Raw genomic sequence first — 72,089 nt, 5'->3', positions numbered from 1 at the left:
ACAATCACCACTTGCATGCAACAGCTTGGCAATCACCTCTTATGCAATGCCTTTGCAATCACATCGACCCCATCTTTCGGTGAGAAGAAAGATGAAGAGTTTGTGTGTGTGTGTGTGTGTGTGTGTGTGTGTGTGTGTGTGTGTGTGTGTGTGTGTGTGTGTGTGTGTGTGTGTGTGTGTGTGTGTGTGTGTGTGAGTGTGAGAGAGAGAGAGAGAGAGAGAGAATGAGGTTCTTCTTCCACGATTGCGGGATCACAGTCGAGGAATCGTTTCTCAACAATTATCCTTTCTGGTCGCGCATAAAAACGACTTTGATGCATCGATGCCCTTGTTCAGCAATCCCTACCTCCACCTTCTTCTAGAGTTCCACAAAAGTGGGCATGACTGCCACTAGGCAGCGATCTCTGCATGGAAGGGGTGTGCATGCTCTCAACCAATCTAGCCAATTAGGCTCTCTCTCTCTCTCTCTCTCTCTCTCTCTCTCTCTCTCTCTCTCTCTCTCTCTCTCTCTCTCTCTCCCCCCCCCCCCCTTTGAGACTCAGCGCCACCTCTATAAGTCACTCACAGTGCTCGAAAAAAACCTAGGTGTATTTTAACAAAAACCTAGGTTTAGTGTAACCCCACCTACAAATTTTGATATTTACCTCTAAATTTTATAGTTGGTGAGAAAACCTCCAAAATTTGAAAAAAATAGTGTAAATTGGTATAAAAACCTTTAGATTTGGCCAGTTTACCTCAATTGTTTCTAACATGTAGGTTTGACAAGTTTTTGGATAAACGTTTTCTTCGAGCATTGGTCACTCACTCTCAGCGGCTGAGTTTAGTGAATTTTGATTGTCATGTCTTATTCACTCGCAAGGCTTCTCTCTGTCACGCACTTAGAGTCTCAGAAGCAAGTCGGACTCTCTCTCTCTCTCTCTCTCTCTCTCTCTCTCTCTCTCTCTCTCTCTCTCTTTCTTTTTAGAAAAAACTTGAGAAAGACATTTTCAAAACATCAGATACAAGCCCGTCCAAAAGACTCAAACGTCACTCAACGTCCATCCAATTGATAGCTTCAACCACAGTGGCAATGCTTAGCATGCATCTTCTAAGAGTTCTATGATAGAAGTCAGAATTTATGAGCCTTCTTCCTCTCGTGGCTTATGCACTAAGTAGATACCTCTCTACTTCATAACAGCAGGAACATTGGTACGCTGATTCTGGTTCTGCATATCCTCCTTGCATCTAAACCTCTATGGTGGCTCCCGAACTCTTCTTGTTGTGCGGGATCTCACACGAACAACGTGAGTGAATGGCGCATGAAACATAGGACTGCATTTTGGCGTAAATCTTGGGAAATGTGTACCCATCATAAACGAAAGCATCCTGCACATCTCGCATAGCACCTTGTCCAACAATGTTCCTTACAAGAAACCGCTTGACAACCTTGTCCTTGGGCACACATCATCCACAATTGGAGCACCTGATGGGTTGGTGTGGCCTCTTCCGTGCTTCTTAAATCCATCGTTGCGGTGCTTACCATCATGATTGCACTGCTTATGCCACAAAATCTTCTGCTTCTGCTTCCTCTTCATAGTCACCATCTCTCTCTCTCTCTCTCTCTCTCTCTCTCTCTCTCTCTCTCTCTCTCTCTCTCTCTCTCTCTCTCTCTCTCTCTCTCTCTCTCTCTCTCTCTCTCTCTCTCTCTCTCTCTCTCTCTCTCTCTCTCTCTCTCTCTCTCTCTCTCTCTCTCTCTCTCTCTCTCTCTCTCTCTCTCTCTCTCTCTCTTTTATATATAAAGGGAAAGTCGGTTACATTCAATCGTCGCTAGGCATACTGTCTATAAGCTTACACCCACGAGGTCGCTCGAACAGAGCGTCTCTCACCCCATTAGTGCTCTGCAATAGTATTTTTACCTTCATGACAGAAACGGCCCTGAGTATAGAGGCAGTCATAGTCACGGTGTTGATATACTGACGGTGCTTCTCATGTTCGACATTGCCATGTCCCCAGCAACATGGTCTTCTTCATCGTTGCAATCTTCTGCACAGGCATCAATGAGGGAAGGGGAGCTGCAGTATGAGCCTCGATATTGTAGGATGCCCTTTTCTCCATCAATGTAACAAACTGAGGATCGTACTGGAGCCCTATTGAGGAGGCATATTTTCTGGTGCAGCAAGAGCCCTTTGGAAGGCGACATGTCTGCAAGTCCTCCCACAAAAATCCTCATGAAATTCCATCAAACCGCCACTTGGCTGAGTTCTTTGCTCTGTTGTGGGCCAGTGTACTGAGGCTGAGCCTGCTGAACACCTGGATGTTGTGTCTGAGGTAGCTGGGTGCCATGATATTGAGGATGAGCATGCTGGCTAGCACTCGGATACTGTGACTGAACAACTGAAAATTGTGGTTGGAATTGCAGGGCCCCAAGATAATGTGGTTGTGCTTGCTGGGAAACTGTAAATTGTGGCTGTCCCTGCTGAACACCTGGATATTGCGGCTGAAATGGCATATAGTATGGGGCACTCTGCATGGATTTATTTCTCCATAGACAATGGGTAGGTATTGACCAACTTGCTCTTCAACAAAGTAAGTCTCTCTCTCTCTCTCTCTCTCTCTCTCTCTCTCTCTCTCTCTCTCTCTCTCTCTCTCTCTCTCTCTCTCTCTCTCTCTCTCTCTCTCTCTCTCTCTCTCTCTCTCTCTCTCTCTCTCTCTCTCTCTCTCTCTCTCTCTCTCTCTCTCTCTCTCTCTCTCTCTCTCTCTCTCTCTCTCTCTCTCTCTCTCTCAACTCAACTCAACTCTCTCGAAGAGCGCATGTTGGTGCGCGTTCTTTGAGAGAGTTGAGTTTTGAGAGAGAGAGAGAAGAGACGAGTGAGTGAAGGCTGCCGTTGTCAAAGTCACATGCTTCTTCAGCTATTGTGTACCTTCCACAACAATGAACGACTATTACCTAATTATCCTTGCCTTCGACTCGACAGGCAAGCCTCTATGGCAACTTGGGCCGAGAGAGATCCGTTACTGGGCAGCGTTAGCGACACTCTTTACTGCACTGCTACAAATTGAAGAGAATGACCTACACCCAAAACATGAGGCCACATTCACATTCGGGCAGCCCCGAGTCGGGGATTTGAAGTTTGCTAACTATGTGGACAATCCTCGGAAGTATTTCCGAGTCGTGTACAGGACAGATGTCATCCCGTGGGTTCCGTGGGATGATGTGGTGTTCCAGTTCAAGCATGTAGCATCATGTCATCTTCAACTCCTTGGTTATATAGTCATTCCAAAGGCATTTCATTTGTTTTTCTATGTATGTATATATATATATGCAAATGCTAAGCTGATGCAGGATTGCATGCAAATACAAATTATGCAAGGCACTTAATTTGTGTGCATGTGCATTCATGTGCGTAAGTTCATCATTCCGATGATCTTGTAATTACACTGAGATGCATATTGCAGGCCCTCATTGAAGAGCCTTACAAGAACCTGTCATCACTAATAGTGCAGTCGTGGCCACCCATGAGTGCAATGTGGGAGCTGTGTGTAAGTCTCTCAATAAAGTATTCAAGGGAAGCAAAGAGACAGATTTGGCAATAATCACATGATTTGTCGCGGCCATATTCCCGTGATTGTACGCACATAATCCTGGATGCTATGTGGATGCAGTGAGACTCGCCCTCCTCCTTCCTGCTTCCACCCGTCGACAATGAGAAGATGGGAGCCATAGCCTACCTTTTCTCGTCCTATTTCAGGCTCATCGTCTTCCAAAGGCCCATTTTCATCTAAATGCTCCCTTTTTCATCTAAATGCTTATGCTAGCTTATAAATGTTCTTTTAAAATAATTGAAAAAAGGGACCAAAGAGGACACGCCCCCACCCTCTTTGGTTCACACCATACCTCGCAGGCACTAGCATCGATCGGGCAAGCAGGATTGCCATTGCCATGCTTGGACTGTGTAGCTATATCTTTTACATGTTGTATCTTGAAATCTCTTTAGTAGAATTTTTTCATCTCCCTCATAAATGTGATCTCACTCTTATCGGCCTCTCTATGTAAAATCAACCTTGCCTTCTCCAACATTGCATCAACGCGTTCTCAGGTTCCATTAATGGAGCAGCTATTACCCAACAAAGTAGTCGCTCATCCAATGACATTTGCTGGCTACAGACCTGCCCTGTGCTTTGGCCTCACCTGCACTCTCACTTTGCTCACTCTATCGTGGCATCAATATCTCAACCTTCATAGTTGGCCAAGCTTTGCTACTTCACATTGTGCAGAGTCTTTGAGAGGTCTAAACGCCTCCAAAAATTTATTGGTAAGGTTAACTTGGAACACGTTCGACCTTCCATATGCTTCACAACCTTCACATTTCTTCACAGCTTTATAAATTGTTTACTTTTCATCTTACAAATGTCGATGATTTTGCAACATTTTTCTTTGTTCTAAGATTGGGGAGGCCTACTTGCTAGCTACTCTCATAATTGATTGTCAAAATTTCCCCTATTAATCTGACCATGCAAGCCGCTGTAGCACTCAATTGACTTTTTATTCTTCTTCTACTTGCCCCTCAGTCCTAGCATTGGAAACAGGGTTTTACTCCATGGTAGTGTGCCCATGAGCTCTTAGCTGGTTTGTGACCTGCAGACTCCTCTTCCTTCTCCTTATACATTTAAGAACATCAAGCACGATGGAAACATTTCTCTAGATGATGTGATCGAGATTATCAGTGTGATGTGTCCTCGTTCAATGGAAAAGGAGCATGCTGACATAGTAAAGGAAACTTGGTATTGCATTTCTGTGGGTTTATCTGTGGATGTCAAGGATCCCAAGGATTTGCAAATAGAGATTGACGATGGGGATGTTGAGATTCTAGAGAATTAGCTTAACTAATCTTAGGTAGGTGCCTCTCTGGAATGTAGCACTGCTAAAGTAAGTTTTACTTTGTGGTGCTGCTGCTGGGTTTTTCCTGCAAATCATTTTTGTACAAATGTCAGCTTGTTACATTTTTAATGAGTGTATGCTCAATGTGTCAAAGAGAGAGAGAGAGAGAGAGAGAGAGAGAGAGAGATTGAATTATCGTCCACGGAGGTCAGATATGACCCATGGGACCAAAAACAAACATTACAACCACTTCTTCTAAGTGAGGACAATGGATACATATCAGTTAAGGACTGAGGGTCTAGCATCCTGTGGGGCAGGAGCAGGGGCCAGTTTAGGAGTTTGAAACTCCTGGATGATGGCCTTCCCTCTACGGTATACTGCCCACTTGCCTTTGGCTCGTGCTTCACGCACTTTTTTCATCTCTTCGCCTTTGTGCTTGATTTGTGTCGGGGTGAGTTCTTCGGCGATCCAAAATTCGGTATCTCTAAGGAGACGCGATTGCTGGAGTAGTCGGAGCCATTCCTCTTTGTCTTTGAACTCAAGAATGGCATGTCCACTAGGTGTGCGCTTGGTGTTGAATTTGTTGACGATACATTCTACCGCATCGTAGTCGACATGGACCGGTTTAAGAGTTTCGTTGAGGAGGTCGATTAATTTGCAGAAATCTTGTTTGCACTCGTCCCATGCTTGGGGCAGTCCTCCAATGCGAAGCTTGAGGGCATCCTCTTCTTGAAGTTGATGTTCCCGCAGTTCTGTCTTCACACTAGTTTCCACTTTGGCAAGTGCAATCGTGTGCGCTTGAGTGATTTTTTCTTCAACTTCCTTCACTTTGTCTGTTGTGAGGCCGACCATGGAGTCAAAGCGTGCCTCGAGCGTGCTAAGGAGCGCTTTGAGGTCGCGGTTTTCTTCCATGACCATGTCGAGAGCAGCTTGCAATTGTCCGATGCGATCTGTTTTGCTCGGGGCTGCCAAGACAGCGGCAAAGCTAGCCCGGTCTCTCCCCGATGCTTTTGTGCTGTTGGTTGCCATCCTCTCACTTGCTTAAGATGGCTTTGGTGAGAACATTCTCTCCAAATGCTCAAATGCTCACACACAGGGATTAGAGCTTGAGTTTGAGGCACAGGTCGGCAAGCCGATCCAGAAAAAACCAGAATCAGGGCCGAACCAGGCCCCAAAAGCATGCTCATATGCTCATGCGCAGGAACTAGATCTTGAAGTCGAAAATCAATGCTTTAAAAATGCTCAAATGCTCTCTGTGAAACGAGCAGATCGAAAACCGGCAGTGCAAGGTTGAATCGGCCAGAGTTGAAAATTGTTGCAAGCTCAATGTTGCAAATGGTGCCCTTCTTGAGATGCAGGTCGGCAGTTCAGGTTTGGAGATGCGAGTTGAAACGGCTTGGGGGCAGGGCTGCAAATGCAGGTTGCCGTGGAGTTGAAGCTGCAGGTGTTGAATCGGCCTGTACTAGGTTGCCGTGGAGTTGAAGGCAGGTGTTGAATCGGCTTGGGGGCAGGGCTGCAAATGCAGATGTCGCAGGATTGAAGTGCAGGTCGGCAGGTTGAAAGTGTTCGCTACAGGTCGGCAAGTTGAATATGCTTGGATAAGGGCTGTGAATCGGCTTGGAGCAAAGCGAGGCAAAGCTCAGAGCTAACCCCCCCCCCCCCCCCACAGGGCTGCCCCTCGCCCAGGGGGCACTGTGGAAAGGCGAGAGAAGGGGACTATGAGAGAGAGAGAGAGAGAGAGAGAGAGAGAGAGAGAGAGAGAGAGAGAGAGAGAGAGAGAGAGAGAGAGAGAGAGAGAGAGAGAGAGAGAGAGAGAGAGAGAGAGAGCACCAATTCACATGCTTGAGAAATTTTGGGAAAAATCGATTTCACGAACATCCATAGAGGAAATTTCTCAAAATAACTGCATTTTTTACAATTAAACTCTATTTTCTTGAATTTTCCAACGGGATTTTCTCCTTCTTTCCCTCTCTTCAATTGGTTGTTTTGAGCTTCCAATTGGTTCTTAGCACTATATTTTAGAGGACTTGAAATCTAAAAATTGAAAGAGACGCAGACTTTTTCATAGAGTTGTGTGTGTGTGTGTGTATGAGAGAGAGAGAGAGAGAGAGAGAGAGAGAGAGAAGATCCTACAAGGTAGTTTGGTTGTGCTCACACGTTGGCTTGGTTTTCATGAGGACTAAAAATTAAGTGGGAGAATGCGCAAGGTGAAGTGAAAGAGAAGAAAAATAAGTCAAAGATTGAAGTAATTCTAGCTAGCTTTGGTCCCGTAAAGTGAAAAGACATTTTCTTGGAGATTCTCCAAGCTCAACATTTTGTTGTAAAGATGTTTTGTATATGATGAAAATAGTCGGTGATAGTGATATTGTTTCTCTTTTTTAGAGAGAGAGAGAGAGAGAGAGAGAGAGAGAGAGAGAGAGAGAGAGAGAGAGAGAGAATATCTAAGCATCTTTTCATACTTATTAGCGCTCTTCCATGGACATACATGGTAGCTCTTGGTTTGTCAAGTCTCTATTATCTACAAAAAAATGCGTTGTCAATACGATGCAACCCTTTCCCTCGTCCAACTAGCAAGATTTCCTTACCACCTTGTCTTGAGCAGATACAAGCTCAAAAGAGAGTGAAATTTGCCACAAACAGATTATGGCCTTCTAGTCATCTTCTAGATTTTTCCAAACAATGATCCAAAATGGAAAGGAGTCGCATCTTCCATCTTTGTGAACTAAGCTGTTCAATTGATCTATATTTAAGTTTCCAAAAAAAACATATTTTTGCTAGCAATGGTGACATGTATAAGGACTACTAGATTTGTATGATCATGATTGGGGAGCAATGGTACTAAAATTTATTGTTTGGGTTTAGAGAAATCTCTCTCTCTCTATGATATCTCTTTTTAGAAAAGAATTATATATAGACGTGAGAAACTAACTTGATAACTTTGCTCGGTTTTGAGCTTGCTCGGATAAGTTCGCTCTATGTTTGGTAGAATTCCTTTCGAGCAAGCCAAAGCAAAAGAGCCAGAACCGGAAAGGGCAGCAACTCCTAAACCACAAGAGACTGCCAATTTTGAGCAACGTAAGGCACAAGAAATAGAGGTCACCCCATCTACCACCACCTAGCACGAAACGGTCGAGGCATCCACAAAGCCTCAAGGAGACAAAGCAGCCAAAGCAATCAAAGCAATCGCAACCCCACCAAATGAGCCACAGAAAACTGCTAAAACAACTAGGCATCACACAGAACCTGAATACTAGCAGACAAATGATGAAGTAATTCTTCAAGTAAATGAATATGCCAAGAAGATGTAGGAATGACAGAGAAAATGCGAACAGCCGCACTTAGCCGCAGTGCTAAGGCTAGAGAGCCAGAGATGGTTATCGACGCCCTCCAAGGAGAGCTAGAGGACAAAATCACTGTCATCACTGGTCTGCAAAGACAAATCCAAGAGTTAAAAGCTAAAACTGAACAACTAGTTGGCTAGAGAAAAGCAACAAAACGAAATGGAAGAGCTAGGTAACTTCTCACGAAGTTAAGAGATGCTTGTAAAACCAAAGATGAACAACTGACAGAGATTACCGACAAACTCTTAACTACAACTATGTCACTTCAAAAGATCCAAGTGCAGCTTGACATGGAAAACGCTTCATTACAATATTCAAAGCAAAGGATCAATGATCAGGAAACCTTCTTGCAACAGATAAGAAAAAATCCTGTAGTTGCCTCGATCAAAGGTACAGATGAAGTGTATAAAGCACTAGAAAAGAAGAATAAAGATCTCGAGCTCAAGCTAAAGCTAGAGTAGTCACAATGCAGAGACCTTGCATTTATGTGGGTATAAAGAGAAGAAGAGCTGCTCAAAGAGATAGCAAAGCTCAAGAGAGTTAATCAGCTACTGCGAGATGGACAGCAAGAGACGCAAGAGGAAGCAGGTACTTTAGAACAACCCCACATTAAAATTCCCTCAGTCTCTTTCGTTGAGACAGAAACACAGTTGGCAGAAAGGCCAGGAGGAGAAGAAGACTTTCAGGTACCAATCACAGATGTTGATCAAGTGCCAATGGTCCAGTTGTCAAAAGATGAAGAAGATGCACTTAAGGAGTAGGTCGCTCAAGAAACGGATGAGCAGTGGAAAGCAGCGATGGATTGGGAGTTGAGAGTTCTCCATTCAGTCAATGTTACTCAACTCACTCCCAACCAAACAATGCACAATGGCATCAACAATCACTGCCATATCCCTTGATCAAGGTAGAGCTACTACAGGTTAAGAAATGACTATATAAAGACATGCAAGTAGAAGGCACAGATGAAGTCCACCCAAGTGAAGAAAGAGCTGGTTGAACAAGAATCCCAGATACTTGATTCTATTGACAAGAGCACATGTAGCACTTTAGAATGATCCGAGTTTTTGTTCTGTACCAAGAGTAAGGACGTGGCAAGCACATAAGGCAATGACAAAGAAGCGGCCTACATGGCTGAATTATCTGAGATTGCCAGCTCCAGAAAAGGGAACGCCAACAGAGGAATACATGGTGAAAACCCTAACGGGCACCATGGTATTCTTAAAAAGTCTCCCTGATCTCTCACGTGCTATACTTTACAAAATTTGTCGAATGCTGCTCACATGCATTGAAGCCTTTCACGAGTGAGAGTAAGAAGAGCACCGTGGATATCGTTCCTCGAGGGCAATAAGGATCTATGCTACGACCTAAGAGGCCAACCTTCCGAAGAAGTCCTTTATGGATTCTACACCCGATGTATGTTCTTGCCATCTCACAATATGTTGGCATTTGAGGAAGCATTCTATACAAGGGTTTTCACTTGGAAAACGAAGATTTTTGGGCCAGTGATCAGCAACCTAACTTCCAGATTCGTAGGCTACTCAACCATCGAGCTCAAGAACAAAGTCACCATGCAATTTTTGCAGGTTCCAGACAAAGAAAGAAAGATCAGATATGAGAAATCTTTACATGCACTTAAAGACCGCCTCACCAGCCGTCAACCCAAAGATTATTTCAGCCCACAAAGCTATGTCAAGGGATGGCACAGGTGAGGAGAGGGGGAATGTTAGCAGCAAGCTAACTCAAGTACCATTTTTTGGAGCTCTCATTGTAAAAACATTTATTATTTTGATGAATCGGGAATATTGTAACTCCTATTTTCCAGATAAATATTGTAATTGATGAGCCGCGGCTACAAGCTTCTAAATTGTATCAACCTGTGTTTAGTTAAAGCTCCCAAATTATCAGTTTTGACCACCAAAAACCTTGGCTAAGGTATAAAAGCCAATTTTTGTAAAGTTATTATTAAGTTTTTGATAATGAAATACACAGCGTGAGCTAACAACGCTCACTTCTCTCCTTCTTGCGCTTCCTACTCCCTCCCCGGTTGTCACATTGTAGTCTTGTATGTTGCGTTGCAACCGCAGGTAATATCTCTACGCATTGATGTAAGCATTTCATGATATTTCATAGATTTTGGCGTCGCCAACCCACGGCCTAATTTCATCTTAAGTAGGAATTTACACTTCAAAATAAAAAACTAAGCATAGGCGGGGTATTGGGGCATCATTGCTAAGCATTTAGATGCATTATGGGTCGAAAATGACTAGGTCAAAAATCCATTATTGTTAATAATCTCCACTTTTGTACTTGACCTAAGGTGGAATTTGAGACCATAAGCATGTGTGCTTAGGTCTTATAAACATGTCCTAGGCATTGCGTTATGTTTGGATGTCATTTGATGCTATAACGGATGTGATTTGTTTGTTGATGAGCGATTGTCTTTTGGTGATTTCAGTCACTTGAGTGTAGCTCAGGTTAGATGCAAGTTGTTTGTTGTTTTTCAAGAGATTTATAGCCTCTTGTAGCCTCTATGCACTAGTCGAGTCATCTTCGTCCCATGGATTGAAAATTTATTTGTGGTTCTCACTACATCTGCAATAAGATAGGAGTGAGGTTAGACACCCGTCCCACACCAACCAAAAGACATATGCTCGCTTGGAAATTTACAAGCCCGCGCCCACCCAAAGGACCATAGAGTACATAAGGAAAACCCTGTCAAAGCATGGTATTATAGCACACGCCGACCAATGCATATGAAGACAAGGGCTTTCGCTTTCACAATTAAACATCACAAACCCACAAATTCAACATCAATTCCAAAATTTATAGAAACATGCCCTCCCAATCTGCCCACATGAAATTTGCCACTAGGCTGCCATAACCATAACCCTGTAGAGAACTAGTTGTAACTTGAAGAGCATAACTCCAATTGGGGAACTTTAAAGCTTGGAAAAAATCTTGACGAATGGCAAGAAAGCTTAAGATGGTCAAAATTGATTCTACATGCCACTATGTGAAAAAATGATGCGAACAGAGAGTTGTCTCGGTATGACTACACATAGAGAAGGCTAGTTGAGGGCAAAAAGCTACATCAAAAAGCATCAAGGAGGCACAACGATCCAAAACATGTACATTTATGAACTTTGGTTGAACCTTTTTATGTTTTTACATGAGTTCTAGTTATATAAAAGTGGCACTCCAAAAAACTCACTTACGAGCTGCCAAGGCAACCCCACAGCTGGTGTTACACTAGCGACTTGCCATGCATGTACATGTGCTTGCTGAAGCAAGCTAAAATTCCCACACAAAGAAAGCCCATAAAAACTTTTGACACTCTGAATCATTTCCATATGTGCAAATTTACAAAAAAAGGGGTGTGCAAAATGTGCACAACATAGTTTGCCGAACCCCCAATCTGCTAGTTCATTCATGCTCAACAATAGACTATGCACAAGATTATGTACAAATATGCATCATGTATAAATACAGTAGCACCATATACCCTTACCACGATCAAATGGAAAAGTATTATCCCTTTCATCCATCATGCACACAATGGCATTGTTCAAAATCATGCAAGGACAATCATCAATTACTAGTGAGCTCCAACCATCAGTGTTCATGTCATGCAAACCAAAAGACCATGGATCAACATTCTCACCACCATGAGATGTATCACTAACATCAGGCCAAGACAAAACATCCTTTGTATCCATGTCATCATGGCTACCCCAACTTTCCAAGTTACAATCCTCTTCAACAACAAATGCATGGGAGGTTTTCCCAAGATTTTCCACCCTTAACAATGCATGGAACACATTGAATTGCATCTCCTCATCCATTTTAACTTGAAGATTATTAGAGTCTTAATCAATACTACTATCACCATCCCCATAGGTCTCATAAGCATCACTTTCATTACATGCCATCTCTTGATTGTAATCAAGAGTATAACTGGTAGGCAAACAAAAATCCCAAACAATGTCACCAACACCAATCTCAACATCCCATACGGTTCCACATGCCCACAAGTCATCCGAATACGACATCAACTCCTAAGATGGAGGAGGAAAAACATCACCCATAATGTCAGCAATGTGTCATTTGGGTATGTGACCTACCTCCTAATGTTTGGGTTGTACTACATTGAAATGAGATGGACATTGTCAAGAGAACATATACATATGCTACAAGTTTTTTAGGCACTACAACAACATCGATTGGTCATAAATGAAAAAAAGAGCGAGTTTTTTTTGCAAGAGATATGCTTTTTGGGACACATTGTCCAAAGGTGTGAAAATGGATTTGGCCAAACTTTAGACTATTCGTGATTGGCCCGACTTAAAGAATCCTCATGAAGTGCTTAGATTTAGGATTCAATAGATAATTTCTTTGAATGCTTGAGGCCTTTGAAGCTACACTCAAACCAGAACAAACCCAAGAAGTCAAATGGAGGAGGTATCTTGACCCAATCATCAAGAAACAGAATCTTGATATGTATGCTAAATTGATCAAGACGGTCCAGTCCTTGATCGAACATGCCTCTTCAAATCCTCCATCCCAACCACTACCGCAAGAAATGATAACATGGTTGAAGAGAGAAAATTTGGTAGACAAGAGATGACAAAGACTGAAGCTTCTTTAGAGGAACTACCTCTTGTAGTAGAGGATTCCACCCATAGAGACCTATCTATAGTATTTGAGGTTCAAGATGAATGGATTTATGAATTGTGAAATGAGTTGAGGGAAGCAAAGTACAAAAGTCAAATGCTCAATTCCGCACCTTTCCATGAATTAGATGCCAATCAACAAAATTTTGGATGGGCCTCATCTCAAGATATGGAAATATGGGGTTAGATAGATCCAAACAGTCTAAAGATGAAACATTCAAGACCCTACCTTCTTATCTGGGTGAATATGATAATTCATCGATCATAAAAAATCTCCCATATCAATGGAAGCCCATGTCACTAGCCATGAACACAAGCAACATAAGACAATTTATAGAAATGCAAGTCAAATGAATCTTGCCACCTCTTAAAAGTTAGCCCAAATTTATGGAGAGATGTGGGGAAAAGCCTAATGCAAATATGTGAAGCATGTTTCCATAAATATAATTGGAGACTATTGTGAAGGCAAAGATATAAACACACTATTTTGAGTTAAATATGGTGATGTGAAAATCATGGCCATATTGGATGATGAAGGGTGTTACCATAGCCACAAAGAAAAGATGGGAAAAATGGAAAACAACTACCATCAACAAAACACTCATATAAAGTTGCACGTGGAAAAGTTGTATTGAGGAGATTCTTGGATTGAGGAACTTCTTGGATTGCTTGAATGTGTGATCATAACTTCATGTGGCATTGAATACAAGCACACCTTTGCAATCATGGATTTTGGCAAGAAGAATGCACTCAGTATGCATATGATATAATCTTAAAGTAGATTCCTCATGTGTCAATTGAAATTGATCCAAGATTGGCGATATGATTACATCTACAAACGGCAAGAAGTTGCCATTACACATGTAAATGCAAAATATCATAGGTATAGGCACATCGCCAAAACACATGTAGAGGATTTTGAATCATCTACTCATATAGCTTCAAAAATATCTTCATGGAGGAATGCTAAAGTAGAACTTTGGATGTGCACATCATTTGACCAAGGAATTTTTCATGAGAAATATTGTGTGTTTAATCGGATAGTAGGAGGATGAAGCTTACATACTGGAACCATTCCTTGAACATGAATTCAAACCATTGGATTGGACCCATATTTTGACCACCGTAGATGTATGCACCTCTCAGAGGAAACCCAAACAAAAAATTTCAATGAGAAATGACTATGACATCATGCCAATCATGATGGTCATATGTCTCTCAAAGCCAACAACTCTACTTGTTGATGAAGAAATGGAAGAAATTCGAACTCTGGGATGTTCTATCCTTGATAAAATACAAAGCAATAAACTCCTTGCTCTATGGATGCATGCTAAGGATGAAATATCCATCTTAGATAATAATGAGAGTACAAAAATAGACAAGAGAATCATATTTGGGACACCGGAGCTGTAGAATTTAAGTCTAGGTGATGATGAAAAGAGTGAGCATTCACCAACTGAGGCTAAAGACTAGAAATGGTAAGAAAATGCTTGTTCAAAAGAGATGGCATTGATAATTTTTTTGATTTCCCAAATCCAAATGCCCCTTGGAAAAAAATGATAAAGGAGAGATTTGAGTGTATCACAACAAACAAACTTGAAATGAATGAAGAGGCTCTTGATTTCGATGGAAAACCTCATTTTCTGATATACGTTGTTGCGTGCATTTTTCACACCCCGTTTTTTCTAAATTTGCAAATATGGACATGATGAGTGATGTCAAAAATGTGTGTGGGATTTTTATCTTGCTTTAGCTAGCACATGTACATGCACTGCAAGTCACTAGTGTGGCACCAGCTGTTGGGTTGCTTCGGGTGCCCGTAAGTGATTTTCTTGACGTGTCACTTGTATATAACTAGAACTCATGTACAAACATAAAAAAATTCAGTCAAAGTTCAGAAATTTATGGGTTTGGGGTCGTTGTGCCTTCTTGATATTTTTGGATGCAGTTTTATGCCCTCTACTAGCCTTCTCTACGCGTAGTCGTACTGGGAAAACTCTTTGTTTGTGTCAATTTTGCACATGGTAGCATGTAGAATCAATATTGATCATCTTCAGATTTCTCACAAATCATTTTCAAGATTTTTTCCAAGCTTTAAAGTTCCCCAAGTGGAGTTATTCTCTTCAGGTTACGACTGGTTCTCTACAGGGTTACGACTATGATAGCCTAGTGGAAATTTGCATGTGGGTAGATTGGGAGGGTGTTTTTCTACGAGTTGTGAAATTGACGTTGAATTTGTGGTGTTCAATTCTGAAACGTAAATCCCTTGTCTTCATATGAATTGGTCGGCATGTGCTGTAAATTTTAACTTTGATAAGGTTTTGCTCATGTACTCTATGGCCCTTTGGGTGGGCGTGTGCTTGTAAATTCTAAAGGGAGCATATGTCTTTTGTTTGGGTTTTAATAAGAGTGTTTTTGGTATCCTTTTTGATGTTGAGGTTGAAGTTTGAACACTCTTGGGCTATAAAACTATAGAAGTGTCCCACTTTTATTTTTGCCTAACACTATTTTGGTGCTTGCCTACCTTCAGTCTTGATGGTGCATACATGAAAATGCAGCCATGTTAAGCTTAATTATGCATTGATTAGGATGAATGATGCAATGAAGAAGTTGAAGCTAAGCAGGTGGCATTCATTACATGAGGTTTTCCTCTCTCAAACAAGAGTTAGAGGTGCTTGAAGACATGGTTTTGGATGCAAAAAAAGAGATATTATTGTTCATTAGAACTCTTCTAGCATGCTTGGGCATTGAGGTGGCATGCACATACTTGTTTGGTTTGAGAAACATAGGGGATTTCTTGAAGCAAGATAGATGGATTTAGTATGTAAATTAGTCTATTGCTTCTTTGTGGGCTACATGTGAGAACTTCTTTGTCACTGAAAATAATGGTAGCATTGATGTTGAGATTAAGTCACATATTAATTTAGCTACATATGACAAGGTTTTGTCTCTTGATGGTAAAACCCTTAATGAGGAGCTATATGGAAGCAATATTGTGAAAGATAAATCCTCGGAGTGCATGTATGACAAAGAGGGAAATAATATGGCTAACTTGATTCCATGTATTAATGCTCATAAGGATGAGGCCTTATCTAGATCTATGTGTTTTCCGTATGTGGCTATGGATTCTCTTACTTGTGTTATACATTTATACCAGAGACTAACTTGATTTATACAAAGGAGATCCGGGATTGTCTATGCATAGCTGGTCCAGGCCTATCAGTGGCGGAGTGCACCGCTTTACTCACCGAGACACTACATGGTGCTGCATCAGAGGCATACCCGCACACTTAGCTGGATCGGAAGAGACATTTAGGGAGCATGCCCCTAAATAGTTGGTATGATGAGGATTGCAGAGAGATGGGAGCCCATCTTCAGAGGGATCTTCTTTTGGGAGTCATCACTTATGGAAAATCTTGGATCGCTTCCTCACGCCTTGTGCGACAACGAGATTACCTGACCTAGATGGAGAGAGGCTTGTATTAGTTGTTCTTGAGTAGAGACTCGGGAGAAGAATGGATACTCTTTCATGAGCACTCCCCTCCTCCATTGATTACTTCTCCTAATGTATGGGGCCAATATGCGACATTGTTATATATGGTTCCAAGACAGACCCCCTTCCAGATCCTACAGAGCCATGCCCAGCTATGAGCACCTTCTTTACCACTAAGAGAGGAAAGAGATCCATTAAAAGGATGAGGCCTATGAGGGCATGTGATCATGATGGTCTAGTAGCAGAGCATTTTATATTGAGTAGCGTTAAATGGTAACCTTGCATTTGAACTACATTTCTACTCAAATGTATATATTTTTTATCAAAGTTTTAACCTAGTGTTCATTCTCTCTTTCCGTAATAGCCTTTTTCCATACAAACACCTTACCCTTCTTAGATCTTTATGCATTTACATCATATTTCTCTCTTCATGCTAAATGTAAATAGTAAACTTAATTCTACTCTCCTAGTTTTTTTACTGCATATTCTTTTAACTAATTACCTTTACTAATTTAAATAGCTATCTACATCCCATAATTTGTAAATAAATAATTTATGGGCACTTATTTTACCCATCTTCTCTCAAGGGTAGGGTTAACCTTGTAGGCCTTCCCTTCCCCACCACTATGTGACCCAACTCTTGGATCATTTACTTGTGTTGGTCAACAAATCTTAAATATAATGTATATCCTCAATAAATCAAACTTTATTGGAGCCTACCTCATTTGTTTAAGGTGGATTCTCTTTTAAAAAAAGCATGCTACACCTTGGATGCATGCTAAAGGGCCCCCTACAAGGAGACTTGGTTCAAAAGGTGTTTTGGATGAATCTTGAACGCCTTAGCTCATGGGTATACTTGAGGAACACTCCAAAATCAGCTTAAACACTTTGATAAGGTCAACTTTGCCTTTTACAGCACCCAATTCTGAGTTACAGGCTGAACGTTATGGTGAAAACAAGGTGCTGCGGACACTGTTACTGCAGGTCAAAGTTACAATCAGGTAAACCACAAAGGTGAAAAGTTTTCTTGACTTCTCTAACATTCTAAAATACCAATGGGGAGTTAAAAACCACTTGCATGTGGAGGGGTCGGCTCAAGATGCTTCCAGAGACACAACAAACAGGATGGGGACACTCTGTAGGAGCCACTGGAGGGACATCATGGTGGGTCCCACATACATTATCAACCCTTATGGAGCCTCCACGACTTAAAAGGATATTTTTAATCAAAAAATAAGTCCCTTATTTGCATAATTGAAGGAATGGTCAAAAGGGAACCTAACTATGGTTAATTACCTACCCTAGTCAAGTTTAACCTAACCCAAGGTCTTGTACAGCTATAAAAAGACCCTTTGGCAAGCACAAAAATACACACACCTACTCCATTGCTTCAAATAAGCTCCTCTAAGGTTAGGGAAGCCCTAATCTCTCTCTCCTCTTGTCTCCCTATCCATTTCCTAAGCTCGCTATCATAAGCGGCACCATAGAGAGAGCATCAATATGCTATTGCTACCATTCTCTTGTAAACATTTCTCTTACCATACTCATCCCTAAATAAGGATTGTAGATTGTATATGAGAGCAATGATATCAAGTTCAATGATCTATCTCATGGTTTGATCAACAAATTGTTGCAATTGGGGTGTCGTCGTCACACTTTTGCTCTAAACGCATGTAAAATTGGTAAGAATATATTGGCAGCTTCTCATATTTTGTGCTCATTGGGTTGCTTGTTTGTTGAGAAAGTTTTTTGTGCACCATAGCATCTATTTGCTTGGCTTCTCTCCTTATGTTGTGTGTAAGTAAGTCTTGGGGCTGCATAGATGGAGAAGAGCTCTCTATGCATGCCGCCTTATGTGTGTAAGTAGTCTCTTCTTTTGGGAAAGGAAAGGAGTTGTCAAGTATTTGTGCATTATGGTGTTTTGAGTTTTGAGGTTTTGTGCTTGCTTTTCTTAGAAGTATATGAGCACTAATATGGTGAAGGTCAATCTTTGCATGTGAGTTTGTGCAGTGTTCAAAGGGATTGCTTAAGGAGTGTGTGTTGAATGGTTGAAGGGCATTTTGTGTTGAAGCACATAAGGAAGGTGTGAGTGTGTGTGTGTGTGTGTGTGTGTGTGTGTGTGTTGTATATGGTTTGTTTTGGTTTCCTTCTTTCTCCATAAAAGAGGGTGGTGCCCCTAAGAAATATGTGTGTGTAGGGTCTCACGGAGTGGTTGTCTGGTGGGAGCCTTGAGTTGAGCCCCATCTCAAAAAATCCGCTCTCATAAAAGTGGTGCCCCCACTGAGGAACTTTCCTAATTGCCTTCTATTCTCCTCATGAACAATAGAGTTGCACCATATTCTTTTCATTTTTCACAATGCATCAGAATTAACATTTGTGTAGATCGCAAATTTTTTTACCAACAACGCATTGTTTTTATGTTTGGAGCAGAAAGACTTGGTGAAATCTTGGCATCTCCAAATCCCATCATTCTTCCATTCATTAATTATGATGATTCATTTGATGTCCATGTTTTTATTTTGTTTTGAGGCAGGGACAAGAGGCGCTTAGATAGCGATCCACTCAAAGGAAACTTTCTTCAAGAGAAACAAAAAAGAGAACACATTGTCACATGAACCAACCTGGAGCTGCTTCTCCTTTTACACCCATAGCTCGTCAATCTGTTCACATCATAATTGCTACAAAATTTAGATTTCAAGCAACCATTAGGAGAATTTTTGGACCCACTCGCCTTAATGAAATTAATGCCTCAATCAACCCTTTTATTTTGCCTATGATAAATTATGAACTAACACTTGATGTATGTATTTTCATTTTGATGTGATCACTCATCGTAGTCAAAACTTTGTGGTACACAAGCCTCCTTGTATTGTAAAAATGTCAAGCACTTTTCCTACCTTTCATTCTAAAAATGGTGAGGATGCACAAGAATTTCTGGATAATTTGGAGATGGCACACCTCATCTCTGGGAGAGATCAAGAAGAGGTAAAGCTGCGTGCTTTTCCACTCGTTCTCAAAGGGAGGCTAAGGCATAGTACGAGGCCTTGCAACCTCAAAACAAAACCAATTGGGAGAGGATACGTGCAATTTTTCTTGCCAAATTTGGGCAAGGAGATACTCCAGAGGGTCTTTGGAAGTGTCTACTTCAACATAAACAGGTATTCCTTGAAGACTACCCATCTTATGAGGCCGTTTTCCTTAACCTATGGGATAGATGGGAAGCTACCTTACAAAACCAAGGTGGTGCACCAAACTTTCTAAAGAAAGATAGGTTCATGGCTGGCTTGTATCCAATTTTGAAGACCAAGGTAGAGTTAAAATTCCCATCAACATTTGAGGAAGCACGTGAGGTGGCCATGGTCAAATTCAAGAAGTTAAATTTTCAAGCACATAGAACAAGGGACCTAAATGAATTCATTGAGAGGGATTCTTCACCAAGCATGGGAGCACAAGTTAGGGGCTCTCTTGCCCAAACTTCACAAATAGGGAAAGGATCACAACAAGAGATCTTGCAAAGATTAACTCAACAACTAGAGAGTCTCACCTTGAATCTAGTGCAGGGCCTACCCCAACAACGACAACCAAGAGAAGGGAATCGCAATCAACGACGTCAAGCACAAGAGTTGAGATGCTGGAATTGCAACAAAGTTGGTCATGGCATGTATAATTTCCCTCACCCTCGAAGGCTTCCAGGGGACATATACCCTCCTAGACCCCCTCCGCTCATGGTGTAGCAAGAGCATGCTCAAGCCCCACAAATTCTTCGTCGACCACCACCACCTCCAGTGGCAAACATCCCTCCCGTCCCACTAGTGGAGGAAGAGAGGAGTAAACGTCATAAAGCTGCAAAGATTAACTCAACAACTAGAGAGTCTCACCTTGAATCTAGTGCACGGCCTACCCCAACAACGACAACCAAGAGAAGGGAATCGCAATCAACGACGTCAAGCACAAGAGTTGAGATGCTGGAATTGCAACGAAGTTGGTCATGGCATGTATAATTTCCCTCACCCTCGAAGGCTTCCAGGGGACATATACCCTCCTAGACCCCCTCCGCTCATGGTGCAGCAAGAGCATGCTCAAGCCCCACAAATTCTTCGTCGACCACCACCACCTACAGTGGCAAACATCCCTCCCGTCCCACCAGTGGAGGAAGAGAGGAGTAAACGTCATAAAGCTGGAAGAGGAGATAGAGGTGAGCCCTATACATTTTGATGTTATGCCAGCAGAAAAGCGCACAAGCGCACACAACAAGGATGAAGACACAAGGAATGAAGAGTCAGAACCTGCAAGGCAGGAGAGGAAGAAAAAGTCAAAGAAGGAGGAAGGAGGCAAGAAGCAGAGGTCAAGGCGAAGGGAGATCGGCATCAACGATTTTCCATTAGGAAAGAATATGGAACCCTACAACATCTTAGAAGATTTGCAAACTCAAAAGCCCAATATTTCTTGGCCTCAACTCCTACATCTATCACCCAAGGTGAGAAAGCACTAGTCCAAACTTGTAAGCACAAGACTCCCAAGAAAGAAAGAAAAGGTGACAGTAAAGGCATTGATTTCAAAGCCACAACAAGATGTGGAACCTATTGTAGATGCTTATGTAAGGGTTAGGAAGGTATCCAATGTGTATGTTGATGGTGGAGCACAAATGTGTGTGATCACGGAAAGAGCCATGAATAGACTAGGGCTTGAAATCACTAAATCCTCTAATTGTCAAGCTAGGCTGGCCAACAATGCAAGTGTGAAGTGCCTAGGGATCATCGAGAATGTAAAAGTTTCTGTATGTAATATATATGCACGTGTGGACATGTATGTTATGCCAGCCAAGGGGGAGGGCTATCCCATCATCCTAGGGAGGCCTTGGCTCATTGCTGTGAATGCAGATCAAAAATGGGGACGAGGACAATTGATTCTCAAAAAGGGGCAACATGTAGTATACGATTGGCATGAAGGAAAGCAGCTCGACATCAACTATGAGACCACGGCTGATGAAGAAAGTGAAGAGAGTTTTGGCTCAAGCGACGAGGAAAGTTCAACCACTACATCCAATAGCGAAGAAGAATCATCTTTGGAGGTAATGGGAATCATCTTCAACACATCAAAAACTCCATCAATAGAGGTTGACCCAACAAAGGAGCAAACAAAGGATGACAAAGGTGACCACAAGCACTTTGAAGACTTTGAGAGGATGCTTGCAAAAGATCTTACCCCTGAGGAGAAGCGGTCCTACATCGATATGCTCAAGAGGTATCCCAATTTGTTTATCACTGATTACTCACAAATTAGAGGTGTGGATGTTATAGAGCATGCCATAGAATTAAAACCAGGTACTAAACCTGTGGCTCAAAAGCTAAGGCGCCTAGGAAAAATACAACAAGAGGCACTTTTGACAGAGGTTAACCGACTCCTCAAAGCTGGTTTCATTTACCCTGTGTCTAACTCTGAGTGGGTGTCCCCAATTGTAGTAACCCCTAAAAAGAACGGAAAATGGAGGGTCTGTGTTGACTACAAACCGCTCAATGTTGCAACAAAGAGGGATCATTTTCCTCTTCCTTTCCAAGATGAAATCTTAAACGAAGTAGCCGGCTATGAATGTTACACAATGTGTGATGGGTATTCAGGGTATTTTCAAATCAGAATAGTAGAAGAAGATCAGTTAAAAACCACTTTCATCACACCTTGGGGTTGCTTTGCCTATAGAGTGATGCCATTTGGGCTCACAAATGCTCCTAGTACCTTTATAAGGTTTACAACTCTTGTCTTTCAGCCCTTCTTTGGAAAGTCAATTAGGGTTTTTATGGATGACTTCTGTATCTATAGTATCCAAAGACTTCATTGCCAAAAAGTTGAGGAGGGGCTTAGGAGGCTTCATCAATTTGGGGGACAAATTAATCCTGAGAAGTGTCCATTGCAGAGTCACAAGTGGTATTTCTAGGTCATGTGGTTTCTTTGCAAGGAATTCAAGTGGATCCATCAAAAGTAAATGCTCTCTTGTCACTACAACCACCAACGACAACCAAGGAGCTCATGAATTTCAACCACAAAGTAAGGTACATGTCTCGTTTCATTCACCTTCTAGCGGAAGCTATTGCACCTTTGCACAAGCTAGCAAACAAACCCACATTTGAATGGAGAGAGGAACACGAATTATGCTTTACTAGGGTAAAGGGTATTCTCAACTCTCTTCCAACAATAATGCCACCAAATCCAAAGGATACATATTACATCACGCCAAGTGTAGGAATGGAGGCCATCGGTGTAGTTCTCATGCAAAAAGACCCAAAAACATGCTACATGAGGCCAGTATACTTTGCAAGCAAAGTCATGACCGCTGCAAAGAAGGGCTACACCGATATGGAGAAGGTGGTATTCACAATTATGTTTGCGGTAAGAAAGTTCCGATCATATCTCTTACCTGCACCATTTGTCATTCTCACCATGGAAAACAATTTACCATATGTTGTGCAACACATGAGCCTCTCATCTAGGATAGCCAAATGGATTCTAGAACTTCAAGAGTTCGAATACACTTTTCTTGTGGAAGATAGCACAAGGGCAGGTCTTGCAGACATTCTCACATACAAAGTGAGAGAAAGGAAAGAGTCACCAAAGGCAGTAGACAAAGCTACACCACAAAATAATGAGGAGGAGATGGACAATGCACACATTTTGTGATTTGATGGAGCTTACCGACGACAACACGATCAGGCAGCAGGGGGGGTTCTTATTCTAAGTCCACAAAGGGAAGTTCTTGTTAAGAAAGGTATCACCTTGGAAAATGTTCATTCTAATCATGAGGTTGAGTATGTCACCTTAAAGTTGGGGCTTGAAGAATGCAGAAAACTTGGCATCGAAATACTTATAATAAGAGGTGATTCCTTACTAGTTATTAGGCAAATCCAAGGGATATGGAAGTGCAAGAACCCTACTCTAGTGGAGTGGCTTAGACAGGTGAAGGCTTTGATAAAGAACTTTGAAGCTACACAGGTACAGCATGTTGTGAGAACCCTCAACAAGGAAGAAGATTATCTCGCCAATGAGAAACTTCAGATCATGGTGGGAGGTGTGAAGCTCTACGAACCAAAGTACCAAGGCCAAGAGGAATTGAAGGACATCATATTTTTCCTCCAAACTGGTGAGTGCCCTAAACACTTGGATAAAGTGCAAAGGCATAGGTTGGTAAAAAAGGCAACTCCTTACCAACTCATAGGAGATGATCTGTATCATAAAGGGAAAGATTCGGTGCTAATAAGGGTGCCCTCTGTTCAAGAAATAGAGAGAATCCTCTTTTCATGCCATGATGATGTCTGTGGGGGTCATTTTTCTCATGATATTACAAACAGGAAGATTTTGCAAGCAGGTTTTGTTTGGCCAAGTCTACACCGTGATGTCCAGCATTGGTGTAAGTCATGCAAAGGTTGTCAGATTGCTAGAAATCGACGACTCACTTACGAACCTCGAGTTCCAATAATTTCGTATGGTCCTTTTGAGAAGTGGGGTGTGGATGCAATAGGCCCCTTACCTCGCACATCTACCGGGAAGGTCTTCATCATTGTGGGAGTAGATTACATGACATGATGGGCGGAGGCAGCAAGTACAACACGAATTACAGCCAAGGAGGTATCAAAATTTATCTTTGATCACATATGCAGTAGGTTCGGCACACCATTAGAAATTTTGTCAGATCGTGGTCCAGGGTTTAGAGCAGAGCTCCTAGATAATCTTTTGACAAAGTTAAAAGTCAAACATTTGCATTCTACACCTTACTACCCTCAGTGCAATGGGTTGGTTGAAAAGGTGAATGGAATGATATGTAAGATCATTTCTAAGCAGGTTGCAGATCGACCAAACGACTGGGATCGTCATTTGACCGCAGCTCTATGGGCATACAGAACATCTTTCAAGGTATCCACTCAATTCACTCCTTTTCCTTCCTATTGAGGTGGAGATTGCAAGCCTACGCATTCTCTCACGGGGAACAAAGAGGCCAAAAGAAGCTTTGCAGGTATCCACTCAATTCACTCCTTTTCATTTGGTATATGGACAGGAGGCACTCCTTCCTATTGAGGTGGAGATTGCAAGCCTACGCATTCTCTCACGGGGAGCAAAGAGGCCAAAAGAAGCTTTGCAGGAAAGAATTTTAGATCTTCAACGACTTGAGCTTGATAGAGAAGAGTCCATCGACTATTACATCGCCCAAGCCACAAGCCAAAGGGACAAAATCAACAAGAAGCTCAAGGGGAAAGGATTGAAGGAAGGTATGTTGGTTCTTCGCTATGATAACCGACTTGATACTCGACTTGACAAAAAGTTTTTGCAAAGATGGGAGGGACCTTTCATGATAAAAACAAAGTTTGGGAATGGTAGTTACAGATTAGCAGATTTATCAGGAAAACTCCACAAGACCAGAGTCAATGGATGGAGATTAAAGCCCTACTTTCAACGTATCAATCCGTTGATAGGAAGTCATCTACCTACATCGTCTAAGCTCCAAATTGGCATGGCTCCCTTCGGCTTGGCAAATGCTCCACCTATTTTTAAAGCTTTGATGTGCAAAGAAGAACCAGCCTTGGAATCTCAACATACCCAAGGCAACCCTCCCATCTCCGATTTATGGGATTGAGGTAATGAAAGCGGGTCTAATGGAGTAAAAGAGTGTATATCACTCCTCCTTTTTTTAGAAAAATAAAAATAAAAAAAACAAAAAAGAAGAAAAAAAAAAGAAAGAAAAGAAAAAGGAAAAAACTCTTTTGTTTCATCTAGGAGCATGAATGATCCTAGATGAAGGGGGAGGGCTAATATGAGGAGTAGCGTTAAATGGTAACCTTGCATTTGAACTACATTTCTACTCAAATGTATATATTTTTTATCAAAGTTTTAACCTAGTGTTCATTCTCTCTTTCCGTAATAGCTTTTTTCCATACAAACACCTTACCCTTCTTAGATCTTTATGCATTTACATCATATTTCTCTCTTCATGCTAAATGTAAATAGTAAACTTAATTCTACTCTCCTAGTTTTTTTACTGCATATTCTTTTAACTAATTACCTTTACTAATTTAAATAGCTATCTACATCCCATAATTTGTAAATAAATAATTTATGCGCACTTATCTTACCCATCTTCTCTCAAGGGTAGAGTTAACCTTGTAGGCCTTCCCTTCCCCACCACTATGTGACCCAACTCTTGGATCATTTGCTTGTGTTGGTCAACAAATCTTAAATATAATGTATATCCCCAATAAATCAAACTTTATTGGAGCCTACCTCATTTGTTTAAGGTGGATTCTCTTTTGAAAAAAGCATGCTACACCTTGGATGCATGCTAAAGGGCCCCCTACAAGGAGACTTGGTTCAAAAGGTGTTTTGGATGCATCTTGAACGCCTTAGCTCGTGGGTATACTTGAGGAACACTCCAAAATCAGCTTAAACACTTTGATAAGGTCAACTTTGCCTTTTACGGCACCCAATTCTGAGTTACAGGCTGAAAGTTATGGTGAAAACAAGGTGTTGCGGACACTGTTACTGCAGGTCAAAGTTACAATCAGGTAAACCACAAAGGTGAAAAGTTTTCTTGACTTCTCTAACATTCTAAAATACCAATGGGGAGTTAAAAACCACTTGCATGTGGAGGGGTCGGCTCAAGATGCTTCCAGAGACACAACAAACAGGATGGGGACACTCTGTAGGAGCCACTGGAGGGACATCATGGTGGGGCCCACATACATTATCAACCCTTATGGAACCTCCATGACTTAAAAGGATATTTTTAATGAAAAAATAAGTCCCTTATTTGCATAATTGAAGGAATGGTCAAAAGGGAACCTAACTATGGTTAATTACCTACCCTAGTCAAGTTTAACCTAACCCAAGGTCTTGTACAGCTATAAAAAGGCCCTTTGGCAAGCACAAAAATACACACACCTACTCCATTTCTGCAAATAAGCTCCTCTAAGGTTAGGGAAGCCCTAATCTCTCTCTCCTCTTGTCTCCCTATCCATTTCCTAAGCTCGCTATCATAAGCGGCACCATAGAGAGAGCATCAATATGCTATTGCTACCATTCTCTTGCAAACATTTCTCTTACCATACTCATCCCTAAATAAGGATTGTAGATTCTATATGAGAGCAAGGATATCAAGTTCAATGATCTATCTCATGGCTTGATCAACAAATTGTTGCAATTGGGATGTCGTCGTCACACTTTTGCTCTAAACGCATGTAAAATTGGTAAGCATATCTTGGCAGCTTCTCATATTTTGTGCTCATTGGGTTGCTTGTTTGTTGAGAAAGTTTTTTGTGCACCATGGAGTCTATTTGCTTGGCTTCTCTCCTTATGTTGTGTGTAAGTAAGTCTTGGGGCTGCATAGATGGAGAAGAACTCTCTATGCATGCCGCCTTATGTATGTAAGTAGTCTCTTCTTTTGGGAAAGGAAAGGAGTTGTCAAGTATTTGTGCATTATGGTGTTTTGAGTTTTGAGGTTTTGTGCTTGCTTTTCTTAGAAGTATATGAGCACTAATATGGTGAAGGTCAATCTTTGCATGTGAGTTTGTGCAGTGTTCAAAGGGATTGCTTAAGGAGTGTGTGTTGAATGGTTGAAGGGCATTTTGTGTTGAAGCACATAAGGAAGGTGTGAGTGTGTGTGTGTGTGTTGTATATGGTTTGTTTTGGTTTCCTTCTTTCTCCATAAAAGAGGGTGGTGCCCCTAAGAAATATGCGTGTGTAGGGTCTCACGGAGTGGTTGTCTGGTGGGAGCCTTGAGTTGAGCCCCATCTCAAAAAATCCGCTCTCAATACATACTAGGGATATGTTGGTAGAGGCTCTTGGATTGTTGTTAAATTATTCCATGTGTGAGGGGTTACCTGAGACTTGGAGGTTTTCTACTATTGTGCCTAATCTCAAGGTAGGAAATCCTAGAGAGCTTAGGAGATACCACACTATTATGGTTGGAAACACATTGGAAAGGTTGTATGTTTCCATTCTTTAGCAGCATTTGAGTAATTGGGCAGAGAGTGAGGGTGTACGGGCAAAGGGTCAAACCGGTTTTAGGAGGGGATTCTCCACTCTTGATCGTCTTCTAACACTCAGAGACATCATTGAGGAGGGAAGGTCACATGGGAGATGGATTTATTATATCTTTCTTGTTTTTTGTAAAGCATTTGACATGGTACCAAGAGCTTGAGTGATGCACAAACTACAAGAGATGGGGGTGCCCATAGGGTTGATTTGGGGGATTATGGCTCTATACAGAATAGTGATGGGACATGTACACATTATGGAAGGGGTATCTGATTTAATTCACTTCACTATTGGGGTGAAACAAGGTTGACCATTGTCTCCTACTCTATTTGATATGTATGTTGATGACGTGTTTGATTACATTGTGAGAGAGGGTGATAGAGGTGCCTAGATGGCAGGGACGTGGATCGCATTGTTGATGTATGTTGATCATATGGTGTTAATATTTGACTCCACCAAAGAGTATGGAGTGAAATTTGGATGCACTACATAGTTTTGCAGAGAATAGTGGATTGTCGGTAAACCTTGGTAAAACCAAGGTTATGTTGTTTAACACCACACCACAGTGGATCAGGAGATTAGCACCTACTTTCACATATGGTCAAGAGATTGTGGAGTACACAAATGCATACACTTACCTTGGGGTAGTTTTCATTGGGCTGAAATTTTCCCTGAGGAGAGCAGCAGAGACTAGACTAACTAGAGCTTATACAGCTTTGGGAGTCTTGGAGAGGATGTGTTTTTAGATTCAGTTCGAGGAACCTTGGACAAAGTTATGGCTCTTTGATACTCTGGTGGCATCAACTATGTTGTATGGGGTGCAGGTTTAGGTACCTTCTATAGGTTAGGATGGTTGGAAAAGTATGGAGAGTCCTTTGGTATCTATGATCTCTTGATTGATTAGGGGGGAGGCCTTTGTACCACACGATATCATTCGAGCGGAGCTAGCTGCTGCCCCTATGGAGATCAAGGTGCTTACCAAATCAGTCTCCTTTGTACATAGCCTATGGGATACTACTAGAGATAGATTTTCCAGATTGGCCATTGAGTCTTCTAAACAATTTTCTCTATAGGGGGACACATCATGCTAGTATGCACATATGACATCATGGTTTCCAACAAAGGGCTCCACCATGGGTAGGCTGCCTCCTTCCCAGTATTCTCTTCAGGCACCTTGATGTCTCTGACATAGATGGAGATTACTAGACTCATTCGTCATGGCCTGATTCAACTTGACACCAGGAGGACATGGATAGAGTTGGCACATGAGTTGGGCGCATGAATATGGATTTCTATAGAGAGCATCTTCTCCACCTCACATGAGATGGGTTTGTGATTAGACCAAGCTATATGGACACACATCTATCTCATGGTTTGCATTGTGCCATTGGTCAAATAGGCACATCCTCACATCAACTCAAGATTGAGACTGGTAGATTCAGAGGGATGCCAGTTGATAGCAAGATATGTCGCTTATGCCATCTAGAGCCGGAGATAGAGCTACATTACATATGTCATTGCACAATGTACTATGAGATATGAAACCGTTTCCATTATCTATTTAGAAAGGGTTTTGGGCCTCTGTCTAGGGTCATGAGTTATAAGGATCAAAGTTGTCTTGGACTATATCTTCTTGAGTTACACATGCATAGAGACACTTTAATGAGGAGAGATGGAAAGAGACAATCCCAGAGACAGATTATAGATTTCTTTACACTAGATACTAGAGAGTCACAGGATAAACCAGAAGAGAAACCACCATTGCAAATCTATTCCCGCACTCACACTACCACTACTTGCACTATCATAGACAGAGCATTGGAACTAGGGATATCCAAGAGTGAAGAGAGGAGCTACACAACATAAACAAAGACTAAAACAATGGATTTGAGCCGTAATTTCTTAACATCCAGAGTAGAGATAAGGATGGATCCTTGCCATATCTCCCCTTCTTCCATTTTACTACACCTTATGTACCTTTTGTTTTAGCTAGCACATCCATATAGTCCCAGCTTGTAGTATTTGTATTTGGTTTTAGTTATTTTTTGTATCCAAACACATTATTAGATTCACTATGTTGCAATAGCTTGGTCTCATAGGTCATTTTGTCCTTTTGAAGACGTTAATATATCATTTATTTTATTTCTAGAGGGGATTTTGATTTGGTTAAGTCCACTATTGGGGTGAAACAGGATTGCCAACTATCTCCTACACCATTTGGCATGTATGTGTATGAGGTTGTTGACTACATTGAGGGGGATGGTGATAGAGGAGCATAGTTGGTACATACATGGATCTCATTATTGATATATGCTAATGATATTGTGATGATTTTTTGGACAATGCCGGATGTCAGGCGTCCTCAAGCATTGAGATGAAGACAGTGATGATGAAGATGGTGCTGATGATTTTAGTTTTTCATTTTAATTAATTTACTTCTATTTTATTTTTATTTTTGTACCCTAACATTGGATTAGATCCACCAAGACTGTATCAGTTTGGTGTCATAGCTATCGATCATTTTGGCCTTTTTGAATACGTTTAATATAACATTTCATTTCATTTCTCTCTCTCACGGAAACTTCACACCAACTTGAGATTGAGACTGGTGATACTAGCGCGTAACATGATATGCCGCCTATTCCATACAGATCCAGAGATGGAGATGCATTATATATGTCAGTGTACAATGTATTATTGCTATAGTGTTTGGTTCCATTGTCTATTTACAGAAGGCTTTGGACCCTTCTCTAGAGTCCTGAGCTATCAAGACCAAAGATGTCTTAGATTGTATCTATTTGAGCTACACAGACACAGAGATAGTTTACTGAGGAGATCTAGAGAGAGACAATCCCAGAGTTACAAAGACATAGAGATAGTTTACTGAGGAGATATGGAGAGAGACAATACTAGAGATCTATTACTAATTTCTTCACACCAAACACTGGAGAGATAGAGGAGTATCCACCACTACAAATATGAGTTCAAACTCACACCCATGTTACTCTCATTGTATTGGAGCTAGGGAGATCAAGATGCCCACAACTGAGGAGAGGAGCTTCAGAACATCAACGGAGACTACAACAGAGGATTTGAGCCATACTATCTTGACATCCAGAGTACATATGAGGATGGATTCATCATCCACTATATCTCTCTCTTGTATTCGGCACCCATTGTATCAGTGATCACACATACCCCACATAGATCTAGCTAGTAACACTTCTAGGTTCAATTTAGTTTCTCTTTTTTTGTACTCAAACATGGTATCATATTCATCGATTTGTAATAGATTGGTCTCATAGGTCATTAACGCCTTTTGAAGATGTTAATGTATCATTTCATTTCATTTGTGTGTGTGTGTGTGTGTGTGTGTGTGTGTGTGTGTGTGTGTGTGTGTGTGTGTGAGAGAGAGAGAGAGAGAGAGAGAGAGAAAGAGAGAGAGAGAGAGAGAGAGAGAGAGAGAGAGGAGGTTCACAATATTGACAGAGACTACAACAGAGGATTCCATCCATACTATCTTCACATCCAAAGTACAAATGAGGATGGATTCATCACCCATTCTATCTCTCACTTGTATTCGACACCCATTGTATCAATGATCACACATACCCCACGTAGTTCTAGCTAGTAACACTTCTAGATTCAATTTAGTATCTCTTTTTTTGTAGTCAAACATGGTATCAAATTCACCAGTTTGTAACAGATTGGTCTCATAGGTCATTTTGGCCTTTTGAAGACATTAATATATCATTTCATCTCTCTCTCTCTCTCTCTCTCTCTCTCTCTCTCTCTCTCTCTCTCTCTCTCTCTCTCTCTCTCTCTCTCTCTCTCTCTCTCTCTCTCTCTCTCTCTCTATGTGTGTGTGTGTGTGTGTACCTCGCGGCCCTCCTTCGGAAGAGGGGGGCGTTGAAGGGGAAGAGGGGGATAGGTGGTGCAAGGATGTAGAAATGATGAAAAGGGAAGAGGGGACGAGAGGCACAGGCTCTACTCCGTCACTGCTTGCACTCTGCAAATTTTGTGGGAGAAAAAATGGCTCCCACGAAAAAATTGGAAATTTTGAATTTTTTTGTGTTGCTTATGCGACGCAATAGAGTTTGTAGGCATTTCTATGCACATCGCAAACTGCAATGCGCATAGTGATGTAGTTAGTGACGCTTTTAGTGACACTATATTTATTTTTGGGGCAAAATTTTTGTATCCCTACTTACAAAGCACCCTTGTAGTGGAGAGACTAGCTCAAAGTAAAATCTATTGATTAGATAATAGCCTCTTCAATAGGCTTAGTGCTTTGCAATCATTGGCTAGAGAGGTTATTTTTTCTTGCTATTGGACCATGTCATCATCTCATCTTTCTTAGGTGGGTAGAGGGATTTCCTATATGGTGCCACAAGATGGGCGTACCCTAACAATCACCTCCTTAAGACAAACTAGAGAGCTTATTCTTCTTGCTATTGGACCATGTCATCATCTCATCTTTCTTAGGTGGGTAGAGGGATTTCCTATATGGTGCCACAATTTGGGCGTACCCTAACAATCACCTCCTTAAGAAAAACTTGGGGTTTTACAAAGACTTCATATGTTTTAGTTTATGTATTCATGTAATGGTGTACTCCTAGGCTAGCATGATTCATATTCTTGATACATCATGGTGGTTCTCACTATATTTATAACATTATGGTTCTCAACTGGATACATCATGGTGACTCTCAACGGATTCAACGACCACGGTTCAACGTCCCATGATACATCATAGTGGTTCTTTACCTAATTCATTGCTATGGTTCTAGTAGTCCTAGGTAGTACAAATTTTTTTATTCATTCATTCATTATGTGTGAAGATGGAGTCATATGTGTTCTCTTCAAAATCATCTTCATCTAGTTTTCATTGTCATTTGTTTTCCTCTTTTCCATCTTCATTTTATTGGCATCATTGGTGTCATTTATCCGTTGAGAATATGACCTTCCTATCTAGTGGTGTAAAGTTTACACACGTTGCAATTTTGTGCATTTGTGGTGTGCATGTCATAGGCATTCTTATCACTAAGGACACCTTTGAGTAGTGTCTAAAACCCATGTGCGATGTGCTTTCATACATATCAAAGTGAGCTTTGTGCATAGTCTTGCAATAAGATTATGCACGAGTGAGTGTGCTTAAAGTTGATGTCCAAGCCAAAAAGTACTTTTGACAATCTTGAAATTGGCTAAGTCATACACATCAAAACATGAGCAAGAATTAATGTGATGCTTCATGTTCCTCATCTTGTTTGTTCCAGGATTTGTCGGTGGCTTTTGATTTTTGGGAAAGTTCCCTTAGATGGATGAGGTCTAGGGCCTTTGACATGACATTGTGGGAAAAGACACATGAGTGGGGTCCAAGGTCTGCCCTTTGGGTAGATTGGCTGTGGGACGGGGTCCCTATAAGGGTGGACCCAAAAGACCTTCAAAGATTGGTTGACCGTGGGTATGAGGTCCACCAACCAGACAGGAGAAGGCAGGTCAGGTTGGATGCAGTCAGGTACAAGCAGTTGGCCAGTCATAGAGTCAGGGACGGCGGGCCGAAAGTTGATTGTTTAGAATCAACAATTTAATATAATCACTCAAAGATGAATTCTCAAGAGGAATGAACGTTTCCATGCTTGATTGACTAAGTGCTTGAAGTATTCAATTCAAACCAAATGACTAAGAAGCTTAAAAGACACATGCTTGATTGACTAAGTGCTTAAAGTATTCAAATCAAACCAAATGACTTAAAAAGCATAAAAGACACATGTCTAAAAAATTCTCCACATGTGGCCCTCATGATGTGCTTGAATCCTATTGGATAGGCTTTAAAGGGGTCCAATGAGAATTTAGATGCATAAAAATAAATAATTAAGTTCTTTCTCTCAAAGAGAAAAAAGAGGTCACATGTCCCAAATGATATAATTAAATATTACTAGAGAGAGAGAGAGAGAGGTGGACCAAGCATGAGAGGGGGGTATACTCTCCCACACACACACACACACACACACACACATTCTCTCATTGTGTGGAGTGCAAAGTGCAAGAGCTCCATCTCCTTCTCCAAACTTGTTGAGAAGTGGAGAGCCTACACCAACACTCTTGGCTATGGAATGCAAATCCAACCAAGAGCCATACTTCAATGCTTAAGCTTGCCATCTTCTTCATCTTCATTACTATGATATTGTGCTATGCTAAGCAAGAATAGTGATGATAAGTGAAGAACTATTTCTTTCTCCTATGGATGATTCTTCTTTCTCTTTCCTAACCTCATTCCCCGCTAGCTCTCTCCATCGTCAAAGGTGTTTGAGGCCTTAGGACTGAGGCTTGGGATAGTTAATGATTTTTGCAAAGTTTATGTTATGCTCGTGATGCATGAAGATTTCCATCTTCATAGCATCACCAAGGTCACAAGGAACACAAAGATTGTGTTGTACCAAGTCTCTCTTGATGGGAGATCTATAATACAAACGCTTTTTGTAGGGGGGACCGGATCCAAGTAAATCCAGTCCTCAACTATTTTCATGTTCTCTAATACTCTCTCTCTTGCAAAAGTATTCTTCATGCGAAGTTAATTAAGTACTATGTTCATATTGATACCTTCAATTAAGTTCACCCTCTATGTTCTCAGAGTAATTTCACAAAAGTGCTCACTCTAATTCTCTTAATTCCGCTATTCTCAAAGTTCATAGGCCATTTTCATTACACATCATCACTTGAGAGTGACCTCAAATCCCATTGGACTTCTTAGCAGCATGAAGATCTCCCCTTCCGTGATAACTTTGCATCCTGTGTTGATGATCCAATATGGGAAATGACCGAGATAAATATACCCCTGTCTTGTTGTGGTTGACTTTAGAACCTGTCGCCAAGCAAAAGATGTTCATTACTACCCAAAATTTGGCTAGGGTTCTCGCTTTGTTTGCTAGCAATGCGTTAGTGTCATCTGCAAATTAAGAGAGACACTATCTTCTATTGGTTCCAAGAAGAGAGATCCCTTTAGTGAGGCCTTGGGCCATCTTGTCCTTTATGAGCCAATTTAGGGAGTCGGTTGCAATTGAAAACAAGAGGGGAGAGAGAGGGCAGCCCTATCAAATGGATCTAGCCAGCCCAAAGACCTCGGTGAGTAAACCATTTACTGATACTCTTTCCCTTGCATTTCCCAGGATGGTATGTATAAACAGAATCATCATTGCCCAAAAGCCCATAGCCTCCTTACATCTCAAGATGAAGGACCACTCTAGGCGGTCATATGCCTTGTCAAAGTCGATCTTGACGAAGACAAAGTCTTGGTCTGATTCAATTGCATAATCGAATCCTTCCCACAAGGATATGACTGCCTCGACTAGTTTCCATCCTTTGATGAAGCCCTTTTGTTATGAAGAGATCGATTTCATTAGTACCCCGCAGATCCTATTGGCCACTACCTTTGAAAATATCTTGTAGGTGATGTTTAGCATAGTCAGGAGTCTCCAATTGGCGAGGTCATCCTTGGTCCCACATTTATGCAACATCTTAATGACACTTGTATTGATAGAGCAGGGGAGGGCTTTGCAAGATAACGATTCTTCCCACACCTTTAGAAGGTAAGGAGCGAGGAATTCCTTAAACAATTGGAAGAACTCAATGGGTAGCCCATCTAGCCCTGGAGTCTTGTGGGGCTTCAGACCTTCTATGGCCTTGTGAATATCTGACAAGGAGAGTGGGGATTCTGCTGCAGAAGCTTCTTGAGGGGGGATCACCCTGGATCTGCAAGCTAAAGTCTCAATTTTGGTCTCCATAGCTTCTAATGACATCTTCTCACGTGTACTAAATAGAGAAGCAAAATGGCTCTTGACATACTCCAAGTTTTGGGAATCAAACTCAATGGTGGAGGGGGCAGAGAAGAACGGATTTCTCTGTCGGGCATTTTTCTTGCGAAGAGACTTAAAATTTTCTTTAGATGGAAGGTCTACTTTGCCAGCCCACCACTATTTGAAGAAGGTAGAAGAGTGTTTAAGGATGACATCTTCTTCATGTCTTAGCTTAGTTCGGGTATCTACAATTTTATCCTGAACTGCAAGGGAGGGGGGGAAGGATTCGATCTCTGCCAGCTTGTCATAAATCTTGTCTCTCCTCTTTTTGCAGATAAGAGACACTTCTTTCTTGGTATGAATAAGTAATGCTTGTTTATCCTTCATGGCTTTGCTCCATGCTCTTGCAAGGGATACATTCGTGGAGAAGGCCTTGTCCCAAATTTGTTGAATAGATTCCTGAACAAAAGGGAGTTTGAAGAGGGCGAGGTCAGTGTGAAACCAATTGTTTTGCACTTTGTTTACTTCGTCATCCAGGGTGATGGCTAAGGGGTAATGATCAGAGGTACAAGTGTTGAATCTGGCTTTGGCTTTAACTCTAGTGAAGGAGTTGATGAGGGATTTATCCATGTAGCATCTGTCAAGCCTGGCCTTTCTAACAAGGCTTCCTCTCCCATAGTTTTTCCAAGTAAATTGTCCAGCCACGCCCACATCCCATAATTGGGAGTTGAGCTTGAGTGCTTCCCAAGCCTCTCGTTTGGCACCTCTAACCATTGAACCTAGGGATAGAAATCTATCCTCCAGTGTTTTGACCATGTTAAAGTCCCCTACTAGGATGATTGGACCTTGCAGCTTCGACAGCTCCGACCACATCTTGGTTCTGTCAGAAACAGAGCCTCTTGCGTAGATTCCTACTAAGTGAAAATTGAATGACTGAGGGAGAATCATTGAGCACCAGTTGAAACCTCTGAACGTTGAAAGGTTGATATCTCTGAATTTTTCAGGAATTCCTATGGCTCAACCCCCTGAGCCATAATTATGAGTGTTGTTTAGCCAGTAGTGTTTTTTGGAGATTGAGTTGAGAGCAAGTTCGAGATCTTGCCCCGAATTCTTGACTTCTTGGAGGACCAAGAAGTTGTGGGTATTATTCTTGATCCAATTGTCTACTTTCTTGTTTTAGTAGGATTCGAGAGACCCTTTACGATCCATGATAGTATGTTCATTTAGCAATACGTTTGTCTTTCTTCCCGAAGTGCTTGGGTGGTGTTTGTGCCACACTAGCATGATTCTTCTTGTTATCCTTCACGACCTCCATTGGGGTAGGATTGCTCTAGGGAGGAGGATCAAGTGAGCTGCTGGGACATTCTCTTTGTTGAGATCTGGGATTGGCTGGCTATCCAAAGCATTAACTTCTTCTTCTAGCCGGGAGTCTGCGTCAAGCTCCGAGGCTTGAGTGGGAAGGATGAATTCTCCTGAGTCCTCAGATTTTGAATCTATGAAGTCTTGGAGACGGTCCAGGATGGAGAAGCAATTTTGCATGGGGACTTTTCCTTTAGTGATCTGTTTCTTTGAGTGGTTATGTCTATGGGGAGGATTTACGCTAGCTTTGCCCTTTTTGGGAGCCTTGCTAGAGGCAGTGTCTTCAGGGGTCTTCGAGGGGGGCTCGAAGGGGGGCATCTGGTTGTCTTGGGAGACCTTTGACTAAGCTTTCCCCGGGAAATCCCTAACAAAATGGCCCTTATTCCCACAAAGGAAGCATGTATCTAGTAGATACTTGTAGTCAATGGCTTTCTCCAGAACTTCATCATCAATTCTGATGTCGATGGAGGATGGGAGTCTGTCTGGGTGAGAGATGTCCATCTCAAACAAAACTTGGGGATGCCAGGTAGGATTGTAGAAATCTTGTCTCTGGCATCCACCCAAAAAATTTCCAAGCTTTCTAGCTATTGGCCCTAGGTGGTTGTACAGGTGCATGGGAAGATTGGGGAATTCAACCCACACAAGATAATTACACGAAGCTAAAACTCCAAGGTTGAACTTCCGGTTCCAACGAAAAAGACACAACAGGGAGTTCTGCAAAATCCATTAGCCCGAGCTTAAAGCTTGAAAGGCCATGGCAGGGTCCCAAAAACAAACAAAAAGTGAATTTTTGGGAGACATTGGACTAATTCCACCTCCATGCCCCTGGACGTCCATTGCTGCTTGATCCTCAAACTTAATTGGAGGGCAAGGACCTGCTAGTAACCCTACCAGGGCCCTAGCCTCGAGATCTCTTTCTAGTTTCCTGACTTGAGCAAACATGAGGATGATTGAGGGCTTCCCTTGCTGAGGTTGTCGCTCGCCAATGAGAGGAGGTACCTGGCCATCTGTAGGACTAGCCTCACGGGTGGGGAGACATAGGCTTCCACCTGCAACTCCAAAAGCAAATGGCGTATCTTGGATTGGTGCCTTTGGGGCAAGGAGTGGACCACCATGTCCTGTTGAGTTTTCTGCGTAAATTTTTTGTCTTGTAGAGAGCGCCAGGAGTAATTTTTCTACGTACTCAAGAGGGAGGACTTTAGAGATGAGAGGGTTCGCTAAGGAGAAGACTGGGAGCGGGCTGATGGGGGCCATCAAGCTAGAGGGGACGTTCAGGAGGAGGAGATACGTATGGTGGGGAAGAGGATTCTCTGTATCCCATGCGTTCGAGGTGCTTGTGTGGGCGAAGGAGAGAGGTCCAGGCCCGAACATCCTGCCCTTTTGGGCGGGCAGGTAGGGTTACGATTAGAAAACCTAATTTATCGCTAAAAACTTAAGCTCTAGGGTTAGCAAGGTTTCTCTACATTCTCTCTCTACCCCCTCATCTTCAGTTTAGTAAAGATATCAGTTTTTGAAAATATTACAGATCAGCCTAATACTGATGCAGATGTGCATGATGTACTTGATAAGGAAAAGGCTGAGAATGAGCAGGCTAGAGGTATGCTTAAATGGCTGGTGCATACTTTGCATGATAGTAAATTGGATGCACCTTTGTCTAGTCGTACTCGTTCAGGTTATCGCCATGCATCTTATGCATCAGATTGTTATGCTTTGCCTGTGTCTAACTTATATGATGTTGAGGAACCTCTATCTTTTGATGAAGCACAAAATTCAAAAAATTGGATGGCCGCCATGCAATCAGAATATGATGCACTTATAGAAAATAACACATGGACTTTATATGATTTGCCTCTTGGAAAAAAGTCCATTGGTACGAAATGGGTTTACAAGTTGAAACGCAAGCCGGATGGTGAGATTGATTGCTATAAGGCTCAACTTGTTGCAAAAGGTTATGCACAACAGAAAGGCATATATGATGACGAGACTTTTGCTCCCACTTATCGTCTACCTACTTTTAAATGAGTTCAATGATTCCTATATTCAATTTCCATGTCAAATACCTCTCCATAGTCTCAACTGCTTCTCTTATATTTCTTACATTGAAGGATATGGAACACCCTTAAAAATTTTGGGCAAGGAAATAAAAGTAACAAGAATAAATAAACTAATAATGTGGCTTAAAATTTGGTGATTTTGATTCCATGATTGTATCCACACACCATTTGCTAACACAAAATTTGTGCAAGGATTCAATCTCTCCCTTCTAGTCCTTTTTTGGGGGTTTCTCTTTCTCTGGGTTCCAAAAGAGGAAAGCCAAGAGTCATTCCTAGGGTTTTTGGGTCGTCTAGACACATTGGTGGTGTATAAGTCACAAGAGTTTGAGTTATATTGTCACCTTTGACTTGATCAAGGGATTTGAAGAAGATTTCTAGCAAATAAGATAGGTCCTATGCAAAGCTTTAGGGAAATAAGATAAGATGAGACTTTCCAAGCACAGTGAATAAAAGAAAAAGAACGAGGTAAGTAGGTACACGAGTGCCAAGCCACCTTAAACAAGGTGAAAGTTCACTATGAGCTACATAAGGCTATGAGAAAAATTTAATAATAAAAGTTTCTTTTTTAGAGAAAACAAGAAAGTGACTCTAATTTTTTAAAACATTTGTTATCATAATAAAATATTATGTTTTTTGAAAAAGTGTAACAATAAACTATTTAAAGTACAATATATTCCAAAAACATAAAAACTCATGTTTGAAAAACCAAGTGGAAGCATTGTAGCAAATTGAGAAAAAAAAAGGTGGAAGAGGACGAAAAAGATTGTGTGTGATCTTTAAAGAGAGAGGTACACAAATGTCAACACCTCTCACGAAGACCTAAAAGACATATTGAAAAATAAAGTTTTTGTCATGTTGCACTAATCTACAAGCTTCATCCAATGGTCCACGACTGCACCAAGAATCCAACGCTTTACTAAGGACTCCTTATGTAGTCCCAAAAATCTAATGGTCCACAATTGCACCAAGAGTCCAACGCTTTATAAGGACTCCTTATGTAGTCCAATCCTTATTTAGTCCAAAAAGACAGGATGGTGATTTTAAGACTTTGGAGCAAGTATGTAAATGAGGGTTCTTGGACCCTTTTATACTCCACCAACTTTCTCTTTAAATTTTGTGCTCAATAATCAAATTTGCCTCAAATTTTGTGCGCGGAACTCTTTTATAGTCCCACCAACCTCCTCCTCAAGTTTCATGTGTAATGGTTAGTTTTGCCTTGGGACTTGTGAAAGGCTATATAAATGGGGATATGCATCATTTATGTGAAACTTTTCTTTTGAAAGCTTTTATGGTCCCACCAACCTCCTCCTCAAGTTTCATGTTTAATGGCTAGTTTTTTTAAAAAAAACAATGTAAGGGGAGAATATATTAGAAAAGAACCAAATAATTACGTCTGTTCACTCAAGGAGTGAGCTTGGGATTACATCAAAAGGGCCGTTCAGGGCTTAGACAAACACTAGAATTCAGGAGATCCTGAAGCCTTTCACTGGAGAGGATTCAATTATGTTCTGATTCGAACGCGCAGGGCCAGGGATTGAATCCAGGGATCTTCCTCGAAACCCCCTCAACAATGCTTTTGATGTTGTGCATGGTGTGAACTATCTGGGATTTTAGAGCGTAGGAAATATGGTGGATCTTGTGAATTCAAATATGTTCCTTATCATGACAAGTAGTGTTTTGCAAAGGCTTTCTATATATGTTTTTTTAATTTTTGTCACTCACAACTTAAGTTGGTTTTCCACAATTCCCAATGGGGCTTTATAATTGTTGATATCACTAAAAAGGCTTGCTATCTAGTGAACTCTCTTGATGGATCCCATGGAATGACAAAGTTTTAATTATCATTTACTCCTATTACTCAATTGCAGTTATTTGGAAATTTGGAAATTCTTATATTAATATGAATTTCTTCTTTGATTTAGAGCTTGCTTAAGGCTTCTTGAAGTGCATGTGCATTTTCCACTAGTCCCAAAGCTTTTGGTCATCATATTTTGAGAGGGAGGATATAATTTTATGACTTCTAGGAGTGAAGGTATGTTAATATTGTGAAGGAGAGGAAGACGCAAGGATAGATCCAAAGAAAGAGTCAAAGATAGAGACAAACGGGAGGAAACAAATGAAGAATGAGAAGTTCACCCCAAGAAAGGGCCCAAGGAGGACACCACTAACTGCTATAAATAGCCTCAAGAAATCACAAGAAACTCATGGAAAGGTCCTATGACATTTTTTAAAAATTGAACCTTTGAGAATAAAGTATGTTGTAAAACTCATGAAATATTCATTTTGTAAAAGAAAAAGTTTTTCTACAAAATCCGAGTATAAACTAAGAAAAGTTTCTTATATCGAATTCTTTAATTTCATGATGAGTTTTGTGTTTCCAGTTAAGGGACTCAAGCTCTCATGAGTTCTCAATATAGTCCTTTAATTTTATCACCAATTTCCAAGAGCAATTGGTGTATCTTTGCACATTTAATCCTATCCAACTTTCTTGATAGCAACATGTCTTAACCTAAACCCTAGTCTATACCTTTTTCTAAGCCCATACCTTTAGGACCTAAAAGTCTACAAGCCATTGTGTGTTGGAAAGAGGGTTGCAGGGAAACACACATAGCTTGGAGAAGATGAGGAAGCTCAAGGAACACAATAGAGAGTATATTGCTTAGTGCACAATGGAAAGATAATTTGGTGTGGAGAGGCTCCTCTTAGAGTTCTTCTTCTTTACTTTCATCTCTTCTTAAGATTCCATAGTGATGGAGCTCTAGTATGTACTATTCTACAAAAATGTGTATCTGAGAAAAATTTATGTATTATGAATAACATAATTCCTCTTATTTTTCTACCACAAATCTCGCAAAACCATTAAACTATTGGATTATGGAGAAATCAATCTCCTCAATCACACCTATGAGCAACCACATCAATTTGACTGCTTAGTTACTTATTAGTACTCAGATGGTCAACCAATCACAATTCAACCTACACTTCCATTTGGATATTTGCTACAACCATGCAACAATATGGAGGATTTTTTGGTTGACAATGTAGTTTATTTTTTACATGAGGGTCAAATAGATTTTTAGTGAGATGGAGTGGATGATATGCCCATTCACTCCTCTTATCCACCAATAATTTCTAAGTCTGCTCCCAATCTTGGAGTCACGATCTGCTACATCTTGACAATTATGGAACTCTAGATTGGGATGTGGGTTGATTCACTCCTCATAATACATATTTCTTTTATATTGTGTACATTGTAAACTTATGGCTGCCTAAAAGAGTACTGTGGCAACTTCAACAAGCTCAATGAAAAGTTCAACATGTTAGTTTATAGTGTTTGATAGTACACTAAAGAACAAATGGCAAATAGTCAATGAGTAGTTTACATCATGTATCATACAATTGAGATACATTGTAGTGCACTCTGAAGATTGTAAATGAAGTTAGATCCCTCATCTTTGGTCCAAGGTAGTTGCTATTTGGAGTATACCATATCATATGCATTCAACACTCTAAATATAAACCCCTTGTTTATCTCTTATGACCTTTATTCAATGGTCTATTGTATATCTATGTATCTTTAACCATATATCATATGTAAATATACTTTAAATTGAACCAATTAGAATTATCCCTAATGTATTTGTAAATTGTACAATAAAAATATGATCACAATTTTTATGCAGGCTACTTATGTGCAAATAGAATATGCTAATGTTCTATTTGATGTGATGAAGGCTATTTGAGACATGCATGTCCTACTCTTAGGCTCACAAGAGTATCAAAATAGAATCCGTTAAGCTTTCCTAGTCTATATGCTAGCTTTGTTTTTGCAGTAGCAAAATGAAAAGGATCAAGGATGCGTCCAATATGATTCCAAATTTAGACCCATCAAAAGGAAATGATCATAGGCTATGCATATCAAAGATGAAAGCGACAACTTTACATTGGGAAAGAGGATAAAAATTTGTTCATAAACTCAAAGTGTTTGTTGCTCATGAAGTTCTTTAAGAGGAAAATCTGATTTTCCATACTCTTTCTAAGCTGAGCTCTGAACAACTTTGCTAGTGGATAGTTATATCAAAGGTGGTTATTTAGTAGATGGGTGAGCAATTTTGATTGTTTTCTATCCTTACATCTATAGCATCTAAACCAAGGATCACGTATGGCATGCACAAATGTGGGTAGAGCATAGTGTATGCAGAACTCGGGGTTGGAGTCCACATGGATTTGAGAAGGTCTAAAGGACCATAGAGGTGTGTAGCCAGACACACTATAGGGTTGGGTCATGTCTATCCAAGTGTGAACAACCATGCTAGGAATATATATGCATGGGACTTCTATGGTTGGGTGGATAGTTCTAAGTAGTGGTCCTATGCTAGAGAGCTCTTAGAGGGAGATCTCTTCTTGGAGGATTTAAAGAGAGGCATGCAATGCCTATATTACATTGGTATCAAAGCCAACAAAGTAATATGGGATGCTTGGTCTAAGGTTTGTGGCACAGAAGTGCAAGGTAATTGTAAGTCAAAAAGGAACCTAAAAAGGTTAAGGGTTGCCATCAAGGATAGATAACGAGTTTACAACAGTGGACTCATTGAAGAATTGTAGAGTTCTTAAAGAAAGAAGTCATGAGGGAAGGAACAAAGGAGTTCTAATGTTGAACTTTGGCAGGAGAGGTTTTTACATTATGGTTTTCTCTCTTTAAGGATCCTAGGATGGTTACGAGGATGTAAACTTTGCTTCAGAGAGAGGCAATGTCGCATCATCTATAGCATCGAGACCAAGGAGCATGTATGGCATGCATGGATAGGTTCCTAGAGCACACCGCATATGCAAAGCTCCGAGGTGGAATGCACAGGGGTTTTGAGGAGGCTTAGATGGCCACATAGGTGTGTAGCCCAACACATCGTAGGCTTGGGTCATGTTCGTTTTAAGTGTGAATGGCCAGGCTCGGGCGGATTATATAAGCATGGGGCTCCTCTGGTTAGAGACATTTCTAAGCAATGTACCTATGCTAGAGAGATCTTAAAGGGAGAGCTCCTCTTGCAGGATTTTATGAGAGGCATACGATGCCTATCTTACATTTCAAAACAAGAGGTGACGGATAGAAAATGCACTTACAAATTAATGTAGTTTGTTGGATCGTCTTTAGAAACCCTACCATCGTCTTCCAAAACCAAACATGCAAACCCAATGACTGTTTAAGATTCTTCCGTTGTAGTGGTGCTCCTAAATTAGCAACACTTTGTTTTGGTGAAGGTTTAGAATCATGAATCTAAGAGGTACTGGCCCAATGCTATTGTTCATGTAAAAAAGAGCAAAGCAACTAGGTGTCACGACTTTTGAAAAAGAAAAGAAGAGGAGAATCTAAGACAGATTCTCCTCCTGCAATAGCTTTTCCCACTCGAGATTGGCCACGTTCAGACCATGCTTATATTTTCCCTCCTCTCTCTCTCTCTCTCTCTCTCTCTCTCTCTCTCTCTCTCTCTCTCTCTCTCTCTCTCTCTCTCTCTCTCTCTGGTTTTCGAGGGAGGTGAGTGTGTGAAGGAAGATTTCGAGTTGGGCAGAGGCGAGGCCCCACAGGCCTTGACGAGTTGCATGACAGTGTGTCCACTGCAGTGGATCTAGCAGCACATCAAGCAAGGCGGCGTCTGCCTCGGGGGCTGCTGAGGGAGGGGAGGGGCCGTCAAAGACACGCGAGGTGCAGGGGCGAGGCATGCCTACAGACAGGTAGAAAAGGGGGTGGGGGGATACGAAAGGAATCTCGTGAAGTATTGAATTTTTAAAATGTAGAGCCCGTAGAGTAGAGCAAATAGCTTAACGAAACATGAATATAGAAAATTTCATCCATCATTGTTAGAATTTGGGCAGCCCATGCTCAACTTTGAAAAGACTAATGTTCATAGCTAAAAAAATAAATAAATTATCTTATCACAAGGACAAGACCACTACATATCAGAAGTTTTATCGAAAATTTATTTGTTTGTACCTCTTGGTATTCTCGCAAAGCTTTATTTTCTAAATCCTATCAATATGTATGTCAAAATGCACCTTAGATGTCAACTCTAGCTATAGCATACTCAACTGAAGGATACAAGAAGACCTTATCAAAATTCAAGAAAGGGGAGAAGAAATTGGAGATGGTAGGAATGGTAAAGACTCTGATGTTACCTCGAATGATGAACACTTTTGCACGATCACAATTGACTAGCGCTCTCTCTCTCTCTCTCTGATCACAATCAAATAACAGAGTCCATATCTGAAGTGTTCAGATCAGAATTTGAACTACATGTCAACTTGGGTAATGTGAACTCATTGAGAACTAGATGTGAATTGTATGTTAAACATGCATACGATGTGCACAATTATGTTCTTGCATAATTTGTATGAACTATATGTAAACCACTATATAATCATATGTGTACACCACTAGATCACAAAATGGCAAGGCCCTGGAGTCTTAATTTGTGGGTTGCGAGTTCAAAACCTGGGGGCTATTTGGTTAAGAAGCCCTTTACAAAATTGACAGCCCACGTTGTGTGCGATGGGAGTGGGCATCAATCCCTCATGAAAGGAGAGTGGCAATCGATCGTGTCTCTCTCTCTCTCTGATCTCTCTCTAAATCTTTAAGAAAGATAAGATTATGGGGGAGCCAAATTCAATCCATAAGTGTTTTTAGTGCCCATTTGGAAGTGCTAGCCCATCAACAATGGTCACTCAAGTCTCAAGTGCCACTGGACTAACTCAAATACTGTGTGACAAACTCGTAAGATACATCAAAGATAATAAAGTTAGCTCACTCATTGGCATCTATATTTATACTGCTATACTATTATAAAAGGGGGAGAGATTCCGGCTCCCTCCTTCGAACACATGACGGCTTCTGCTTCATCAAACCAAATCCCGCAGTGTGTCCTGCACCCCAACGCTCAACGCACATAGAGAGAGAGAGAGAGAGAGAGAGAGAGAAAAGGACAAGAAGAACGAGAGAAAGGCAACCGGGTATAAGCCAATGGGCAGAAAAATTTAAACTCCAAAAGCAAACTCAAAAAGTGGGAAACAACTTCATTGCAAGTTGCGAACGAAAGGGTTATTTCTGTCTTCGTCATCTTCATGAGAAGCCTGGTTTTAAACCAACTGGATGATGACGAAGGTGAGAATGAGCAAGGCAACGTATACGCAGAAATGTAAGAAGGTCAATGGGCTATACCCTCCTTGAAGAAGGGGAAGGCCAACCCTAGAAGATTGTGTTACTCTTCTAACCTGTGAAGCAGAGGGATTTAGCAGGCTTCCTCAGTAGTCATCTGATGGCTCCAGTCGCTCATGCAGGCTCGTCGGCGGCGATGTCTCAATGTAAATCAGCTCATACACAACTCCTGCAAGGGCTGCACCGAGGATAGGCCCCACCCAGTAGATCCAGTGGTCATCCCAGCTCCATGACACGAGGGCCGGCCCGAATGACCGTGCCGGGTTAAGAGAGCAGCTGCTGAAAGGCCCGCCGCACAAAATGAGCGCTGTTACCAACAGCCCCACAGTCAAGGGTGCTGATGATGATGTCTCCTTTGCCCTTGGGTCCACTGCTCTTGCATATATGGTATACAACAAGATGAATGTCATCACAATCTCCAATACCAATGCTTGCCCAACATTGTCGCCCCCTCCCACAGCGTGTAATGGCAAACTCTGCCGCAACATTTACACACAGATTAGCAAAATGCCAAAGTTCTATCGGAAATGCAGTTAAAGCCATGCTTCCTTGTTGGCATTGCCATAATGGCCCTTGTCATTGCATTTAAAGAGAGGATATAGCAAAATCTAGCTTGATCAATGATGCTACACAATTTCTTTTGTACTTACCGCAGTGTCCGTTGCATACTTGAGCAAAAGACTGGCAAGGATAGCCCCCACAAGTTGCATAATGATGTAGAGAATTGATTTGAATACAGTGATGTATCCACCGACCAACAGGCCCACAGTCACAGCTGGGTTGACATGGCCTCCTGATACATGATAAGAATTCGCGATGGCTACATAAATTGCGAATCCATGGCAGATGGCGGCTATCAGTAGACCCATCGGCTTGAGGGTCGAGCTTCCACTCACTACAACTGCATAGCAGAAAGGTGATGCCATAAACAAGTGGGTAAACATGAGAGATGGACTTGAAAATAGATTTGCACACTTTGCAATGTACACATCAGGGCAGGATGTGCTTGGTCAGGTGGGATAATGTACAATGTCATGATCTGCGATGCACACGCGCACAGAAGATGCACAAATCAGGGGATAAGCATGTTCATGATATTGTTCATGTGCCCAATTACATCAGACTGTGGAAAATATGGCCATGAGACATGAGAACCAAGGCTTACCGTAGGCAATGGAGGAGCCTTCTCCGATAAAGACGAAGAAAAAAGTTGCGACAAGCTCTGCAAAGCCAGCCTTGAGAGGCTCAGGATCCATGAGTTCATTGTAGCGGCCGAGGGCGATGTCACGGAGAGGCATATTGGCTTGGCAATCTTCTTCAAAATCAACAGTTAACTGGACAGTGGAGAGTGAGAGAGGGGGAGAGAAGATGAGGAAGAAGGAGAGGGCAGACTGGTGGGAGGCTATAACAGATTATAATCTAATTATTTAGAAAGATTTTGCTTTTTTTATTATAGTTATAATTATGTACTAGAATGGGGCTTAAAGACCAATGAGGTGAAAGCCTGGCAGGCTTGCAGCACTAACTAGCAGAGAGAGCAAGTTGGTCTTGGCCAATTGTTAATTTATTTATCTTTTTGCAAAGAAAAAATTTAAATAAAGTGCTCTAATGTCTTTCCTTCTTTATTTTTTTAATGTTTTTGGGAGGAGAAAAATTCGCACAAAATCATCCAAGGTCTTGTTGTTCCCTTGAGCACTCTGCTGGCATGACATGTGCACGACTCCCTTTTTTAAGCCTTTTCCTTTCTTTTTTCTTTCTTTAATTTCGAGCTGTCAACCGGTCAAAGCCTGTCCCCCTTGCCAAGGCTTTTCCTCTGTCCTTGCCCTCCTACAAACAAAGAGCTCTCTGCATAGCCTATAGGTAGTCGATGAGAGAACGGCACGTGAGTCCCTCCACATCAACATGCATCATCATAATTTCATAACTATCCTTTTATCCCACCTTTCCTAAGGCTTCGTTCAGACCTGCACAAAGGCAGGCTGCTTTTGGGTACCTTAATACACGGCCTTGGCACTATTTGAGGGTCGACACACATCCCATATGGATGGTATCTAAGGTCCTCGATCATCGGCACTTGCCACAGGTTTGAACTCAAAATGTTCATGCCCCAAGCAGAATGTCTTACTAGCAACAATTCGTGATATTAATAATTAAGGTGTTATCACTGATTGAGCGTTTGATAATTGGTGATAATTTAGGTGTAATCACTGATTCAACGTCTGAATATTGCCGCCGCCCCCCCTCCCCCCCAAAAAAAAAAAAACAAAGAAACTTATTAATAATTCTTTTTTTTACTTTTGTGCAAAACTCACAATTGTAAAAAGATTATATTGATAAATAAAACAATTACAAATTCATGGCATGCTCGTGACAAGCTGTGACAACTTCAACTGTTCATAGATACATTGGCTGAAAGGGAAGCCACCCCACAAGATGAGCCCACACTTTTACTTATGCAACTCTGTCATTGCGACACCTAGGGTCCGGTTTCATTCCTTAGAGTTCCTTTGTTTTCTTATCATTAAAAAATTTCGGACGTCATTTGGAGGGTCTTCTAAGAAAATGTATTTTTCTCACTCTCTCTCTAGAAAATAGAGGTTGATCTTTCATGGTAAAAGTTCAAAAAGTGCACTTCAAGTAGATTCTTTACTCTTATGAACATTCGTTCGTAATGATTGAAGGATAATCTTCTTTTCACGCGAAGAGTTGCAGAACAAGGGCATGTATCGGGGCTGTAGGAGTGGCCAATGGCCTTACGACGAGAGAAGGTGAAGGGGGCAGAGGAAAGGCTCTGTAGTGCTGCAAGGCACGCAGATTTTAGTTTTGGTTGTTAAATTGACGCGGAATCTGGGGAGATTCTATATAATGTAGGTAGTATGGACCGAATGTCTCCCCAATCTCAGAAAAATAAAAATTCTCTCAAAACATATTAAGTACATAAGTGAAGGGTAAGTTTATGAAATTAAAAGACACATGTAAGTGGAAAGTCAACAGACATATGAAGGTGGAATGTGAAAAGACACATGAAGATGGAAAGTCAAAAGACCTCTTGTGTCCATACAAAGAGGTGTTTCTCTTCTCTTTTATTTTCCCTTTAGAGCTTTCTTTTCTTCAAAGTGTCCTCTCTCTCTCTCTCTCTCTCTCTCTCTCTCTCTCAATGTTGCATCCGTCGCAATGTTGCATCCTTCTTTTATAGTTAACATTGTTACAGATCTACATGCTTCGTCATTGCCTGTGGCTACATGCTATAGACTACTGCATCATTTTTGTTGTTGTTGAGGGAATCTTTGAATTAAGAATACCTTTAAATTTTTTTGGACAATTAGGCAATACATACACAAAGGATTAGATATATTAAGGCTAATATAGCCTTAATAAAATTTCCTTTGGACGATTAGGCAATTTCCACCTGACATTCATTGGTGTGAATAGCACACCAATGATATGAATAACATCATTTGGTGTGGGGGAGGGAGACGAGAGAGAGTAAGGTCGATTAATTTTCACACGAGTGACACTTGTGAATAGCACACCAAATTGTTACCATATACATGTGGTAGTGATGTGTGTGAACACACTAGGACCGTCGAGGCATTTTTTCCCTCTTTAGGAGGTTTTTCCCCCCGTGCATTGTATATACGCCCATCACTCTAGGGCTATCTATCTTTCCATTTCACACTAAGTAACACACTCTCTATTGTGTGCCTTGAGCTTCCTTCGTCTTCTCCAAGCTGTGCGTGTTTCTCTGCAACCCTAATTCCAACAATTGGTATCAGAGCAGGTCACGTCCTCCCGGGCTTAGTCGCCAGCTGCTCCAGCACATGCCTGTTCACTTTCTCCGATTTCAGTGAGCTTTGGCGAGCGTTCGCAGGTCGACAAATATTTTGGGCAAGCTCGAAGAGATAGGTCTGCTCAGAATTTTGATTTGGGCTCATTTCGGCCTCCGTTTTCACTACAGGCAGTACTGCATAGGCTATTTCGTCATTTTGTGCAGAATTTCTGTCAATGCCGTTTTCTGCATAATAGGTGCCTTATAGTCTTCTACGGTTTGTGCTATATAGCACAGGTTGTTCCCGCTCCATTTCTCCTATTTTCAGGCAGTTTTCACATCAGGTGCAACATTTACCATGGCTGACAACAACAACACAAATGTGTTCAAGATGTTTGCTGCTGAGGACAGGTTGGATGGGGACAACTACCCGATGTGGGCTTATATGATGCAACATGTTCTTGTGTCAAAAGGTGTCTGGAACATTGTGCAAGGCATTGATGTACGTCCTGGTTCTGAGGATGTAGGCGATGTTGAGGATGTTGCAGGTCTTGCTGCAAGGATTGCCGCTGTTAGAGTTGTTTTGCCTACAGCAGAACAAGCTCGTTGGGATGTTAAGGATACGCAGGCTCATGCATTGATTGCGTTGTCTGTGAAGCGCACCATTGTTCCTCACATCCGTTCAGCAAAATCAGCAAAACAGGCTTGGGATATTTTAGCAGGTCTTTATGCAAACCGCAATGAGGCTAAAATTGCTTTGCTGCGTAAAGAGCTGGAGTCGAAGATTATGCATGAGGAAGATGATATGGACACTTTCCTTGCTAGTGTCAAGGATATCAATGAGCAACTCATTTCTGCAAGAGAAGTCATTTCAGACAGTTCCCTAGTGCAGACTGTTCTGGATGCCTTACCAGATTCCAACCAGACTTTTGCTAGTACTTGGAGACTGATGACCCAAGGAAATCTTGAAGTTGTCAAGTTTGATGCATTATGCACATTGCTGTTGCAAGAGTCACTGTCCAGAAAAAACAGGACTAGACAGCGTGCAATTGAACAAGCTTTTATTGCTTCTCAAAGAAAGGGTGGTAACAGTAATGCAGCCACTTCTTATGGTTCTGCTGCGAGTAGCAAAAATTATGTTCCTAATGCTTCTGCTGGCAGCACTTCGTTTGGCATTTCTGGTGATAAGGGCAAAAAGAAGATGCGTTGCCATTATTGTAAAGCCAATGATCACTTGATCAAGTCGTGTCCTAAGTTGAAGGCCAAAGAGGCTAAGAAGAAAGAGGGTGGTTCCACTGCAAATGATGGTTCCACTACAAATGCAGCCATTGTTGAGTCTTCTGTGAAAGGAGACTGTAATGCTGATGTTGATGCAGAATGGGCTTTTAGCGCAGAGTGCACTTACAATCTTGCTGTCCATGATGCATGCTTGTCAATTGCTGCAGATTCACATGTGTGGTATTTCGACAGTGGTGCTACAAAGCACATTACCTCACATCGTGAATTGTTTACCTCTCTTGAGTCTGTCCCTCATGGGAATTCAGTCACTTGTGCCGACAACGCCTCTTATCCAGTTCAGGGAGTTAGAAAGATTGTGCTCACTGCTGCTAATGGCAGTTCCTTCACACTTGTTGATGCACTTTATGTACCTGGGATCAAGAAGAATCTCTTGTTTGTATCCGCACTTGCTAGACTTGGACTTGTAGTCAAATTTGTGGATGACAGATGTATAGTTCATGATCTCAGTTTTGGTGATGAAATTGTTGCATCTGGCCTTTTGTGCCGTGGGCTGTATAAGCTCACTTTGTATGACAAGTGTGGACAAAATTTTGCAAATGTTGTTGCAGATTCAAGGGCTATTTCAGATGCAAAACTTTGGCATGCACGTTTTGGTCATCTGAATTTTGCCAGTTTGCTACATTTGCAGAAATCTGATATGGTTGCTTCTTTGCCACCTCTTGAAGCACCTGTCAAACATGTTTGTGAAGGTTGTATTTTGGGTAAGATGTAGCGTTCTAAGTTTCCAAAGGATGGTTCAGTTCGGGCCACATGCAGATTGCAGCTTGTGCATAGTGATGTTTGTGGGCCCATGCAAACTCCGTCCTTGGGCAATTACCTGTACTTCGTGACTTTCATTGATGATTACTCCAGGCATGCATGGGTATTTCCGCTTAAAGCGAAGTTCGAAGTTTTTATGTGCTTCAAACAATTTCTGGCTATGGCTGAAAATGTCTCGAAATGTACTATGGGCACCCTCCGTTCCGATCGAGGGGGGAGTATATGTCTCATGAATTTAATGCATTTCTGGCTAGTCGTGGGATAAAACACCAATGTATAGTGCCTTATACACCTCAGCAAAATGGTGTTGCTGAGAGGAAAAACAGGTCACTTACGAAAATGGCACGATGTATGGTCAAAAGTCAAGCTTTACCGCATTCTTTTTGGCTTGAGGCCATCATGTGTGCCACTTATGTACTTAACAGGTGTCCTACGAAAGCTTTGCAGTCTATTACTCCATATGAAGCATGGCATGATAGAAATCCTTCTATTGAGCACATGCGTGTTTTTGGTTGTTTGGCATATGCTTTGGTGCCACAAGTGCAGCGCAGAAAATTGGATGATAAGGCTGTCAAATGTATTTTTGTTGGTTATAGTGCTGAAAGCAAAGGTTACAGGTTGTATCATCCGCAAACAAAACGTATTTTGGTTTCTCGGGATGTAGTGTTTGTGGAAGATTCTGTTCAGCCCTTGCTGTCATGTACTAGAGACAGTAATGTAAGCTCACAGGACATTTATGACACTTTGTTGCCTCTTTTCAATGGTGGAAATACGAATGTAAGTTCCAATGAGGCAAATGTACAGCCTATGGGGGTTTCTGAAAATGTTTTAGATCAGCCTATTAATGATGCAGATGTACATGATGTACTTGATGAGGAAAGGGCTGAAAATGAGCAGGCTAGAGGTATGCCAAAATGGCTGGTGCACACTTTGCGTGACAGTAAATTGGATGCACCTTTGTCTAGTCGTACTCGTTTAGGCTCTCACCATGCATCTTATGCATCAGATTGTTATGCTTTGGCTGTGTCTAGTTTACATGATGTTGAGGAGCCTCTGACTTTTGATGAAGCATAGAATTCAGAAAATTGGATGGCTGCCATGCAATCAGAATATGATGCACTTACAGAAAATGACACACGGACTTTATGTGATTTGCCTCATGGCAAAAAGGCCATTGGTACGAAGTGGGTTTACAAGTTGAAACGCAAGCCGGATGGTGACATCGATCGCCATAAGGCTCGACTTGTTGCAAAAGGTTATGCACAGCAAAAAGGCATAGATTATGAAGAGACTTTTGCTCCCACTTGTCGTATGACTACTGTGCGTTTTCTATGTGCATTGGCAGCTCATTTTGGTTGGGATGTACATCAATCAGACATTGTTACTGCTTTCTTGAATGGTGACATATTTGAGGAAGTTTATGTAATGCAGCCTCGCGGTTTTGTCATAAAAGGACAAGAGGACAAAGTGTGCAAATGTAACAAGGCTTTGTATGGGTTGAAGCAATCTCCTCGTGCTTGGTATGAGAAAGCTGACACTCATTTGGTCAAACAAGGCTTTCGTAACAGTCCAACAGAAAGCACATTGTATGTAAAGCGTGAGGGTGATGTATTTCTCATCGTGGTTCTTTATGTTGATGATTTGCTGATCACTGGACCAAATGATAGACATATTGATGAATTTAAGGCTGATTTGAATGCTACTTTCAAGATGAAAGATTTGGGGCTGTTGCATCAATTCTTTGGGTATACAGTTTAAGCAGTGTGATGGTGGTATTGCCTTGTGTCAGAAAAGTTACATAGAGACATTGCTATGTAAGTTTGGACTTGAGGATTGCAAACCTATTGCCACTCCCATGGAAACAGGTTTGAAGTTGAGTCTACATGATGCTGGCGATCCTGTTGATGTCACTCTTTACCAAACTGTTGTTGGCTGCCTCATTTATGTATGCAACACGAGGCCGGATATTCAGTTTGCAGTCTCACAGGTCAGTAGATTTATGCATAGCCCAGGGTCTAAGCATTGGCAGGCTGTCAAGAGGATTTTCTGCTACCTTAGAGGCACTTTACATCTTGGCTTGTTTTATCCCAAGGGGGGATCATTGCCGCCAGACTTACATGCTTTTTCGGACTCAGATTGGGCTGGTTGTTTGACACGAGAGTGTCCACAAGTGGTTTTTGTTTCATGCTTGGCAGTTCATGTATATCATGGTTGAGCAAGAAGCAACCTACTGTGGCCACTTCGAGTTGTGAGGCTGATTACAGGGCAGTCTTCACAGCTACGGTTGAGTGTGTATGGCTCAGACGCCTTATGGCTGATTTGGGTGTTGGACAGGACACTGCCAACACTATCTACACTAACAGTCAGAGCAATTGGCAGTTGCGAGGAACCCAGTTTTTCATGCTCGCACAAAGCACATTGAGGTGCATTACCACTATGTCACGGAGAGGCTCTCAGCAGGAGAGATCAGCTTGGCTTATGTGCCAACACAGGACAACCTTGCAGATCTTTTCACAAAGGCATTGTCTTGTGAGAAGCTTGAAGCTTTCCGCAAAGCTTTGGGCTTACTCCCCTTTGTGGACTGATCCTGTCCTCAAGGCATGGCACTTCCCTTTACTCATGTGCCAGCTCTCGTTCACCGCATCACTCCAGGGGGGATTTGTTACCATATACATGTGGTAGTGATGTGTGTGAATACACTAGGACCGCCGGGGCATTTTTTCCCTCTTTAGGAGGTTTTTTCCCCCGTGCATTGTATATACGCCCATCACTCCAGGGCTATCTATCTTTCCATTGCACACTAAGTAACACACTCTCTATTGTGTGCCTTGAGCTTCCTTCATCTTCTCCAAGCTGTGTGTGTTTCTCTGCAACCCTAATTCCAACACAAATGATGCCTTTCCTTCCACAGTGTTAGAAATCTCTCTCTCTCTCTCTCTCTCTCTCTCTCTCTCTCTCTCTCTCTGTCTCTCTCTCTCTCTCTCTCTCATCGTCACTGAACTAGGGCCCTAGTTCACCCTTGTCACTAAATGACACCTCAATTTTAGAGGGGGTCTATGGTTGAAAATCGACGTCGCTTGTCGGCGAAGATCACAACCGTTGATCCCAAATGTGAACTTGATGAAAACTAGGTGTAAACTTATACGAATGTGAACTTGCATGTGAACTCTGCAGGCTATGTGTACTATATTATGGTGGTGTGAACTCATTGTAAACTCGATGTGAACTAAGATCTCAATGGGCGAGAACTGCGCAATATAATGTTACCATGTTCCTCGATTAACAAAACATGTGCACAAGCATAATAGCGAGGCATTCCCCCGTGATGGGGAGGTTGTGAGGCCGTTCCCACATACAAATGGATCTGGTAGATCCCCTCCAAGAAAGGAGGTGTCAAATAGTGCCAGGGCTAGTTCACGCTAGTTTCACATCTAGTTTACGTGCAAGTTCACAACGAGTTCACATTTGTTCGAGTTTACATTTAGTTTATATCAAGTTCACATTCGGGATGAATGGTTCTCCATTTAGATCCCCTCTAGCAAAATGAGGGTGTCATTTAATGACGAGTCATTCACCCGGGGTACAGCCATCTTGACTCTCTCGCTCGCGCTCTCTCTCTCTCTCTCTCTCTCTCTCTCTCTCTCTGTGCTGCAAATACTGCTCCCGCCTGGATGCCACGTGATACGCACTGGCTGCCATGAGGCGCGAGCAACACTACAAAATGGAAGCTTTCAGGATTATTGCCAGGGGAAGCAAATAACAGAGACTGCTTGATCAACAGGCGCATTCTGAAGCAGTATAACCTCCAAACCTGATGGCTTTCGATGGCAAAGTACATTAAGTTGTTTGAAGAATCTCTTTTGATGCGTCAGTAGTGCTGCTGTTGATTGTGCTAATTCTAGGTGTCATCTTTGCATGCAGATCAGGCCAATGTCTGTGATCGGCAGCAAGTTAACATACATGCCATAGAGCAGAATGTAGCATGAAATGTGGCTTTCATGTTGAAAGCATTGCCAGAGACTCCTCAAAGGTCTTGAGATACTCATTTCTGAAGCCCTATTTGGTTGTGTTATGCTTGAGTCGTTGATCTTAATTGCCATAAGCTGTTGTGTAGGTGCTCATCAAGACGTGCAGTGAGGTACAACTTCATGAGCCCATTAAGGCATCCTGTAAGGTGCAGCACAATGAAAGACTGGATTTTGGGAGAGGTATTGTTGCTTCACCCTCTACCCTGTCTGTTCTCATCGAAGAATGTATTAGCAGAAAGAATCTGCTTGAAGCGCGGAAAGTGCACGCTCTGGTTAGTGGAATTGGTTATGAGGCTAATTCCCATGTGGGGAGTTACTTGATTCGAATGTTCCTATTTTGTGGTAGTTTGCCTGAAGCAAACAGAGTTTTTAGCAAAATTTATAAACCCAATGTGTATGCTTGGACTGAAATCCTTCTTGCAAATTCAAGAAACAAGCAAGGTGCACAGGCTATTCATATGTATAACCAAATGAACTTGACACGCGTGAAGCCAACCCAGTGTGTTTATTTAGGTGCCCTTCAAGCTTGTGCAATGGCACAATCTCTCAACGAGGGTAGGCAAGTGCATGATGATATTATTAGAGTATGTCTGGAGCAAAATCTTCACCTATCAAGTGCACTAATTGATATGTATGCGAAATGTAAGTCTCTTAGAGATGCTTGGAGTGTTTTTGAACATACATCCAATGGTGATGTAGTACTTTGGAATGCAATGATTGCAGGATTTTCTTTGCAAGGCTCCTGCCCCGAAGCCCTCCAGCTGCTGCAGCAAATGGAAGAAGCGGGACTTCTGCCAAACATTCGGACTTGGAATGCTATTCTTGCTGGGTATTCACAACAAGGGCACGACAAGGAGGCATCACAATTGTTTCAGCAGATTTCCCATGAGGGGTTGGAGGCAAGCATTGTCACATGGAACACATTGATATCTGGTCTTGTGCTACATGGCCACAGTCAAGAGGCATTGAATATGTACCTTCGAATGATGTACGAGGGTGGTAAGCCTGACAAGGCTACATTCATGCCCATTCTGAAAGCATGTGCTGATGTGACAAACTTAAACTTTGGAAGACTAATCCACGAGCAGGTTAATTTTGAGGAGTCCGATTTGGATGTTGAGACAACACTAGTTGACATGTATGCAAAGTGCGCATGCCTTGAGGATGCACGGAATATATTTGAACGACTTCCAGAGAGAGATTTTGCGGTGTACAACTCTCTAATTGCAGGATATGTGTTACAGGGCCACTTATTGGTTGCTCTACTCCTATTCCTAAGAATGCAAAAAGAGGGTGTAATGTGCGACACCACCACGTTTCTTAGCATGATTAGGATTTGCTCTAGGATCACAGCATCCATCTGTGGCAAGCTGATCCACAGCATTGCTATTGAAGATGGTGCCGACGCAAGCGAGTATGTATCCACCAGTCTTATTGACATGTATGTTGAATGTGGCAGCTTTAAGGATGCATGCAGGATTTTTGACATGATGTCGAAAATATACATAACCTGCTGGAATGCCTTGATTACTGGATATGCATTGTATAGCGACTTTTCTTCAGTTTACCAAACATTAGAGCTCATGCGGAAGAATGGGCTAAATCCAGATAGTGTGACATTCACTTCTCTCTTAGGTGCCTGTAGCTTAACAGGAGCAATAGGGGATGGCTCATACCTTTTGAACTCCATGAGAGAAACTTATGATGTTACCCCTGCCCATGAGCACTTTGGTTGTATGGTCAATCTTCTTGGTGCTGCTGGGTGTTTAATGGAAGCAGAAGATTTGCTCCGTGTGATGCCACTCAAACCCACAATTGTGCCATGGACTTCTTTGCTTAACAGTTGTAGGGTTCATAGTGAGGTGGATTTGGCCGAGGTTTGCTTTCAGCATATCATAGATATTGATGAATGCTGTGCTTCAGCATTTTTACTCATGTTGAATATATATACTGCTGCTGGGATGGTCGATAAAGTGGAGAAGTTGAAGGCCATGCGACAGCACGTTAATGCTTGGAAGGAACCAGGAAAAGCTTACATTGAGATAGGTGGGGTAGTGCATAGCTTTGTGGTCGGGGATGATATTCATCCACAAAATGATGCCATTTATGAAAGGTTGATGGTTTTGGTTACTCGGTTAAAGCGTGAAGGACATGTCACAGTTTTAAGCTGACTGTCAAGAAGTGATTTTAAAAATCTGAGTGCACCTTTTGCCAGCATATCTGACTCAATAGCGTACTCGTACATCTTTTGTGTGGTTGTGTTGATGCCATGGGAGATCCACCTCAAACTATGTAAGTATAGCACGTGTTTTTGTATTTGAAAGAGTTCCAAATACATGTAGAGGAGGGATTAAAAAATGAACTTTTTTTACAAAAGTTACAGGTTCATGAAAGAAAAGGGGTCTTTTAAGGTTACTTACACACAGCCCGCCGGTGCTTGGGCCTGCAGACGCGGAAGACAGCTGGCGTTGAATGATGGGCTGTGAAAAACAGGCAGCGCCCAAAAAATGGACAGGCAAACTCCCCTGCCCTAACATGGGCGGGCATTGAACTTCGTACAGCTCACCTAGGGCCCAACGTCACCTAGGCAAACTCCCCTGCCCTAACATGGGCGGGCATTAAACTTCGTACAGCTCACCTAGGGCCCAATGCGATGCTAGTCACCTTTTTAAATCACAACCTGGCTAATGGGTAACAAATACCCGCCCATGTCGAAAAGGGACGGCAAGCGCATGGGTTGTGTGCAAAGAGCCTAATTCATTGTGCAAAGAGCCTAATTCATTGTGAAGTGTGTGTATAGCGGGGTGTTATAAATACCTCTTGAAGGTTTGGGTTATATGTATTTTTGACAGGTGGACCCTTCAAGGTTGATGTCAAGAAGGGTGTGCTATAACTTTGGAACCTTATATGATTTTTCCCTTATCATCCTAGGTGGAGTGACAATCAAGTGCTTCCATTATTAACAGTTCATCATAAGATGTACCATGTTTTTAACAATTTTTCTAAAGCTTGGTGTCATGACGCCATCAAAAGTATGTTGTCATCCTTAGGTGCAAAACTGTTACTGTCCAGTGTTGGTTGCTTGCAGGGTGGTCTTTAACTCAACATCAGTTGAAGTTACCGAATGATGTATGTTTGGAAGCATTGCCTCTCACAAGACTTGATGATTTGTCATGCAGAAGGTTCTTGGAAAAGTCTTTGAAAAGCTTAAGAGTTCATTGATGAATGATTGAATTGACTAAGCCTTGTTTGCATCTTTAGAAACAACTGCAAATTGTCTAAGAGTATAAGTGTAACTTGTTTTTTGGCATGTTAGAGGCCCTTCACATTGGGAAAGTGTAGTGTATACAAGGCATCCATTGTCTTGGTAGATGTCACTCTGATCATTGACAGAGAGGCTGGTCACCTACGAAAGGAGGCCACGCCTTCATTTGTGACCGATGAAAACCCATTGGCGAAGTGCCAATGCATAGGCTTTGAGGTTAGGCATTCGGTTGAGTGGTACGGGGCGCTTGATCTTATAGATGCATATCTATGTCCTTGGTCATTGGCTTGAGAATGCAAATGAGAATTGACCTTGCCAAACCAGGGGGGAGAATCTAAACCGGCTTACATAGCCACGAATCTCACCGAAGAGGAATAGCAGTTTTTGATAGCTACTCTTGAAGGAGTACGAGCGGAAGTGCGACGCGAGAGAGAGTGCGAGAAGAAGAGCAAGACGATATGGTGAACTCGCTCTACTGTAATGTGTAGAGCATAGTGAGTTCTTATTAGGTTTTTACAAAAGAATATGTGTACATACCTGACAGCCCGCCCACTTACCTGGGCGACCACATTGGGCTTTATACCCCAACAACCTCCCACTTAAAGTCCAATGTGGTACTTTAAGTGTGAGAGAAGCTACTATACAAGCTAATATACAAGAGATGTAGAGAAGTGATGTACTACCCTACACCTATCTTCTTGCGAAAATGCGCAAAGCTCTCTGAGGGAAGTCCTTTTGTAAGTAGATCAGCAGGATTTTCTGTGGTGTGAACTTTGACAAGCTGAAGTTGCTTATCCTCGAGCATTTCCCTGATGAAATGATACTTCACATCCACATGCTTTGTCTTTGAGTGATAAACTGGATTGCGAGCCAATTGTATAGCACTTTGACTATCACAATATAACACATGCATCTCTTCTTTGATTCTCAAATCTGTTACTAGTCGATTAAGCCAAATTGATTCTTTGCATGCCTCTGATGCTGCAACATATTCAGCCTCTGTAGTAGACTGAGTAACACAATCTTGTAATCTAGAATGCCATGATACTGCTCCACCAGCCAATGTAAAGACATACCCTGACGTAGACCTTCGGTTGTCTAAGTCACCTGCATAATCTGAGTCTGTAAAACCCTTTACACTTAGCTCCTGACTCCCATAGCATATACGCATACTCTTTGTAGCTTTCAGGTATCTCAATATTCCTTTCACTGCCTCCCAATGTTTCTTGCCTGGGTTTGACATGTATCGACTTACTACTCCCACTGCAAATGCAATGTCTGGGCGAGTAGCAATCATTGCATACATCAAACTACCCACTGCAGACGCATATGGAATCTTATCCATTTCAGCCTGTTCTTCCTCAGACACAGGACAATCTTGTTTGCTAAGTTTCACATATGGTGGCAATGGAACACTCAATGCCTTTCCCTTCTCCATATTGAAACGTTGCAAAACCTTGTCAATATACTCTGTTTGAGATAACCAAATCAACTTCTTTGATCTGTCTCTCTCAATGCGCATACCAAGTATATGACTTGCCTCACCCATGTCTTTCATGTCAAACGATTTTGCCATCTTTGACTTCAAAGCTGAAATTTCTTCCAAGTGCTTGCCAGCAATCAACATGTCATCGACATACAAAATAAGGATCAGCCAACTGCCATCCTTAGCCTTCTTTGTATATAGACAGTGATCGAACTCACTACCTTTGTAGCCTTGAGAAAGCATAAACTTGTGGAATTTATGGTACCATGCCCTCGGTGATTGTTTTAAGCCATAAAGACTCTTTAACAACTGGCATACCCAATCTTCCTTGCCTTTCTCAACAAACCCTTCTGGCTGCTGCATGTAAATTTCCACATCTAAATCACCATGCAAGAACGCTGTCTTGACATCCATTTAGTGCAACACCAAATCTAATATGGCAACCAATGCAAGAAAGCATCTCAATGTAGTCATCTTGACCACCGGAGAGAAGACTTCATCAAAGTCAATGCCTTGTTCTTGCTTAAAGCCCTTGGCAACAAGCCTTGCTTTGTACTTTGGATGACTATCATGAGCGGTGATCTTATACCTGTAAACCCATTTACAAGGTAGAGCCTTTTTGCCCCGTGGTAATTTAACTAGCTTCCATGTCTGGTTTTTATGCAGAGCTGTCATCTCTGATTGCATGGCCAATTGCCAATTCTCGGAGTCCTTCATTTGCATTGCTTCCTTGTAACATGAAGGCTCATTGCAATCAGTCAACATGACATAGTTCATAGATGGAACAAACCTATCAGGAGGTCGCGTGACACGTCCAGATCTACGCACAATAGGTGGCTCAGGCTCAGCCACAACCTGTGGTTCCAATCTATCTTGTCCTTGCTCCTCTTGAGCCCTGACATTTTGTCTTGCACGTGCAGGTCCATCTTCTTGGAAGACAACTCTTCTAATCTCCTCAACCCTCTCTGGTTTAGAATGATATTTGGATTCATTAAAGTGAACATCATTGCTGCGGACAACCTTTCTGGATTCGGGATCCCAAAGTCTGTACCCCATCTCACCAGAATTACCATAGCTTAGAAAGATGCACTTTCTACTCTTTGGCTCAAGTTTGTTCCTAAATTCCTTTGGAACGTGAGTATATGCCTCACAGCCAAAGACTCTGAGATGCTTGTATGAGGGAATTTTGCCTGACCATACCATCTCTGGCACTGAATCCTTCTGCAAAACCTTGCTAGGAGATCTATTTACAAGATGAACAGCTGTTGATACAGCTTCAGCCCAAAACCCATTTGGCAGCTGTGCATTAGACAACATACTTCTGACCTTCTCTTGTATGGTCCTATTCATCCTCTCAGCAACACCATTTTGAGGAGGATTGTAAGGAGCAGTAAGTTCACGTTTTATACCTTTTGACTCACAAAAGTCCTGAAAGGCCTTTGAAACATACTCACCACCATTGTCAGTGCGTAAGCATTTAAGCTTCTTGCCACTTTGATTCTCCACAAGTGTCACAAACGTTTTGAAAACACTAAACGCTTCATCCTTGTGCTTGAGAAAGTAAACCCATACTTTCCTCGAGTAATCATCTATAAATGTCATAAAGTAAGAAGCTCCCCCTAGAGATAGGTTAGGCATAGGTCCACACAAATCACTATGAACAAGTGCCAACTGTGTATCTCTTCTACTGCTTCTATGCTTATGTGGCTACTGTGTTTGCTTACAATACAGACAATGTTCACAGAATTCAAAATCATTAAATGAAAAGCCAGGCAAATAACCAGAACGAGACAAGATTTCCATTCCCTTCTTGGACATATGTCCTAACCGGCTATGCCACAAAGAAACGTTCGGCTGCTCGGTTACATTGATTACATTTTTAGAGACATTTGATACATAAATCATGTAAAGTCCTCCAGACTTTACTCCATGTGCTACTGTCATAGAACCCTTGGATATCTTCCACATGTTCTGTCCAAAAGTGGTGACGTAGCTAGCATCATCAAGTAAACCTGTGCTGATCAAGCTCTTTGTAATTGCGGGAACATGTCTCACATTCTTTAGCGTGAAAGAAGAGCCATTCTGAAACTTCAATTGAACATCTCCAACACCTAAGATCTCACATGTTTGCCCATTGCCTAGCCGAACATGATCTTTAGTGGTCACATAAGAGGTAAACCACTCCTTGTTTGGAGACACATGAAGTGATGCCCCTGAGTCTATAATCCAGTCACTCAGTGCATTTCCATCAGATGCTGTAAGAAGATCTGAGTCCATTGTATTCTTCAAGAAGTAGATGTCTCCTGACACTAGACTGTCATCCTCTGCAACAGTGTTTGTCACATTTATTTCTTGAATCTTCACTGAGGACTTGTTCTTCTCACCATGGTCTTCAGCTTTCTCTTTGCCTTTTTCTGCTTTCCATTCTCTGCAGTCTCTTTTCATGTGACCCTTCTTGCCACAATGGTAGCATTCTATGTCACTCTTGCCTTTAGCACTGCGGGACTTGCTACGAGACTGATTCCTCTTTCCACCTTTGTACTTTTCTTTGGTCCTTCCCCTGACAACTAAGGCTGTTCCTTTGCCTTTGTCCATTGTCTTTCTATTGGTTTCTTCAGTAAGCAGACTTCCTTCTACACTTGCTATGTTCAAACCATCTGGAGGTGCAAAATTACTCAAAGCTGTGCAAAAAGTGTCCCAACTTTCTGGCAATGTGATCAACAGGAACATGGCTCTAACAGGTTCATCAAACTTGACACCTTGAGCTGACAACTGACTATAGATTGTGTTGAATTCATTCAGATGATTGGACATAGGTGTCCCTTCTTTCATCTTCAAGTTAACAAGCTTCTTAAGCCAGTATACCTGTGAAGCTGCACTCTGCTTCTCATAAAGATCACTCAGCTTTAACCATGCTTGATAAGCCGACATCTCGTCTGCTACATTGAAGTAAATGCTTTCTGCCAAAGTCAGCATAATGGTAGAAAGTGCCAATTCATCCATTTCGCTCCATTCATCTTCGTCCATATCTTCTGGTTTTATCCCCTTGAGCTTTATAGGTTTTATCTGCTTCTTTTGTACCAACACGTGCCAAATCTGCTTCTTCCACAATGGAAAATTGGTTCCATCCAGCTTCTTGATATTGTAAAGAGTAGTGTCCTGTGATCCAGCCATAGCTACGCTTCACAGTAGTTTACTTCCCAGGGAAAAATTCGGCAGAGTTGCCCCTGTAAACTGACCTCTGAACCAATATCAACCTGTCAAATGAACCAAGAAAGCTTCAGATTCTGCATAAATTTCAGCAGAGTCTCCTTTGTAAAATGGCTCTGGTGTACTTAAAAAACAGACCAAAAAACAACTCAAAAAACACTGTCTCTCTGACACTGTAAGCTGTGGGTAAACCTGTTCTGCACCTGTACTGTCTCTGACTGTCCTGTCACTGTCCTGTAAGCATAGACTGCGACAATGCCTCAACGGCAGTAAAGCAAAGATGCAATCTCAACTGTCTAACTCACAGTCAATACATCCTGGCTGCCTATCTAAGGGTGCTCGAGGGATCGCTCCAAGACCTGTATCACCGAAAGGATCTCAACATTCGAGAATCCCCCAGCTCAATAAAACCTCACTCGACCCTCAACAAAGGCTGCAGTAAATCTGACAGTACATAGACTTCCCACAAAGTCATACATCCACAAATTTCCCACTATATGCTGTAACCACTGCGGCGGTTGTTTGCTGCGTGACTCACAGCCAGCAAACCCTCAACAGACATACATCATCTCTGACAATACATCCCATGTGGAAGTACCTGCAATGTCAGGATGAAATCTGGAATATCAAGTAGCAAACACAAGCTACCTGATGAACTAGTGGATGTTGCCTACAGTTTGTGTGTAGATGCGCCCGTGTCGTATGTGACACGCCTCCAAGAGCTGTGAGCCGTCCTTCGATGTGTAGACAACCACAAATCAACACTCTGGGAGTGTCGATATCCTCAGCACCTGCAGTCGTAGGCCGAAAACCCCAAATTTGCAGAGTCGAATCTGCACCCGCCGAGACCACGTAGTCGAAAATGGCCTGCGCAGACCTTTGTCGAAGCCGAACGGTGATCGAGATGACCTCAGAATGAAATTCTGAGCACACCAAGCCCTTTGGGCTTGCCCACAAGATGTGGGGCCGTGTCTTCGCCTGTCGAATTTCACTCCAATCTGAGCTGGTGACTCTAGCCTCCTGCAGTGCTGCCCCGAGCCTCGATCTGAGCTCTGATACCAGTTGAAGGAGTACGAGCGGAAGTGCGACGCGAGAGAGAGTGCGAGAAGAAGAGCAAGACGATATGGTGAACTCGCTCTAATGTAATGTGTAGAGCATAGTGAGTTCTTATTAGGTTTTTACAAAAGAATATGTGTACATACCTGGCGGCCCGCCCACTTACCTGGGCGACCACGTTGGGCTTTATACCCCAACAACTCTCAAGCAATATAAGGACGTGTGTGTTCGGTCGTAAAAAATCTTAAGGGAGTGAATCCAAATATATGTCAACATATGATATTCCTTAAGAATGATGCTAAGCGGAGTTTATCTATGAGGTTGAAGGCACGGAGTGGGTGTCGCTAATTGTGGTAGTATAAAAAAAAGGATGAAAAATTATGAGTATGTGTAGATCTTAAGTAAGTAAATGCTGTTACGATTAGAGACAACTATCCCTTACCCATCACATATATGTGATTGAGAGATTTACGAGGGCAAGGAAGCTTATAGCTTTCTTGATGGATTTTTGGGCTACAATTAGCTTGCAATAAAACCGGAAGATCAACACAAAATGGCCTTTGCCATAGAATGGGACATATTGCTTATCGAGTGATGCTATTTCACTTAACCAATGCACGTGTCATATTCCAGAGACTAATGAGTCACGAATCGAATTCAAGAAGTATTGAAGACAATTTTTATGGATTTATATGGATGATTTGTGTGTGCGTTCTTTGCCAAGAGACAAACATGTTGAGCACTTGAGAAAGATCTTTGAGAAGTGCAAGACTTATTGCATTTCCCCAAACCTTAAAAAATGTGTCTTCATGGTAAGACAAGGTAAGATTTTGGGACATATTGTGTCCAAAAATGATATTTCTACCGATCTTGAGAAAATACAAGTGATTGTTGCTCTTCTGAGACCCATCAATGTCAGAGGGATACAAGTCTTTATAGGCCATTGCGGATATTATCTAAGGTTTATTTACATGTATGTAATTGTTGCTAAACCTCTCTATGCTCTCATTATGAAATTTGAGTGGAATGAAGAGTGTAAGAAAGTGTTTCAACAATTGAACTAGAGGTTGAGTTCTACTCCAATTTTAAAAGCTCTTGATTGGAACAACATCTTCAACGTCCACGTAGATGCGTCGGCATACGCTATTGGATGCATCTTAGCACAACCTGGAGAGGACAATATGGATTTTTCAATCTGTTACTCCAATAGACGACTCAATAGTATGAAACAAAATTACACGATCAGAGAAGGAGAAGGTTTTTTATGCAGTCAAAAAGTATAAGCATTACCTTATCATAAACAAATTTGTATTATTTGTGGATCACCAGACACTATTGTACTTAGTGAACAAACCATGCAATACTGGCCATATAGTTCGATGGTTTATTATATTGCTAGAGTTTGATTTCACCATAGTGATCAAGAAAGGGACTACTCATCAGAAGGCATACCATTTATCACCAATCGATACATGGGGAAGCACCTATTGCAGTTGATGATGACTTGCCAGGCTCGTATCTTTCCAACATACAAATGGTATTGAGGTGGAGCGAACATGTAATTCCATTGCTCACCATTGGTTCTTTGCATATCGAAAGATCACCATCAATCATTGAGAAATCACGCTCGCTTGTGCTTATAGTAGGATGGCTATATAAGCAGGGAAAGGATGGAATACTTAGGCTATGTATAGAGCCATTGGAGAAAGAACTGTACTTGAGACAAGCTCACTTACAAATGACAAGGTTTCACAACGCAAAAACACAAACATAGCAGAGAGTGATGAGACTTGGAGTCTATTGGCCTCATATGCAAAAAATTGTCCATAGCTACATTAGTTCATGTAAACTTGTGCCATTTATAAGCCAATCAAACATGCTACATATTAGGAAAAACTTGGACTCACTTTTGGGCCCTGTAACAAGTTCCATGCCAACTTAAAGAGAGAAAATGAAAATGTCAAGTAGTACATTTTACATGATACTTTTTGCGCCAACAAAAAGCCAAAATGACATTCTTTGTTAGGTAGTAGTCGTCTCTATCATTCTTATCCTTCATTCTTTTGTCAGGAATTCAACTAACCGTATGAATAATGATTTAAATTCCAACTTACAAACGTTCCCTCCAAAAACTCAAGCTAAACGAACTCTATCAACTTTAAACTTGAGACTTCAGCCTTCCCTTCCGAAACTTGAGATATTTCATCGGTTTTGAGTGTCTGTCTTACTCTCTATCAACTCTAGGAATGGAGAACGCTTCTTTTTCTGATGAAAACACCAATTTGAACTTGCAATCTTTAACCCCTTCATCTTCAACACTTACCCAAAGAAAGAACACACATCATCTTCACGTTGATGTATTGCAAGAGTACCACCATTGTAGAAACGTAGGAGGGAGTCTTTCTTATCTCAATGGGAGAAAGAACTTAGAAGGACAGACAAAGAACATCACTTGGATTTGTGGACTGATGGGTCTATTTAGCCAAAGGATTCTATATTAAATAAAACACCTCCTTTTGCTAATACCACTAGCCTTTTATATTTCATAGGCGATGGCAATGATGGGCTATTGGGCTACATTGAACATCTGAAAATGCGAGGATTGTATGCAAAAAAGCAAAGAACCTTCTAGCAATGGAGAACATGTAGTTGAAGAAACTTAACAAGGCATGCGCTTAGAAGATTTTATCAAACAAAGATACAATCCAAAGCCTTGAGAAGAAGATCATAAGTTTGCATGAGAAAGACACCATGTTTGGGAGTCGGAAAAGAAAACGAGATCTTTGTAACATAGAGAATATGAAGATTGGTAGTGGTGGCCTGAAATAACAAAAATGTTACATGTATATTTCTTGGTTTTACATTCCTATTTTTTAATAAAGGTTGATAAGAAATATTTTAAAATCCTCCATTGGGTTTTTAGTCAAACCCAAATTCCTTCTATCATCAATGAATAAAGAAATGGAGGTGTGCTTTTAGTGGGAGGATTTGGTGACTACACAGCCGAATGGCACATGGCATGTGACTTAAAGACTCTTAAGTGCACGTACACCATAACACACGGTGCAACTTTGGCAAATCTATACTTATACTGCATGGCTGATGCACAGTGTGCAATGGAGTAGATCTCCAAATAGAAATCTTCATGATAAATCCTTTTGGCCAGTGCTTGATATTCCTCTGAGTAGAGTTCACGTCTGTACACTCCATGCACTTTGCAGAATAATTGAAAAGGTAGTTCATTTGTACATGTGTTTTGTATGTACCTTAAAGCCAGTGAGTGAGTCGAAAAGAGTCATCAAATGCTCTCCGAAATTGGTTTGCATGGAGGCAATGTCAAAATAAAAGAGTACCTAAGATGTCTCAAGGTTATTACAAGGTACCTAGGAAAGCATCGATAGGCGACGTGAACGCCAAAAGGTTTCTTGGGTTTACCCTCAAAGAATTTGATAGAGAGGACAAAATAAACCTGTTTAACAAATGGAAATAGTTACACAAAGTGGTTAAAGACAATGTTGGTGGTGGAAAAATTGAAAATCACAAGGCAAAGGTGTTGAAATCACTGGATAAAGTTTTCCACTACGTTGAGCAGCATTCATGGGACAAAAGTAAGCTCATATCATTTCGCTGTATTGGAAGAAAGCATACCTCACAAGGTGGGGTGGACAACACATCACTCATTACATGGTGAGTTAGCATGCTCCATACGGAAACCACATTTAAAACTATACTCTGCTCACCATATTGTTTTATTCCAATGCAACACATAGTGTTCAACCATGGTCCATATTTTGCTAAGAAATATTGGCTCATTGTCAATATGGTCTACACAAGGCAAGGAAAAGTTTCACTACATGGCAAGAACAGGTTACTTTAAGCGCACCAGACATGGGGGAGGCAAGGATAGAGCCAATAGCCTATTAGAGCTTCACCAATGGACGTATAGACGAATTATTCATAGAGCAAGGCAGAAGGAGCTTCTTAAGAGCTCAAAAATTACACATTCTTTACAACACATCCACAAAGAAAAAAACAAAAGGCTTTGGGGAAAATCAAATGCGGGGGAGCACCATGTGGGGTGGTGACATTCATGAGTCCGGAGCGGGAGAAGATGAACATGATCCCGTCATTTTTATCCTCTTTGTTGCACCTCCTTCTTCCTCACTTTGTACCTCTAATGTGCAAGCCCCTCAAAAAAACTCTTTCCTCTGTTGGTGGCAGCACCCCACGGGCATCAAGCATCCTCTTTTCCTAAAAAATAGCCTTTTTTTAATGGATTTAAGCTCTCCGGGTCTTCGAATCTTGCTGCCAGAGCATGATGTGTGTAGGACATGAAATAGGGGGATCTGAGTGCTTGGCACCCATACTCGATGCCAAAGATGCATAGAGCAAACTGTTTCTCTATCATAACTATCCTTTTTGTGTTTAGTGGCATGGGATACCCACCACACAATCTTGTAATGACTTTCATCAAATAGTGGGAACTTTGCATTGTCATCGGAGTATTCCTTATGGTATATTATGATCTACTAAACAATATTACAACATCCATGGGTCATAAGCTCTTCGTACAATAGATTCAATTACTTGAATTGTTTCTACATACCTTTTTGTGGTTGAAACACCCGGTGTAGTGAGATAATGCCACATCCTTGCCTTGTACTCCAGTGACAATCCCTTGCCTTGAGCCTCTTGCTCTTCTAAGGAAACTATCGTCATACACAAGCACCTATCAACAAGAAGATTTATCTCAATATTGCATCATTGGGCCATGTCCAAAACCATATGAATACTTAAAGAAAAGTACTAGTTGATTCTTGTCCATTTCTAGCATGGACCTTCTCCATAATGAATAGAGTTACTATTCGCTACCTGGGCTATAGGTGCCACAAGGATACCCATGTTTTCCAAGCCAAGTTGTCTTGTGGTTGATTGGAACTACTCCTTTGAGTCGGCTTTTCCAAACTTTGCTTTGTTGAATGTATCTTTGATAAGCTGTCCCCCTAAAGTGAAATGTGTGTCATGGACAATTGTGTCATCAAGGAGATGTTGGTCCTTGCCATCATCCTCCACAAATCCCATGTCTTCCTCACAAAAAATTGCAATTAAAGCTAGACATTAGTCCTCTCGTATATTCAGCTCATGCATAATATCTGTGAGGAGAATGTAGTAATTTTGTTTTTCGTATTAAAGCTTGGAGTGCAATTGAGAGGCAAAGACCCATCCTCGTTTGGGCTTTCTTGCTTGCTCTCTAATGCTGCATTTGCACCAAGAGTTAAGCCTGCATCACATGTTTCCTTTCATACCTCTACCCGCTCTTCTTCTGGGTCAAACTGTACCTCAACTTCCTCTACCTCTTCCTCCACTGACAATGGGAAACTACAAAAATTTGATGACTGGGAAGTCTCTGACTCCCTAGCCATCAACAAGGACAAGTAACATACAAAACCATGGTTGAATTCCACTAAGCAACACCTTTTAGAGTGCCTAAGACATCTGTCTTGCAAATGCAGTGCATTGGAGGGACACTTTTCTAGACATCAATTCAATCTCCTTGCCACACGCTTCTCAAGGTCGAGGTCGGTTGGGTGAACATATCATGTGCCATCAATTGTCATGGGATTGTCACAAATGATTTCTTCATGCTCTTGCAACTGCATTTGTGGATGCTCAATTGAGCAATCAATGATTATCTGGATTAAAAACTATGCATTAAACATTCTTGATAGCTCTAGTGTACGATGATGTGCACGGGTGCTGTACAAGAACGTGCATAGTTTTTCTTCATATGTATCCTCCCCTACATCGTCCATCTCTAGGACTTTGTTCTGCATGTATGAAAGAAACAAAAACCCAAAACCACCATTATATATTGAACGGTATTTGAGGTCAGAACCAAGTGAATAGTGAGCTTGGAGAATCCCTCAGGGTCTCTATTTGCTTTGGTTCTGGCCCGCTTGTTGAGGAAATAACCAATCACGTGATGAGAGTCAGCAGAACTAGGCGAATTAGGGCCTTAAGAATCCGCCAAGGCCCATATTTGCTTGGTTCTGACCCAAGTGATATTTTTAATACAATTCACGTTATACCCATGTCCTCTCAGCACAAAGGTTCAGAACCAAGAAAATAGTGAGCCTGGAGAATCCCTCAGGGTCTCTATTCACTTGGTTCTAGCCTACTTGTTGAGGACATAACCGCTCACGTGATGAGAGCCAAAACTTGGAAAATAAGGGCTCCCAAGGCCTATATTTTCTTGTTGACCCATGTGTTGACGTCATAACATGTCCTTTAAAAATGTGTTGAAGTCAGAACATGTTTCAATTTTAGTCCTTTAAAATTACAATAAAGGACGGTTTCCTATGAACACTAACGCGAGGCTTAGTTATCAATAATAAATATCTAAGCCCACTCACTCACTATGCCCACACATATCATTAAATGAGCAACCAAAGCCTTGCGTGGCCAGTCAAGGAGTCATTATTCCAACTATGCCTTGAACCGCATAACTATGCATGAAGAATCTCAACCAATTCTTACAATTTGTAACCATGTAGATTTTGGCATTGCGTGACCACAACATTGACTACTCCCATTGTTCCCTAAACCCGTGACGCAATGGCTTCGGTGTGCATAGAGGTGAAACACAGGCAGAGGAGAGCTACCCGGAGAGAGAGAGAGAGAGAGAGAGAGAGAGAGAGAGAGAGAGAGAGAGAGAGAGAGAGAGAGAGAGAGAGAGAGAGAGAGAGAGAGAGAGAGAGAGAGAGAGAGAGAGAGAGAGAGAGAGAGAGAGAGAACTTGTCTTTGCAATATCCAATGACCCCAAGGTGGATGGTGATGCGGAAGGCAATATAATCAAAGCTTTGGAGATTGCTAAGAGCAAGATCACAAAAAGGCAAAGGCAAGGGCGATGGCGACGTGGAAATGACATACTCAACGCTTTGGAGGTTGCTGAGAGTAGGATCACGAGAGGTGGCTGAGAGCAAGATTAAAAAAAGGCAAAGTCAAGGGCAATATGCTTCACCTATTTGGAGATGGAGAAGGACAATTTGCTTTGCCTATTTGGAGATGGAGATGGCGACTGCCATGGTGATCGAATTTTGATGCCAAACGGTAACTCAAAAAGGGCTCGTGGGTTGTCCTCACAAGGATAACCAATGTAAAAACAATGAGCGGACTCATATTCTCCTGTAGTATGATTGACCAGCCAGCATCAAATCAGAAATGATGCTCATTAAAGAGACGCATTCTCCAAAGTTTGGTGCATCCTCCAAAGTTTAGAGGTAGTTTTAACCCAGTGAGAAAATAGTGAAAGGCAAGGACTCTTGCCTACAATGCTTGTGCTCCCAACCCTCTTCACATCCTCTTTTGCCTCTCCACTACTCCAAAGGATCTTTCCACATCCTCTTTTGCCTCTGTAGTGCTCCCA

General features: G+C 41.6%; 2 protein-coding genes across 7 annotated transcripts; one reads left to right on the top strand and one right to left on the bottom strand.

The window, feature by feature from the left end:
- Window positions 1-45,625: 45,625 nt before the first annotated feature.
- On the bottom strand, window positions 45,626-47,189 carry LOC147465225 (putative aquaporin TIP-type). The gene is made up of 3 exons (XM_086518927.1): window positions 46,957-47,189; window positions 46,442-46,692; window positions 45,626-46,267 (listed from the first exon to the last, which is right to left on the bottom strand). The coding sequence occupies exons 1-3, from the start codon at window positions 47,087-47,089 to the stop codon at window positions 45,878-45,880; spliced, it is 774 nt and encodes a 257-aa protein (XP_086375053.1). The 5' UTR covers window positions 47,090-47,189; the 3' UTR covers window positions 45,626-45,877.
- A 7,995-nt stretch (window positions 47,190-55,184) lies between these two features.
- Window positions 55,185-58,567, top strand: LOC147465224 (pentatricopeptide repeat-containing protein At1g08070, chloroplastic-like). 6 transcript variants are annotated; one of them, XR_015188992.1, is made up of 4 exons: window positions 55,185-55,450; window positions 55,540-55,648; window positions 55,733-57,938; window positions 58,030-58,567. XR_015188992.1 is itself a non-coding variant. In XM_086518922.1 (4 exons), exons 2-4 carry the CDS (start codon window positions 55,601-55,603, stop codon window positions 57,815-57,817), a joined length of 1,590 nt encoding a protein of 529 aa, XP_086375048.1. In that variant the 5' UTR covers window positions 55,185-55,414; window positions 55,540-55,600; the 3' UTR covers window positions 57,818-58,567. The 6 variants fall into 6 exon arrangements, 4 of the variants coding, with proteins under 4 accessions (XP_086375048.1, XP_086375045.1, XP_086375039.1 ...); XR_015188991.1 differs by having other exon boundaries at window positions 58,024-58,567; XM_086518922.1 differs by having other exon boundaries at window positions 55,185-55,414; window positions 55,733-55,826; window positions 56,370-58,567.
- Window positions 58,568-72,089: the final 13,522 nt, after the last annotated feature.

The sequence above is a fragment of the Adiantum capillus-veneris genome, chromosome 1 (assembly GCF_014529385.1).
Source record: "Adiantum capillus-veneris isolate H3 chromosome 1, ASM1452938v2, whole genome shotgun sequence".
In the NCBI taxonomy this organism is placed as follows: domain Eukaryota; kingdom Viridiplantae; phylum Streptophyta; class Polypodiopsida; order Polypodiales; family Pteridaceae; genus Adiantum; species Adiantum capillus-veneris.
Note: the sequence above shows the minus strand (reverse complement) of the source record. Positions and strands in the feature narration are given on the sequence as shown.

Coding starts and splice junctions, on each gene's coding strand:
- LOC147465225 (XM_086518927.1), bottom strand. CDS start 47,089: ATGCCTCTCCGTGACATCGCCCTCGGCCGCTACAATGAACTCATGGAT. Junction 46,693..46,956: donor AGGCTCCTCCATTGCCTACG/GTAAGCCTTGGT, acceptor TCTGCTATGCAG/TTGTAGTGAGTGGAAGCTCG. Junction 46,268..46,441: donor AGTATGCAACGGACACTGCG/GTAAGTACAAAA, acceptor ATGTTGCGGCAG/AGTTTGCCATTACACGCTGT.
- LOC147465224 (XM_086518913.1), top strand. CDS start 55,601: ATGAAATGTGGCTTTCATGTTGAAAGCATTGCCAGAGACTCCTCAAAG. Junction 55,649..55,732: donor TTGCCAGAGACTCCTCAAAG/GTCTTGAGATAC, acceptor GCTGTTGTGTAG/GTGCTCATCAAGACGTGCAG.